General features: G+C 38.5%; 2 protein-coding genes across 2 annotated transcripts; one reads left to right on the top strand and one right to left on the bottom strand.

Annotated features, from left to right (window-relative positions):
- Window positions 1–305: 305 nt before the first annotated feature.
- Window positions 306–1,637, bottom strand: LOC139734020 (uncharacterized protein F54H12.2-like). The gene has a single exon (XM_071644827.1). It carries the CDS (start codon window positions 1,635–1,637, stop codon window positions 306–308), a length of 1,332 nt encoding a protein of 443 aa, XP_071500928.1.
- An 18,212-nt stretch (window positions 1,638–19,849) lies between these two features.
- On the top strand, window positions 19,850–52,658 carry LOC139734019 (plexin-A4-like). Its single transcript, XM_071644826.1, has 32 exons — window positions 19,850–20,101; window positions 20,522–20,887; window positions 22,414–22,533; window positions 23,113–23,319; window positions 24,379–24,516; window positions 25,221–25,336; window positions 26,379–26,511; window positions 27,503–27,656; window positions 28,235–28,334; window positions 29,803–29,914; window positions 30,740–30,877; window positions 31,131–31,229; window positions 32,711–32,804; window positions 33,490–33,680; window positions 34,371–34,525; window positions 35,962–36,076; window positions 36,701–36,834; window positions 38,172–38,336; window positions 39,520–39,619; window positions 40,333–40,575; window positions 42,022–42,210; window positions 42,630–42,852; window positions 43,089–43,228; window positions 43,942–44,063; window positions 46,421–46,487; window positions 46,994–47,140; window positions 48,165–48,276; window positions 48,888–48,988; window positions 50,264–50,363; window positions 50,871–50,956; window positions 52,111–52,206; window positions 52,647–52,658. The coding sequence occupies exons 1-32, from the start codon at window positions 19,850–19,852 to the stop codon at window positions 52,656–52,658; spliced, it is 4,527 nt and encodes a 1,508-aa protein (XP_071500927.1).
- Window positions 52,659–60,948: the final 8,290 nt, after the last annotated feature.

Below are 60,948 nucleotides of genomic sequence, written 5' to 3'. Positions count from 1 at the left end.
TATTGTCCAAAAACTTTACAAAGTCAAGACTGTAAGTTAAGGGTTCATATCCGTAAGAGTCAAAGAATTCGCCTTTTCCGTTGCAAAAGTAGAAAGCCACCCAGTGTGTTCCTGGTTTATCGCTAGGATCGGTATTCGCGATGAAGCATTGCTTCGCCCCACTAATTGATCGCGGTAGACAATTTGACGCATATACTCCTTTGAAATAGGGCTTGACAATAGGATCGTTCTCTAAGAAACGTTGAATCTGCGATGTATCCATAGTCGATTAGAATATTTCGGCAGTCGGTTGTCCGGAAGAGGTTTTATTGGTAATCGTAGATGATGTTTCTGCTTTTATCAATCTGAATCAGTCCTTGTCCTTCCGAGTAGACGATACAGTTGACGGTGTTTGGAATGGCCACGTCGAATTGTAGCTCTAAGCGCAGATTTCCTTGCTTGATGAGATTCAAGTGACATCCGTCAGATAGGTCGGGCGTAAGGTCGAATGCAAAAAGGGTATAACCTTCGCAGTATTCTTCTCGATTGATGTTAATTCCCTTGTCTACAAACAGTCGGTTGGTTCCCATGAATAGTGAATTGTAAGCGTGAATGTAACTTTGTCCAGCTCCCGCTGCAAAGCTAGGACGTAATGGTCTCATCGGCACCGTTTCTCCGTCAATAGTGAGGGAGATGAAGTTGAGGCGTAAATGTTTAAAGTTGAAGGGGTTCTTGCCAAAAGTACCGTTAAAGGCGTCTGTGTCAACGAATCCTACGACCACCCGATTTGGTAACTGTCCGTGAAATAGATTGTCTTTATTAATCGACATGCTTCCTGCAGGAATGGAAAAGGACTTCACGTCTACTTTGTTGACGGGGTATTTCGCGGTTGTCTTCTCCAAGGCCTTGGCGTGGTTTAACATGATGGTAGGACTGGTCTTTACTCTGCGAACGTAGAGGGCAGCAGATTCTATTTTAATTTTATATCGGGCATTCTCCGTCGAAGACAGAAGACAAAATGCGTCTTTGCTACGATTTAACTTGATTTTCAAATCAACCCCCGGGAGTAACAGTCTTTCTTGAAAAAAAATGTCGGCGTAAATCGGACCAAGTAGAGAAAGTAATTTACTCTCGACGATGAATCCATGTCTTTTCGCCAGACCGGGATTAGCTTCTGCAGAGCTTGCCAGCGGGTTAACGGCATCCATTTTCCCCGCTTTGTCCTTGTAATATAGTTGTTGAGTGAGTTGAGACTCTTTGGTCTCTCCTCCATAGTGCAGCAGAGATTCGATGTACGCTCTGTAAGGGTATGTATTCGACGGCTGAGACACTAGTTTTTCATTGAGCATGATATCAACTTGTGCAAAGAGAGATGGGAGAAACAGGTTTACGGGACCAACTGGGGCATCAGCTGGTAAAGCCGTGTTATCATTGTTCGTAACTTTGACTGTCACTTGAAGCATGGTCTGAGAGAGGTCCAAGTATTCTTCCGACGTGCCGAACACGTTGAATTCAATGGGCCCTTCATCGGTGATGCTGCTAACGGGGTGATATTCTACCCATGGTCCTTTGACGATGCTCATTTGAGTGTGTGGTACCGTGAACAAATCCAATTCGGACTTGCAGCAGACATCGCTCTTGTCGTGTAGAAGCGCCATGTTCAGCAAAGACAGCAAGGAGTGTATGAGACTGGTAAACGAATAGTCCGAATTAATCGAAGATGTCGCGCAAGCGAGCTCTTTTCGCTGGAGAATTTCGAGACCGAATGATACGCTTCCTTCCTCGCCTCCTTCTTTTAACTCTTCCTACAACTACTAATCGCGCTCCTCCAGTCTGATTCCCAATTTTTTTCTTTACTGCTCGAACAGTCTTTGAGGCCAGGTGTTTTCCCGCCCGAGCCACATTTTTTCTAGTTGCGCTTTTAAAAGATTGTCCGTTGATGGTGTCCTGAACAATGTTCATGCCTGTATGCATAGCTTCTTTTCCCAAAGCAACAGCCCCTCTTTTTAAGAGAGGAGTTGCGACTTTGAAGAGCCCCTTCACCAGACTACCCAGCCCGTGTCCTCTCTGCATGGATGCCCCGCGGAAGACGGGTAATCCCGAGCCATATTGGTCGTGAAAAATCCTTGCCGGTGCGCGAAATACCACCATAGTTAGACGTATCGCTGTGTAAATTTAGCGTCCAGCTAGTTCGTAGAGCGCTCTCTAAAGTGTAACTTCACGATCACTTTCCCGCGTTCAAATGGTACCACTTCACCCGATTCGGTTGTTAATATAATCTCTATCGTTTCAAAATTGTAAAGCTTAAGAGGGACGTAATGCGGAGTGATATAGGTATTGACGATATTATCGCGATCCTTGTCCGGAATGACTGCTATCGTCCTCAGTAAAGGTACAGCAGCGTCACCTACGTGTTGAAACTGAACGATATCAGAATAGACATAAAATGTATGAAATTTCATGTGTACATCCATTGGCATGGGACTCAGTGTTGATTCCGTGAGATGGCATTCCCCTTCAAACCCGAGCATCATAGCCAAACCACAGGGAATGAGGAGCGCCGTATTTCCTTCTAATCGGATGAAACATTTTCGTTGGGTCCTCTTGTAATAAAATGTGATGCTTTTACGTAATTTTCTCCGGAACTGTTCGTTGATCGAGTCAATGAGTTCCTCTCCAGAATTATAATATCCCGCAGGAATCTCAATTTTTTTCATCAATGGAACAGCGTCGTCCTCTACTTCATTATCGTAAATAGTGAGGGTGTTGTTATCATGTCGTACATTATACCACGTGCACTGAAATTGAACTTCTGCCAACCCCACCTCGTAATCTTCGTTGAGTGAGAGAGGTGCGTGAAGCCGCGTCGTAAACTGACACGTTTTGTTATTTGGATAGTACGACATGGAACTATTACTGGGCAGCGTCACGTAAAATTGAGAAGCCATGTTCGATCAGCCTCTTCTCCTTTGTTCAAAGCGAAGAATGATAACGAGAGTAACGTGAATCGTGTTTTTAACGCGGAGTTAAGTGTCGAACCCAACTATCAAATTCTTTGCCATACCCTGACCAACGAACTAGGTATTCTTTCTGCCCATTGCGCATGCGCGTGCGTAAAACCTTGTCCACGTTGTAAGTAGTCTCCTTGTCTTTCGAAACTCTTATCAATTCCCTTTCATAGAACGTACCCTTCACTCGTTCCCCGTTGTAATCCTTTATTCTGTAGACAGGTACCCTCCTATTGACGCGGGAGCTGATTGTAAAGACCTCCCTCGAAAAATTTGCTTCGTAACCCTTTTCGAACTTTAGTTTGCTTTTACTAATACGAACTTGATCTCCGATTTCATACTTGAATCGTGGAGCTGTACGCTTCTTCCCTCGCATTGCCCTACCGTAGAGACTTTTTATGGCACGCTTTTGATTCTCAATATTCACGTCTTTTGGTTTCATGCCAATACTAGAATGAATGGTGTTGTTATAGCCTTTGACCAAATCTTTTATTACACCGAGATACCTGTAAGTGTTTTTGAATGTGAAGAAGCGCCACATTTTTGTTCGCAGCGTTCTATTGAATCGTTCAGCAACGCTGGCTTTGGTTTCATTTTCTGTTGTGTAGAAGTGAATGCCTTCTTTCTCGAGATATTTCTGAAAATGTCTGTTTGTGAATTCCGAACCTTTGTCTGTATGTAGCATTACAGGCACTCGGCCCTCTTTCAAGATGCTTTCGAATGCCCCGACAATGTCTTTTGATTTTTTGTTTTTTAAAGGAACCACCCAAGCATATTTCGACAGTACATCTATACACGTCAGTAAGTAGCGATAACCATTATTAAACCTTTTCAAATTTTGAACATCTACAAGATCAGCCTCCCAGATTTCGTCGATTCCTCTCACTTTCACAACATTTCTCTTAAATGTCTTTCTCGCCGGTGCGTGCATTGTATACGCATCTTGTTTCGTTAACCAGTCTCTGACACCCTGCAAGCTCGCTTTTTCAGTTTCCACCTCTCTCACCGCATTCCACAACTTACTGACACCACCGAAACTAGCTGGATGTTGAGGATCGTAATAGATTTCCTCTAACGCTCTCTCAAATGAATTAGACATTATTCGTCTCAGCAACCACACACTGCAGAAGCAAACATCAGAAATGGCATTCCTTTCACGTTGCAATGACATAAAAGGCATCAATGATAGACAAGGTAACGAGTAAAAAAAATCATTTGAAAATGAAACGCATCATTTATTGTACACGCATACACACAGTGCAGCGAATTTCGTTGCTTGAATCAATTCACATTCTATTAACATCTACATTCCATACATTATACAACATATACAGACAAAAATGTAAAACGTATCGCGACATTAGTCCAACAGTCATTTTCGGAGCGTGTTCCGACCAGCGCACTTTGTAGCGTTTGAGTCCTTCCACGAATTGCGCGCGAAATTCCTCTTTCCGCTCGTCCGGTATGCAGGCATATTGGTAGATGTTGACAAAATAGCATAGAGCCATCAGCGAACGTTTGTACTTGTTGGGATGATTGGGGTTCTCTATACAATTTTTGAGCAGGGCCTCTATACAATCGTCGAACCTCTCATTGCCTCGAAGCTTGATTCGTCGCACACGGGAAAATTGTTCCTCGCTTGCAATTGTCCGACATGCGCGTAAGATTGTCTCGGTGTCTACGGCGTGAAAGTCGGAAGGAAATGTGTCCTTTATCACCGTTAATAGCAGTCGTTCGTCTAAAGCACGTTCCACTGAGGGTCCGTCAAGACAATGTCGGGCAGGCCGGTCTCGAGCCCCAAGGCCCTGTAGACCACTCTCACAGCGGCCTCTATCCCCTCCACGTGTCTCCCTATGTTGACTCTTCTTTGTTCCAGCTGCTGTTGAGTCTCTCCCCTCAGAATAAATTTGATGTACTCCAGGAAAAAACCGCACTCGACGAGATCTGGTCTCATCCAGAGCACCCTGCCAACGTAAGGGTACACTCTCTCCACAGTCATTGGGTCCAAATGATGAACCGCCTGGAACACTTTGCGCTGTGGATCTTCGGGAGTACCGTCTATTGGAGAATCTGGCACGTTTTGCACCCGTTTCAAGACTTCGATGAGAGTTAGATACTCCGTCAACATCAGCAAGTCCACCTTCTCCACCGTCCTCTGCATTTCGGGACACCAGGTGTTGGCGATATTCGGCTGAGACATTCTGTAACATGTGATGCTCTCGGAAGGTTTCAAATTGAAATGTGTCCCTCTCGCATGTTCTTCGAGTTTTTATTCTTTTGCTTTGCAAAGGACGCCACCATCTCTTTGAATATGTATGAGGCATCTATTGTTTTATGCAGGACGAGTCCGAACCCGTCACTGGCTCCAGGTCCAGTTTATGTATTTCTTTATTTAAAAATTCTTTTGTCTTCGCTCGCGTACAAGCGTGGGTCAGAGGACAAGTCCGAACTTATCGTGAACTTGAGGTCCAGTCTTATGTATTTCTTTGTTTTTCTAGTCTTTTGTCTTTGAGTGTGCGAGCGTCGGTCTGAGGACAAGTCCGAACTTATCGTGAACTTGAGGTCCAGTCTTATGTATTTCTTTGTTTTTCCAGTCTTTTGTCTTTAAGTCCCCGAGCGTTGGTCAGTGGACACGCCCTGACTTTTGTCTTCGATTGCGCAAGCATTGCGCAAGCGTCGGTCAGAGGACACGCCCCCATTTTTATGTATTTCTTTGTTTTTTAAAGTTCTTTTGTTTTCGATCGGGCGAGCGTCGGTCAGAGGACAGGTCCGAACTTGTCGGAGTGACGTCATCAAACAAACAAATGTCATGAATACGATTGCAATCGTCATTATGACCATTTCGACCATTGCCTTCGAAAATATCTCTCGATGTGAGAACAAAAGAATATGATGAAACAATGACGCGGATTCTTAAAACAATAGCATATTTTTCATAATTCATTCTTCATATTTCATATCGATCCATAAATATTCATATTTCATAATCATCATTCATCGTTCATATCTATAATTCATATCTCATGAATATTCATCTTTCATTTTTCATATTTCATACATTCTTTTGTTCTTTCCTATTTCTATTGTTATGCAAATATCCATAATTCATATCTATTATCATAATTCATCGATTTATCATAATTCATATCGTAATCCATCTTTTTATCATAAATCATATCATAATCCATATTTTTATCATAAATCATATCATAATCCATCTTTTTATCATAAATCATATCATAATCCATATTTCATAATTCATAATTCTTTTGTCTTTTCATATTTCTTTTGTTCTAGAACAATAGAAATATGAATCATATTTTTATGACGCTATACGTACACCTATACTACTGTCATATCCACTAGACTACCGAGCTTTCGCCCGATAGCCAGTGTTTGTCCGAATCCCTTAATAGCAGCGAGTACTGCATATTTTTATTCAAATTAATAACTCGACGCAAGGATCATTAATTTTAAAAGAGCCAAATTAATTCAGACATAGCAGAATAATACAATAAGGCAACAGCTTGCCCAGGTAACCCACAATGCGTGTTTTTTTTGCCCGTACCTTTCTTGCGGAGGCCACGTCCGCCACGTTTTTTTTTCTGAAAACGGAGGGAGTGGCAACCGCCGGAAGGGAGTACGTCAACGCACGTCGGCTGTACGGTTGCGCAAGGTGTAAGTACGTGGCCCGCACGCTGTTTACGCGCAAAAACGTGGGCAAAATTTGAGATTCGTACGTGGGGAGTACCGATTCCGTACGGATTTTGGAACACGCAGACACGTCTTGGCACTTTTAGCGCATGAGGATCTTTCGCTTCGATTGATCGAGCTGCGTGAGGCGCGTGCTCTCTACGGTCAACTCACTGACACCGGGCGTCTTTTATATTTTTTTCGTAAAAGACGCACGGTGTCAATTCGTTGTGCGCTCGTTGGCTGTAGAGAGCACGCGCATCATCCATACGGGGAGTGAATCCGTGGCCCAAACACAGCCCGGACGCAGCAGAAGTTTCTCATGCAGTAGCCTAAAATTGCTACGTCGTGTCTGTGGGCTCCCAAATCCGTATGCTTTTGCCAATGGACGTTGAACAAGTGTGTGTGTGTGTGTGTGTGTGTGTGCGTCAACGGCGTAAATCCGTGCCGAGGAGTGGGGGGGGGGGGGGGATGATCGGCGATAGTCCCCATCACCACGATTACAAGCCCATAACCGGACGGGTGCAGCCAGTGACGTACCGTGGCGGGTTGGTCAAGACAGGGGGGGGGGGGGGGGCGCCTCGTGGAAAAGTAATTTTGAGGGTGTGTATGCATGCTTGTGCGTGCGTGCGTGTGTATGTGTGTGTGCGCGTAAGTGCGTGTGCTGTCAGTCTGGAAACTGTAATGGGGACTGCAATACATAACGGAATGTGATACATTCCACTGCGCAGTCATTTTTTTCCCCTTATGGAATATGGAATGACGGTGTGAAACGACAAATTACTGGCAGCAACATCAGGAGACTGACATAACGAATATATGCGAGCGAGCGAAGCGAGCGAGCTTGAAAATTTTAACATTTTACAGTCCCCAAACTGCCGGTTGTAGCTATATTTTTTCGCTCTGGAAATTAAGGGGGCGCAACGGGCGCAACTGCTGGCAATTACTGGCAGCGACATCAGGAGAATGACATAACGATTATATGCGAGCGAGCGAAGCGAGCGAGCTTGAAAATTTTAACATTTTACAATCCCAAAACTGCCGGTTGTAGCTATATTTTTTCGCTCTGGAAATTAGGGGCGCACCGGACGCAAATGCTTGCAATTACTGGCAGCGACATCAGGAGAATGACATAACGATTATTATGCGAGCGAGCGAAGCGAGCGAGCTTGAAAATTTTGACATTTTACAGTCCCAAAACTGCCGGTTGTAGCTATATTTTTTCGCTTTGGAAATTAAGGGGGGGGGGCACCGGGTGCAACTGCTGGCAATTACTGGCAGCAACATTAGGAGAATAACATAAAGATTATAATATGCGAGCGAGCGCAGCGAGTGAGCCTGCAAATTTTGACATTTTACAGTCCCAAAACTGCCGTTTGTGAAGCTGTATTTTTTCACTTTGGAAACTAAGGGGGGGGGGGGGGGGCGCACCGGGCGCAACTGCCGGCAATTACTGGTACCAACATCAGCAGAATGGCATAGCGATTAAATGCGAGTGAGCTTGAAAATTTTGATATTTTACAGTCCCCAAACTGCCGTTTGTAGCTATACTTTTTTTGGCTTTGGAAATTAAGGGCGGGGGGGGGGTGCAACGGGCGCAACTGCTGTCAATAACTGGCAGTGACATCAGGAGAATAGCATAACAACTAAATGTGAGCGAGTGGAGCGAGTGAGCTTGAAAATTTTGACATTTTTCAGTCTCAAAACTGCCGTTTGTAGCTATACTTTATAATAAGGGGGGCGCACCGGGCGTAACTGCTGGCAATTACTGGCAGCAACATCAGGAGAATGGCAAAGCGATAAAAATGCGATCGAGCGGACCGAGTGAGCTTGAAAATTTTGACATTTTGCAGTCCAAAAACTGCCTTTTGTAGCTATATTTTTACGCTTTGGAAATTGAGAGGGGGGGGGGGCGGATCCGCCACTGGTAGTCAATGGTGTCGGTTTATGTTCATGATTTGGGGAGGTATGACCAACGAGGGGACGTCGACCAAATGGGGGAAGGATATCCAAAATCTGCACTTTAGAACATCCTCTGATATTATTGTTTGTGTTTGTGTGTGTGTGTGTGTGTTTTATATACATGAAAAAGTTAGGAAATAGCCCAGGTCAAGTCTTATTATTGGCAATGCAAGGCATTTTGATATAGACTAGTATGTAAAGCAACACTGCAAAATCATTAATGATCTAGCTTTGATATATACGAAGCGTAAGGTACAAAGGTGTACATTCTACATCACATTGCGCAACGTTACAGCGACTCTTTTTGCCGTTCGGATGTTCTGAGTACACTGCGCACATCCTGCTTATATTCAGAATGCCAACCAGGAATCATGCTGAATCGCAATATTTTGTCGGTTCCGGACTTTTTGCACAATGTGTCACGTTATATACCTCTTTAATTATGGTTAAAAGAAATCTTAGAAAAATATCTTATTTCTTGATCCCCCTTTCATGTCGATTTCAAAAGCAGTTTAGTAACCCTTGAATTACCATTTTGGTAAGTTTTTTATTCTTTTTTTACGAGCGGATGCGGGGGGAGGAAGCTTGGCGCCCCCCCCCCCCCCCACACACACACACACTTAACAGGGATCGAATGTACCACTGTTTTGCATGAAATATAAAGTATGAGGGAAGTGGCATCAAAAATATTAAGACTATTTGTTTTTGTTTGGTTTTTTTTTCTTTTGACTGCCAGCCGACTTTTGGCGGAAAATCAGACCTTGAAAGAACGAGGAATTTTTGTTGTTGTTTCTCTTATCTTTTGATTTTCTTCTTGACTGACAGGTGATTTTGACCCCCCCCCCCTTTAAAAACGTAGCATATAGCCCTGAATAATGCCCAGATATATTCAATGAAATGGTAATATGGATCTCCATTTCTATGTATTTAATAACGTACCGGTATTATCTTCCTGTAGGTATTGTATTTTTCTATTTTCTTGATTTAAGTCAATAAAGCAATCATCCCAGAGGCATCGTTCTGTAATGATGGTGGGTGGGGGAGGGACTTGGAGTTGGAATATCTGTGCGAGGGAGCGGAGCGACTGAATGGAGGGAGGGTGTGGGAGGGGGATACCCCCCTCTCAGACGAGGAAGATTTTGCATTTTCAGACCTGAAATTAAGCGATCTGGTGCACACTTTTGGTGAAATTTTGGATTTACATGTTTACAATGTATAGGCGTATACTATTTGACGTTGTCAACGTCTGGGTCATGCCTTATGTCGATATTACTGTCTTTGCGAGCGAGCGAAGCGAGCGAGCGCTTGAGAAAATTATGTATACATTATCCTACAAGACTATTCAGCTCTGTTACCTGTCTGGAGGCGGGCGTACGAACGTCATGCAATATGCCAAAATTGATGCAATCACATTTCTGCTTCCTCCATTTTTTCCCTCAAATTTTAGGGGGGGATGATTGTACAGGCCATCCCCCCTCCTCCATTTCAGAGGGGGGGGGGGGATATATCCCCCCCCATCCCCCTCGGGATTTACGCCCATGGTGTGTGTGTGTGTGGGGGGGGGGGCAATGCACGGTGCAATGTGCGTCCCTCAAGAACATACATGCATCCCCCAGTAATATTGGAGGTGTTCAAAAAGGGGCATTAAATGCAAATAATTTGATATTAAATGATTTTAGACATTAAGTGTAAAATCTTAGTCGATACCTAGTTGAATCATTACAAAAAATCTTTCATTGCAACAACTTCCCATTTTCGTCTTGCACAGATGCACTACATTTGCGAATAAAATATTCCCACACCAGACACTACAGAACAGAATTAAGTTATGTCTGCTGATACTGGCACGTCATGACAGGGCTATTAGGAGTGTCGATCGTGGAAAAATTAGGAACTTTTAGTTTTGTGCGCCTCCGCCAAAAAAAAAAAAAAAAAAAGGAAGAAAAGAAAAAAAACCCGGATATGAATGGGTCTAATAATTATATTATCAAAACTCATTCAAATTATTGCATATCATTTTATCTTCAAAATTTGTGGTCAAATCATGAGACAGAGTACTAGTAGCTTAACTTTGGAGGAATAAAAATTATTCACTTTCCGGAAATGGAAGTGGCAGCTAAAGGCTTTTGTTTTTATTTTAGTGTTAATAGACTGGATCCCCCCCCCCCCCCCCCACACACACACACAAATTAGCTTAAATTAACTTCAATTATTAAGAACAAAAAAAATCAAAATTTGAGGCACTGCATTGTGTAGATAGTTGATAATCTGACAAAAAGCCGAAAGGTTCAGCTCCCCTCCCCTCCGCCGGCGAAATTGTGCTCGTATAACCAATGTTACTACTAGTAATAAATGTATGAAGCATCAGTATAGTTAAGAATTAAGACCCCAATTTCATGAATTACTTTTACAAAAGATAATGGAGAGGGGAAGACCGGATAGATCGCCGTTTTTGGTGTAACGCCTGCCATGCATAAGGAAAAGGGCGCAAAACAGCATTGGATAAGTAACCGACGCATTTTGTGTATAAACAAATGGGAGAACCTGACCCAGACCACACCCGTGTAGCCAGGGGGACGATGGGTGTGGTCGCCCCCAAAACGCAAAAAAAAAGGAAAAGAAAAAACGTGAAGAAAAAAAAGGAGTAAAAAAGACAAAAAGGTGAGGAAAAGAAAGAAGAGAAGAAGTAGAAACGTCGATGCTTCGATAATACACGAAGCGCGTCACAGAATCGGTATAGCATGCATTGCACACACATGATATTATGCATTGTACACAATTTACGGTACCGCGTACGGTATAATACCGGTAAACGGTGAACATTATGCGCAATGTATCTTCGCGATTCGGCCAGAAAGCAAAACAGGGAAGAGAGAGAGAGAAAAAAAAAATGAACACAAAAGAAGGGAAAGGCGGAATTCAAAACGGAAATAAAAGCGGTAAAGACATCTTTTGTTTCATTTTTTAACATCTAAACATTGTTGAAGAGGGGTGTTGAACAGCTCAAATACCTCCCTTTTGCCCAAGGGAGGTGTTTGAACACCTCAAACACCCTCATTTTGGCAAAGGGGGGTGTTTGAACACCCAAAACACCCCCCCCCCCCTCGCTACGCCCTTGTATGTGTGTATGGGTGTGAAAGCGTTTATTTCACTTTCTTTTTGATGTGCTGCTGATCAGGTGCGCAAACCTAATACAAGAGGCGACAATAACCATGAAAACCTGAAGTCGAATCAAATTAGACTAGAAACGATGAAAGCTGGAAACTCGGAAGACATTCTTATGCCTGTAATCATGCATACGTCTTAGTTATTCACTGTAAAGATTTACCACGCGACTATGGAAACTCAATAAATGCCGTTGTAGTAATACAGCGTCCTTTTTACCAAGTGGTGCCATCAGCCAGTGATCAGTGCACTGGCATTACGCTGCGTTGCATGCACTCTGTGATGCTCAGAGAATACAAATTTCTTTGGTAATGCTAACAGATTAATGCATGCCGGTAGTCGCTGCTACGCTGACTGGCTCTCAGCAACTGCGATTGCGATATCGATAGCTAGGTATCTCATTATAATGTTATTGGCAAAAAAACAGTGACACCTAAATATTGGTCGGGCGAAAAATATTCCGAGGCTGACGTGACGCCACATCCACTTTCTTTTCATGGTGAAAATATTGTGAGTCACATGGAAACTTGTCGGCCCGTGAGTGCTAGTTCGAGAATTTCATGATGTACAATACTGCAGCAAAAACGGGGCCTTGGCACTTCACTGAATATGCCGACCATCCGTTTGATGAAAATATACGATGACTCTGTAAAGAGGATAGAACCTTCAGTCTTACACCACTCTTCGTACGTCACCATTCTACACCTTGCACTTCACAGCATCCGACTCAAAGGCACATTTAGTCCAAGAGTATTAGTTTTGACCTGGACATTTTTGGTATCAAGCTGATTTTTTTTTTTCAGGATAAGTCCAGAAAAATGTCTAGAACAACATACTAAAAGTCCTCATAAATCCTCTTTGAGCGTTTTCCGCAATCCAAGATGGCGTCCAAAATGGCCGCCATTTCCAGAGATTCTTATAACTTTTCAACCAGAGAACCCAAATACAAAATCTAACTGTCTAAATATATGTTTTGAAGCATGAAGAACTCAATAAAATACATATTAAGAGATGTTGGTGCACGCAAGTACCAAAATCCAAGATGGGGTCCAAAATGGCTACCATTTTCTGCTTATTCTTATAACTTTTTAGCCAGGTAACCTAAATACAAAATTTGAATGTCTAGATATATGTTCTGAAGGATGGAGAAGTCAATAAAATACATATTAAGAGTTGTTGAAGCACACAAGTACCGTAATCCAAGATGGCGTCCAAAATGGCCGCCATTTCTTGATTTTTTTTTCATAATTTTGCCAGTAGATTTCAACTTGGAATGTCGAAATATACGTTTTGAGTCATAGGGAATCAAAATCACTTATTCCCAGATTTTGAAACACAAATAAAGCACTTAAGCACTTTCAGAAATCCAAAATGGTGTCCAAAATGGCTGCCATTTCTTGTTTTTCTCATGACCCTGCAACTAGGTATAACCACGATACGCACTTCAATATATAAATATACATTTTGAGACATAAGGAACCCACCGAAATTCTTATTTAGAGATCATGAAGCAAGTACATTGTAAGTACGAATAAAACCACATGAGTTCTTCGCGAAAACCAAATGTTGCCCAAAATGGCCGTCGTTTATCAAAAATTGCTGTTTTTAGCCTGTTTCAAGAGACAAAGAAATTCAACATAATGTTCGAGATTCAACAACTCAGAAGGGCTAGTGGAATCTTTCCCTTAAATGTGCACAAAACGGGTATAGGTTGGGTTGGATGCATCCCCCCGTCCTTGGGGAAGGTGATGGCCTGTACAATCGTTATTTTCCGAATATTCAACCTGAAGTATTTGCACTTTGTCATTGAATTGTAATCATAAAAATGCTAAACGTCCCTCGCTCGACCCCTTTCCATAGACTTTGTACACTTTTGAGATTAACAAATTTCCGAATCTGTCATCAAAAAGTGTGCACTAGATCTTTCACTTACAAAATGCAAAAGTTAGTTCCCTCGTATTGGAGAGTAATTTGCCCTAACTTTCCCCAATATAAATTAGATACCCCTCTGATTAACAATTCCAAATATTCCATCAAATGTATGTAAAAGATATAATTATTTTCATTTCTATTCAAGTGTAAAAGCTCCCTCGTGTTGGTGGGGGATGGGGATATTGAGACTATTATTATTTACTCTTTGAGGATGGACAATTTTCTCAATATAACACCAAGGGTGCATTAGGCCGTTTAATATCAATCATCGAAATGCAAAACTCCCTCCATTCGAAAGTGATCCCCCATCCTTTACTAGCTCATTGCCTTGAATATACTAATCTTTATTCTACTTACACTTTTGAATAGAAACAAAAATCTAGTATTTCATCAACAGAGCGCACCATAAAACCCGTAACCTGAAAAAAAAAAATCTCCATTTTGTGGGAGGTGCATCACCTCATAAACCTCCCCCGCATATTTCCAGAAATATATATTTTCTATACTTTTAACACAAAAACAAATCTCAGATATTTCACTAAAAGAATGCGCTAAATCTCTGAATTTCAAATTGGACAATCCCCAAATTTCCATCGTATGGAAAGGAGTATTCTCCTCTCACACTTCTCTCTCCCCGACACTTTCCTGAATATATATTTTTCCTGACGTTTTCAAATAGAAAACAAATATCGGATATTTCACCATATGGGTGCAACAGCTCTGTGAATTTCAAGTCCGAAAATACGAAAATTTCCCTCGTGTGGGAGCAGGCAACCCTATAACCGCGCGCACATCCATGATTATAATTATATCTTTTTGTTCCTGTTTTTGATGGAAACAAAAATCTAATATTTCACCAATAGGGTGCATCAGATGTCTGAATATCAGGTCTGAAAATGAAAAAAAAAAATCTCCCTCATGTTGGGGGGGGGGGGGGGGGAGGGAGGGAGGGGATCCCCCTTACACACCCTTCCATATAATTATTGGCCATTTCCCTGAATACTACTTTATATACAATTTCCTACTCTTTGATGGAAATACTTCAATATCTTACCAAACGTTTGCACTATACATTGCTATATGTTTCACTTTCGAGTAAAAAAGAAGGAAAAAAGGTCCCTCGTGTGGTAGAGGAGTATCCCTCCTCCATGTAGCAATAACTATGAGTGCCATATTCTCTGATTTCTATTCATTATATAATTTTACCTAATCTACACGAAATGAATAAGATAATTTAGACACTATATGTTTAGGTAAGCAATATACTGCACCAAAGAAATTCACTGTCATGTGATGAATCACACATCATTTTGTAGCACATGTAGACACTAATTCATTATTAGTGTCTACATTTATGTAGCACAGATATCAAAAAGAACTGTTTTTTCTTCTCAAAAAATTGTTTTTGCTGGAACTCACCTCATGGTAGACATCAAATGCGTTGGTAATAAAAAGGGGCTAGCACTAAATCTTCATTTCATGTGCTTAAGGTGACGAAAATAGACCATGTGGTAAAAACATATTGCCTTCTAGTAGGCTCTCTGTTAAATAGCAACAAATCTGTTGGTGAAATATTTCTCTCGTAACAAGGACACACTCCTTGAGTTTAACATCCAAATGCTTTTTACACTTTTACGCTTTTATACTTTACACATAAGAACTACATTTTAAACAAAAAGTCTCTTATAAACTATACTGACATTTACTTACATAATTGTGAGATGGAATTGTGACTGCCGGCCATTTTGCACCCCATTTTCCATATTAGGAAGAGCTCGAGCGGTTAAATCAGTACATGCGAGCGTCAAAATTTCTTAATATGTATTTCATTGAGTCCTTCACGTTTCGAAACTTGTAAAGACGCTTAAATTGTGTATTGAATTCCTTAGTTGAACGTTTATAAAGATTTCAGGAAATGGCGGCCATTTGGGATGCCATATTGGATTACGGTACTTGTGTTCGTCAGCATCTCTTAATATGCATTTTATTGACGTTCTTCATGCTTCAAAACATATATTTAGACATTCTTCATCCTTCAAAACATATATCTAGACACATAAATTTTGTATTTGGGTTACCTGGCTGAAAAGCTATTCAGAAAATGGCGACCATTTTGGACGCCATCTTGGATTTCGGTACTTGCGTGCACCAACATCTCTTGATATGTATTTTATTGCGTTCTTCATGCTTCAAAACATATATTTAGACATTGAATGAATTTTGTATTTGGGTTCTCTGGTTGAAAAGTTATAAGAATTTCAGGAAATGGCGGCCATTTTGGATTGCGGAAAACGCTCAAATAGGATTTATGAGGACTTTTAGTATGTTATTCTAGACATTTTTCTGGACCTATCCTGAAAAAAATCAGCTTGTTACAAAAAAATGTCCAGGTTTAGGCCTTTTTTGACCTAATGCTCTTGGACTAATTCTCACACTCATATCTATCTCATCCAACACACTGACAAGTGAATTCTCCCTATCACTCCCGACGTCGTTTCTTGAGTGCGTCGTTCTTTGACGTCATTCAGAAAGTACGTCGTTTCCCGACGTCCGCCCTATACTTCTTCGTTCTGCACCTTAGTTAAGAAGTACGTCGTCTTCCGACGTTCGCCCTGGAAGTACATCGTTCGTACTTATCATTTCTAAAGTACTGTACTTCGTTCTCCGACGTCTGTTCGTTAAGCACGTTTGACGTACTTGTCCTTTCCAAAGTACTGTACTTCGTTCTCCGACGACCGTTCTGGAAGTACTCTGGGCGTTTGTCCAGACAATCAGTTGTCCCACGTTGCAGCAAAGCCCGCTCGAGAATGTTTGCAAAGGCTGCTGAACGAGTTGTCTTCTGATGCAGAACCACCGGTTACCATCCTAGTCTCATCGGCATTCGGCACTCATTCCAACCAATACTTATCTGAACACGAATGCATCACAACTTCAGAGGCGATATACCGGAACACAAGCTTGTTCATGTACAGGTAAAGTGTGTACATACTCACGTACAGAACGTCGTACCGAGCACAAGACATAGAGGTCGGTCTCTGTAACCTCTTTGCTCAGAAAGTATATGGGCTGAGTATCGTGCATGAATTACATCAATGGCACTAGAATACCGAGGAAGAAAAACGAGGTAGCTGGTAGTACCTGTGTGGAATTTATAGACCTGGTTTTCAGTCCCATAACTGAACACGTTTACTAATTAATTAAAGTTAATTGCCTAAAATATATCATATGGCCAACCTGTATACACACGTATACATATAATGCTAAATGTATGTATCAAACCTCTGTAACACAACTTTGAAATAACTGTAGAAATTATCGCTGCACTTATCGTCCATACTTTTTATCACTATCTGAATCTTCAGAAAAACCCCTAATTAACAAATAATCATTGATACAGAACACTGACTTAAAGGAACAATTTAAACACTCTTTTAGAATGCATAGCTTGTTACATGTGTAAATAAGCACAAAGTAGGGGCCCTAACCACGACCACATTGTGCTACTGAAATCCTATGAGCAATTTTCGCTCCCATGATCTTTCATATTTCCCATAATGTGCTTTACGAATTTACACAAAATAGATATCATTTTAGAAGTGCGTTGGTTCATTCATGAGTGTGGAGCCGATACATTTTGTCCGGCCATCCATATAGGGATCGTGTAAACACGGTACTTTGAAATGTGCATTCCTCGTGTGACCCCATGTCATACGGGGGGGGGGGGGGGGGGGGGCGGGGGGCTGCAGATTGTGTGCTGCAGATCAGAGCGGGTAATTTTTTTTTTCGGTGCCGAACGGGGATTTATGTAAAATGTGTTGCAAGTTGTAACTTAGACGAAAGTTATTTGGAAATTTATTTGTTTCTTTCTTTTTGTTTTGTGTTGTTGAAGTGCCAAATCATGCACACGCCAGTTCCGTTAGAGTATTGTTTATTCTTGTTCATAATTACTGACGTAGGATAAAGTATTATTATGTGTATATCATTGTTGATGTTTAATATCAATACTGTTACCCAAGAGGTATATGCTTAGTATTTGTACTTTTGCTGTGCTCCAATGAGTCATTGTAAATATTGTATATATGTTGATATTTTGATGAATAAACATATAGAAAAAATGAATATCATTTTGTTACAATATATAACACATCATACAAATAACATACATCATTGTTATAACATGTCAGTTGTCAATAACTCTCCTGACGCACCTGACATAACTTGATTGTTGAATATCATCAAACAAATATTAACATGAAAAAACCACAAACCCATTCGTAACACTCCAGAAGTAAATTCAGCAGATGAGGACATCTATTGAAATACAAAATTGGAAGTGTGATTAATGCATTTCATATCTTTTTATGCAATCATCCACCCGATTTAGCATAAGGTCACCATTTTGCCAAATAGGAACATCATGCACAAACAGAATACTCCGTGATACACGATGAGTGGTCGATATTTCCGTATGCTTGCGTAAGCGACTACTCGAACTTCGACTAGATAACAACAGCAACTGCAGGTAAGAGTGCACCCCTCCCCCGAAAAGATGGGCTGAGCATTGCTAATTTTGTTAAGATTGTGCCTTGATTTTCCTTGAGTAAATGAAGAAATGTAATTGTCGCCTCTGGAACTTATTCATATTCTTACTTTTTTTTAATCAAATCTGTCTCAAACTTGCTAAAACCATATACACGTATATCATGACCTTGACGCGGGAGATACCCTTCGCACCTTCTCGTGTCTGTAGAGTGAGATTAAACCCTTGATCGAGAACAGCGTTAGGACAATGCAGGGTTCGATAAAGGACAAACTTCTGTCATTTCTGTTATAGTGCCAGTATCAAGCAAAGAAACGAAGCAGGTCCACCCCGTCTCCAATCTGAGTACAAAGGTCATCGTAGAAAAATATTGATAGGAATCTTTATTGCGGAAGTAGAACAGAAAAATATCAGGCTTCACTGATCCTGCTGCACACTCAAATATATTCAAGGAGTAGTTCTCTCTTGTGGTGCTCCGGACCATAACGCCGCACAATTTGTTATATGTATAGAACAAGCCGTTTTTATGACATGGCTGAGAAAGCTGAAATAGTTAGACTTTTATAGTGGCATTGCAACTTTTGTCAGTGTTAACTTTGACTATATACACTACAGCGTGTAAAGGTTATCATTTTTCAACCTATCAGGTAAGTTTTTTCTAACTTTTATTTGAATTTCTGTATACTGTCGGTATCGAGAATTTGAACATATCTAAATTCATTGCTGCAAACTATGTTTGTACAGCCTTTGTTTGACTAAACTTACGATAGATACTGGGAAGGATCCCCCACAACTGATCTTCCTCTTCTATCAAAGCAGTATGCAGCATTCCTGATATCGAAGTTTATGTGAGCTTTGGAAATTTACTGATTTCATGCATTTACTGTTTACACGGTCATCTCCAAAATATATTACCATGTGCATGAATTACATCGGAAACAAAAAGAGAGTCTTAGAAATTATTCAAATGTGCTGTTGTTCTTAAGGGGACTTCACGTAACTACTTGAGAAAGAGCAAGTTTAGGAAAACAAATCCTGCAAATAATCTTGAACTATTATTCCGATTGGAAAGAATATATCTCAAAAATGCCAACGGTCTGAAAATGGGCTCGACAGTTGCCCGGAGGACAGGTGGCCCGGGGCCGCTGACAATTTCTATCGGCTACCAAACTTTAGAAAGGCTATCTTTTGGTTGTCCAATCAAGTAACTAAGATTCAATATGGATCATTATGTTTCCTTTGATTTTGGGCAGTTGAATCTGTACTCGGGCCACCAAATTCCAAATTTAAAAATTTCAGTGGGAGATTTTGAACAGCAGGGAGAAAGAAAATGTCGAGCCCTGCAATCTTCAATCTTCTCAGTTCTCATAATCAAGAGTCAACTGAGTAAAGGAAAAACTGATAACGCTTCTTTCACGAAAGGATCAAGTCTTTGTGAGTCGTTTAGCACGTTAGTATTATAATTTCTCAGGAATTACAATTTCTTCCTCATAAAAGCTAATTTCTGAAAAAAATGACAATAACCCCCACGGCTCTACTTTCTTTTCATTCTACCTTCATAACAGTCAACATGGCTTGGAGGAGTCCAAAGTCGCAGTCATTTCCAATTTCCCTGTTTCACGCACTCTGCCTCGTCAGCCTGATTCACTCTTCACATTCGGCTCCTCTCTCCTCCTACCTGGTGTCATCCTTCTCCAGTCCCAATCCCAGGCTGCCTTTCAGACTCATGGCTGTATATAACACTACTGGTGATGTCTACATTGGAGCCGAGGAGGAGATTTACCATCTTGGATCAGATTTTAACTTGAGGGAGACGGTAGAGGTTGGATTATGCAATATACAGGGATCTCAGTATTTTGGTGAACAGGACAAGAACAGACTGATTGTCATCGCACCTGCACCGACAGAGAGACTCATCACATGTGGAACATGTGATGGATTTTGTGAGATGAGAAAGCTATCCAATATCATTGATGCAGAGACACACTATAATGGAAATGAACAAGTAGTAGTGAGGAGAGACGATGTGCCTATGGTTGGAGTGGTAGCTCTAAGTGCCATTCACGGGCCTCAGTATCTCTTTTCAGGCATCAGTTACACTCAGGCAAGTGAAAACTCTATTTCGAAATTTGACATAAGTTTATTCGTATCTTGGCAGAACATACGATCCCACACACATCTCGAGAGCGTTATTTTCATTCAAATCATGTTGAAGACTCCATACGTTTATTACACTATTCAGCTTAAAACGTCACCTGTGATGGGTCGCTTGTGCCTGGACACAACTGATCCCAGCCTTGAGTCATACACACAAATTCAACTCGAATGCACAGACCAGACAGGATCAAACTACAACGTGATCCAAGCAACTCACATTGGTCCTGCAGGATCCCAGCTAGCTGACTCCTTGAGTATCAATAGTACCGACGACGTCATGTATGCTGTGTTTAGCAAGGAGAACTCATCACCTGTACAGTCTGCTCTGTGTCTCTACAAGATGAGTGATATCCAGGAGAAATTTACACAAGCTGTAGTTGGCTGCATCACATGTCAAAGTGACTGTGATGGAAGATCAATTGACTACTTGCAAGGCAACGAATGTGGTGCGGTAAGTTCTGACTGCGCATGATTCAAGTTAAATGGAATGCGATAAAATAAAAGGTATAAATGTACAAAAGGTATAGACATTTACAGAAATATCAACATGCCATGCAGGAGCAGAAAAATAATTTTAGATAAAAAGAAGGTCATTTGGGCTGAGATGCTAGATGCACTCGTGTCACACATATATGGCCCCTAATAATACCCAGAATTCATTTTGATGATCACTTCGTTGTTTCTATAATGTATTATATCCCTGTTATTATGGCATGACAGTATCAAAATAATTTTGCAATCATTATCCATGGTGCCTGTTATGTTTACGCGTTACTTGTAGGCCTACATGAGTCTTTATATCGCACTCACACACTTGTTGGTATTTGTCGTAAACTTCATGAACAGGGATGATAATTAGGAATTGTGTACAAGGCCTGACTGTAATATTCTGTTTGCGGGAGTTTACCGTGGAAACTTCGTAATTAGACCCTACAGAGTAAGTTTCTAGTGGTACTGTTTAGTGACATGAGATATTGGGAGTCAGATTGATAGCCAGATTTTGAATCGGGATATCTCTGATCTTGGAAACAAACCCTGCGTGTTGATGAGGTGGATAAATCCACGGACTCTCAATCATTAGGTCGCTTCTCCGATCTTCCTGGCAAAACCGCTTGTTCTCCTAGGTAATGCACATCATCTTGCTACATGTACATAGTTTGCGTAGTTCAGTCGGTGCAAGTGTAGTTTGTTCATGTACGCACGTGAGTACTCCCTGATGGCTATATAATTATTATCTAAATAAACAATAATGAAAAAATGAGTTTGAAACAATTTGAATTGGAATATGAAAGATCGCATCACGGCGAAAAACATTCGTCCATGAGCCTTACAGTACCTTATGGAAATGGTGAGTAGACATTAAGTCCCTATTGGTAAGTGGATTTAATCATCCATCTTTATAACGAGGCACTTAAGGTGAAATAGAGAAATCTAATTGCGGTCAAGTCAGAACCAACTCAAATTCAACGAGTGTGAGACAGAAATCCTGAACGTCACATTTCAGTTTCGCCAATCACCCCCTTTCCCAACAACTGTAGCACCAATGCTTCCTCCCCCGCAGCATCTTTTCGAGATCTAGGGGTTGTCGCAGACCACAAACTCAATCTGCAAAGGCATATAAACAACACGTGCCGCTCAGCCGAGTTCGGCATATGCAAAATTGAGAAATTTCGACGCTTCTTGGATCAAGCCACCACGGAACGTCTTGTCCATACCTTTGCCACAACGCACCTCGACTGTTGTAATAATTCTCTGTATTTAATGCAACCTTCCCTATGCCCATATTGCCCCTCCCCCCCCCCCCCTGCAAAGAATCCAAAATACAGCAGCTCGTCACGACTCTTGCACCAAGATCCGACCACATCACCACCATCCTTACTGGCTCCCCAGGGTTCAAAGGATACAATTCAAAGTACTCACTCTTACCTACAAAGCCAAGCACGGTCTATCCCCTATCTCTGAACTATCAGTTTCCAGGAATCCATCCAGTGTCCTGCGATCCTCCTGCTCAATCCATCTACAACTGAGCCCTGGGCTCATACCATCTGCACGTACCCGCTTTTTGGCAGTCGTGCTTTCGCCGTCGCCGCGACTCAAGTATGGAACAAGCTCGCCCTTCACATGATCTTAACCCTCACTTGATACGTTTAAGACCCTGCCGAAGGCACATCGAAATCGATATAAGTTGAAATTAGTACGATAGTATGTTCTATACGTTACGTTTTCTTCTTCTTCTTTTTTTAGTGTAATAAACATGCTAATTTCGTCATCTGATTACTGCTTGATTATATTGAGTAACGTAAATTATTGTAGAGTTTGTAGTTATGATTAATAATGTAAGATTATACATGTTTCGGTGAGATTATGATACATCCTGTACATGTAAGGCGCTTAGAAACGTTGTATCAAGAGCGGTACAAATTATTGTTATTATTACTATTATTATTATTGTTATTATTATTATTATCATTAATGTATTATATCAATATATTGTCTTATAAGCTGAAACAAAACATAACAGTACTTACACAACTTGCAATAACTGCTGCATGCACTGAGGAGTATCACAGCATTAAAGAAAGAAAGAAAGAAAGAAAGAAAGAAAGAAAGAAAGAAAGAACAGAACAGAACAGAAGAAACAATTTTATTTTCCTTGTTCCATGTAAACCATACTAGGTCCCAAACGATCAGAATCCGCAAAGTAGAGAGTGCCAAGCTACTGAGGGTTGCAATGCTTACTACACGTATGCCAATGGCGTAAACCCTTTGGCTGCTTCACCAGTACTTACCTTCTCTGATGTGGAGCCTACGTCTATCATTACTACTACAGAGAGAGCCTATACTGTGGCTTTCATTGGAAGTAGTGAGGGTGACTTGCTGAAGGTATGAACCATTGTACTACTTATATATTGTTTTTGTTTTGCTTACCATGCTAGTTCCCAACCTCACCAAATCCGGAAAGTAGAGAGTGCCAGGCTAGACCTGATGAAAATGGCGATGCTTACTACGTGTATGCCAATGGAGTGAACCCTGTGACTGCTACACCAATACTCACTTTCTCTGCTGTGACGCCTACGTCTATCGTCACTACTACAGAGAGAGACTATACTGTGGCTTTCATTGGAAGTAGTGATGGTACCTTACTTAAGGTATTGCAATTAATTGATTGATTAATTGACTGACTGATGGAAAGACTGTTACTTGGTGTGAAGTACAGTTTCTATCGAAATGTGTACCCACACTTCCGTTCATCTTTGTGTGTGTTTTTCCAAGGTTTGGTCTCTTTTGAACTATGATAGAAATGTTATCTGCTTTGAAATCATCGACCTGTCTTCTTATCAAGAATATAGAATATATATATTTGCCTTTGACAAAAAAAAAGTATAATGGTATGCAATATAGTAATGTAAATTGATAAGCTGGTGCGCCATATAGGCCTACATCAAGCTCTGCTTGTAACAACGTTCTATATGCAGCGTCATATGCATTGTAAATGAACACACGCGATTGAAGAGTAAAATATACGTTACAAAAATGCACTTGGTCGCAATTATAAAGAACGCAGATTAGATGCGGGAAAAGTGCATGTCATCTCCACATAACTCTCTTTACGGGTTTATACGTGTACATTATCACAAGATATCATGTTTTGGTTGATATTTTTGCATGTTGTCATTGGTGAGTACCGCTCCAATATTTCATTAATTCATTCATGCGAAGATACTGATATCTATATATCGTATGACAGAACAGTTCTATCAAAGTTCAAAGTTCAAATCTATTTTTATTTTCATCACATAAACAAGAAATATATACAATGTATAAGCAGAACATATTTGTAATATAGGTTGACTAAAAGATTGTGTTAACTAAGTGATGGCATTTGACATTTTAGAGCTGACATTTTATATCTACTACAATGTGTGTTCTGTTATTATATAGGTGCACATACTAAATAGTTCATCAGCCTACCAGTATGAAAATGTTCCCCTTGGACAAGGGTCCGTTCTACGAGATGTGTTTCTAGATGAGGACAAGGAGCAAATCATTCTGGCAACAGGCTCTGACGAAGGTTCACAGGTAATGAAAAGAAAAGATGCAACACAGTGAAACACACAATACCCTTATGATTTCTGTCAGTATCCTGGTACGTTTGTCTGAAGGAGTTCTGATTGAAGTTTGAGAGCATAGTGTTGGTGAAAATATTACATATTTTCAATGTAAGAAGACCCATGACGTTTCAATACTATCATGCAATGAGATACATAATAGGGCACACATACTTAGCATCGCTAGATATTGTTTTTAAGCCAGTCGATCACGAATAGAACGAATACTAGTATGTAAATCACAAATAAACAAGTGTTGAACGCGATTGGCCTATATACAAAGTCCTGTAATGTTATGTCCAATACTCGAGTAGTCGTTACAAGTGATGTTTCATTGCTCTCCCCTTACTACACAAACACATAGTCAAACACATACATATAAATGTATATCTTATATACGAAGAGTTTCATCACAAAACGAGTTAACTCCACTCTTGTAAATCAGAGAAATTTGAGAGAAAATTTGCTACAAATATTGTCAAATATATAAAAAATGAAATATATTTAATCATGACTGGAAAAATAATCCTTGTTTGCTAAAGGTGAGGTTTATCTTTGGAAAGGTTTTATTTTACTGACGATGACTATGGACTTTAATCGGGACTTTAATTTGCTTAAAAATCGCGCTTAGCCCGTTTTGCGATGGATTTACCGATTTTGGGTGTGAACATGCAGGTATTGAAGCTGTCTTTGGCTAACTGCAGTAATTACCACACCTGTGATGAATGCATCGGAGGAAACGATGGTGATGGTGGAGACCCTTACTGTGGATGGTGTACTCTCGAAACCAGGTAAGATGGCCACTCTCAGCTTGCAGACCTCGAGGGGAAAAAAACATTTCATATCCAAACTACTGGAAAAGAATTCGAAGACAAATTTAAATGTGTTTGTAAATGTGGAGAGCTGACTCAACTGAATTTTTTCCAGTTTAAAGGATTGGTAATGAATATTTTTGCTTATCAAGGTTGCAATGTATGAGCGGCTGTGGTTTTTTTTAACAGTGCTTTATATCTATAGCTTTATATCTATAGCTTTATATTGATCTACTGATTACTCTTAGCTCTTGTCTGAAACTACAAATCACTCATTTGAAATAGACTTAATACCATGGACACAAGATTTTTTTTTCTTCAAACTTCTTAAAGATTTCGGGGGGGGGGGTTGAGCAGTAATATATATTTTTTTAACGAAATGAAAAAGATTTTAAATATACGCAATTTGAATATCACGTGATTGTGCACTTAATAGAGAGGGAGCTAGTGTAGGACATTTAATACGTCAAGTACATCAAGGACATCAAATACATGTATCTAGGTCTGTTACTCACTTCAGTACTAATAACGATTAAGAATTTTTGCTTCTTAAATCATTAATCGAAAATAAACAAATTTGTCCCTTGGACTGGAATCGTACTAATCACCTTGATATTTGGAACTTGAATGGGTATATTTAGGTTCTACTTTTTACAGGCAAATGTGGTCACAGATACAAAAATTACCAAAAAATGGTAATCAAATAGGAAAATAACAATATTAGGCTTTAAGATTCCGGGGAGGGGGGAACGACACCCCCCCCCCCCCCCGAAAAATCAGAGGGGATGCTCCCCCAGTACCTCCTCCCCCTCCCCATCCCCGCCTATGATATGTATTATCATACAAATGACGACATTACCACATCTGACTCTGTTGTACTCATACATATTCTTCAGTGTTAAGTTCTGCATTTTCAGTGATCATTGCTTTTGCTTGGGCCTAGAAATTAACTCTTTGACTCAATCAGTGAAATGAAAACCAATTTCAAGGGGCAATAAGGCAATAATGTGATGTTTGCCAGATGTACAAGATACATGGACTGTGCTCGGAGCGATGAATCCACTCGGTGGTTGTCCTACAATGCTGTACAGTGTGTGAGCATCTCTGACATTCAGCCTTCAGACAGCATTAGACATGACCTGAGTGAACAGCCTGTAAGTCCAATTCTGTTCGTCCACAGCATGTACAATGCTATAACCAGATTCCTGACAGAGAGCTATTAGATGTAGGACAGAAAATGACAAGGACAGAGTTTATGACAGTGATGCCCTGAATGTAAAGTCGGTATCATTTAAAGGTATTAAGACAGTATTCGTTTCAAAGACTCTTTAAATGCCCAATGTTATTTGTACAAACTCTAACGAAGTGATTATGTGCTTACATTAAACGAGCTGAACTGTTCTTTTTGAAAATGAAAGGTGGAAGTGTTTCTCATAGTGTGTTTCAAACATGGACATATGAAAAATCTATTCATACATACATTTCATAGATTTAATTGATTTCCCTATGATTTGCTCAACTGCTTTGTATGCACCACTCAGTTTATCAAACGTACATCCGTATTTATTCATATGAGGCCATGTGACCGTGTTGTACCCCCCCCCCTCCTCCGTGCATTTTTCTATTCTTTTTTGTGACTCTCATAATAATGTCACCTCGCCCTCATTTGTATAAAAAAAAAAGTGTGCAACTATTAATTTTGGATGTAAAAAAACTGTAATTCCACGCCAGATTCTACTTTACCTAATCAGTGACGCCCTCGTTTAGTCACTTTAGGTGGTTTGCGAAACTGAAAGGGTGCGTTGTATAACAATTTGTGTTCATTATATTGTTTCTTTCAATCAAATCGATTTTAGTGGATTTAGTTTGTGTGTGTTGTTATTCTTGTTCTATATACGTGTATAAATTCATAGTACGGTTTTATTTCACACATAAGTCAATCTGTAGCTCTGTCAATTTTGAAATAAACATCGTCTTTCCCATTTTATGAAGTGGAATTTCACAATTATTAGACGTAGACATTACAATGTGCCTGAACATATTCCCTACGTATCCTCACACAGTTTCCATAACTTTATGATGGTATCATAATGTATATGTTTTGACGTTTGCTGCTGTGAAGTTTTGTGTTTCTTTTATATATAGTTGGCCATCACAGTACAGCAGCTGCCTGCTTTGACAAATAGTTTTGAATACAGGTGTGTGTTTGATTCCTACGAAGTGTCAGCTGTTACTTCTGGAAATACAGTTGACTGTACTACGCCACCTTCAAGCTCTGTACCACAAATACCTAAAGGAGGTTTGTAGTAATCACATTACTTTGTAATGGAACTTTTGACACTCCCTTGTCTTTTAGGTATTATGGCAGAATGTGTCTTTCTGTCTTGAAATTTAGCATCATTGAGGCAGTTTCGGAATGTAGGCCCTACATGTTGATAATACCTCCATGTAGGCCCTACATGTTGATAATACCGAATGAAAGGGAATTTGAGAACAAGACGACTGATGATAAACTAATTCGATTAACAAACCTTACCTGAGCGGCGTCCTGTTTTATATTTGTAAAGAGGTCATGATAATATATCGGCTGTTTCATATTGCGAGTATTGTAAAACTATGTGATTGTTATAAATAAGTGTATAAAAGTTGCCTAGACTTTATTTCTGCCATAGGTGTCCAGAAAAATAACCACCCTTTCACCCAGGATAACATTATCATGATTATGATAAACATGCAAATGGACGTTAATGAGACTAGTGAAAATGGGAAGGGTAATATCTCTTATATTGTTTCAGATACTCCGACTCCATAGTTTAACGATTCCTCTCTCTCTCTCTCTCTTTCTCTCTTTCATGATAATGTTCTTCCTCTGCACAGCTGACAATGTGGGTGTGGCACTCTCAATTAAGTCGACTGAAAGTGGAGTGAACTTTGTTGAGAGAGATTTCTTCTTTTTTGACTGCACCCGCCTCTCGTCGTAAGTCGTGTTTGTTGCAACCAACAGCTCCATAACATCTGTCTCTGTATATCATGGAAGAATTTGTTTTGAGATTAGAATTGAATTGCTAGATTTTTTCCCGGATTTTCACTATATGTTTCAGACCGTAGACCCAATATGTTCTCATGTTATTGCTCAGCAAGAAAGACCCTGATATAGATTTTCTTGATCTCTACCTGAGGTGTGCCTCCTGTAATGTACAGGTGACCGAATATGAGCTTGGGGGGGGGGGGGGGGACATACTCAAAGTACTAGTAGAATATCAAAGGTCAGTAAACTTGAGTTACAACTGATATTTTTAGTCATAATCTCAGCTATAGAAATGTCCAGAGACTATATGATTTTGTATAGGATAGATATACATAATCTAATGTAATAATATACATATCTAAATACAAGAACGGTGAGAAAATGGTGTGAAGTCGTTACGAACTTTTATAGGGAGTGTTTTCAGGCCAAATATCCTTAGACAAGATAGCTAAGCCAAAAAGGTATAGTGTGTAATTTAGGAGAGCAATAGATTAGGGGAAAATCAGTCATGCAAAGTAGGATAAATGTTTGCCGTCAAGATCAACTAACTACATAAAATCCGTATTGAAGGCTAAAAGAAGTGGGGAAATTCAGTTTGATCTTATTAGTTTAGTTTGATTCAGACTGCATTAGGAGCTGCATGGGTGTACCTCAGTGGGCCGTGCTGTAGCTTTGTGTAGCTTTACAAAAGTGTTAAAGCTTTGGCTCAATTTGTAAAAACAGGATAGAATACCGAGTCAGAGAAAATGAAATGGAAAGCTTAAGAGAAGAAGGCAAAGGGGGAGGGTGAAAGAGACGTGTCACTAAAATGCACTCTCTTGCAAATTGGCTAGGTAGACGAAAGAATAAAGTAAAGCAATGGAATAATATATACCACACAATATTCAGCTTACCGGCTCAGTTCACGAATTTGAACATATTTTCAAAACTTATTTATAATAATCTCGTTGATAACTTCATAGCTCTGTTTCAGTCCTTCACTTATATTTTCTTTTTTTTTCTTGCTTGTCCTATTTTCTTCTTCTATCCCTTCATTCAAGTCATATGCGCTACGTAAGGAGTGTAGATTGTTAATATATATTACATAAAGATTAAACCCATTTTCCAACATATCTAGATCTGTCCAAGCCTTTCTTGTCCTCATGTTGTTGATCAAATCTCAAACACTGTTTTTACATTTCAAAACAAATTATTTGTGGTGATCAGTTACTCTCTCCTTCATCATTCTACTTCATTATTATTTTTTTTTTGTGATTGACTCTATCACTCCGGATTTACTTCATTATACTAGCACTATGAATAAACAATCCATATCAAGCTGATTTCCAAGCAAGACACTGCAAAAAAAGAAAATGCGTTAGTCATGACACACAAATACATCTTGTACACTTCTCGCATCGTTTCACTCTATTTGTAGATGTTCATCATGTGTGACTAGCCGGTGGCCTTGTGACTGGTGTGTATATGAAAACAGGTGTACACACGACAGCTCATCATGTGTCGATGACATCATTGTAAATGGTATTAATGTGAGTCTATTTTCTTTTACGTTCCGTGTAACTCACATACATCATAACATGTACACATGCATTTACAAATTGCCTATGGTAACCTCTCGAGTCTAGCGTATGAGTCAGCTTTTCAGGTAAAAAGCGGAAATAAATTTTCGAAGACGTGCAATTTTGTCTATATTCATTTGGTGTTATGTAATGTAATTTGTTGTTTATCTGTTGTTAATATGTGTTTATGAATGCGTGACAAAACCAATTTTACATGCCACGTTGTTATACATAATTTGGACTAATAAAGAAATGAAATGAAACGAAATGAAAAAAAAAATAACACAGCAGTATTGTCTTGGGAACAGGCCCCAGAATAAGTGAGATCGGAATTTCGTTTGAATGTGCTTGTAACTCTCGCTCTAGATGCAACTCTCAATCTGAATTCTTGCATCATTGTTAAATACGCTGTTGAGCTGATTTAGCAGTGGCGGATTCATAACAAACGATCGCCCCCTCTGTATTTGTTGTTAAAACAAAAAATAAAAAATAAAAGGAAAGAAATGGGGGAGGGGCGCGTGGGCCTCCTGTAAATTTGTAAAGGCGCCTCCCCTTTACGGAATTCCTGGATTCACCCCTGTTTAGACGTGCTAAGGTTCGAAGACGTGTAAAAGAAGATGTTCATCTGTTACCCTGAAGTATGAAAGAGAACGAACAATCGACGAATGTGATGATTAATGTGTCATAATATGATAACGTTAGCTCACAGTAAAGTGTGTTGATTGGTTCCATAAACTGCATAACTTATACTGAATCCAATTGTTAGACTGACACTGGTATCATTTCAACAAACAGATGCCAAGTCAGACAGGCAGAAGAGGGCAGGAATATTGCCCTCAGATCCTCGGTGTGCCAGAAGAAACCCTGATACCAGTCAATATTGCAGCCGGTTACAGCATAATGGCATCCAATCTTCCAACTGATCCTACCAAGGTAGGAAAAACAATCTGCATGATTCAAGGTATAACATCTGAATCATGTGTGTTTGTTTGTTTGCTTGTGTGTGTATTCCGTACAATGAAGGTCACATTACATTTACCTTGATAATATTGCATCACATTACATTGTATTACACTATATAACTTCAAATCCAACTTGTGATACCAGGGAATCAAAACAACATTGAACTACAAGGAGAGATAAAACTTGAGATTTTAAGATTCCGCTTTACTGCTCTGTTTGACAGGTCACCATGTATGAATGTGTCATGCATGTAGACGGGAGTGAACAGACTGTAGAGGTCACAGACTTCAATGAGACTTTTGTCAACTGTCCTGATCGACAAGTGAGTACTTTTTAAAGGAGATATCTAGACCATTAAAAAGTAAGTCTGAAAGGGGAGAGTATAGCATAACGGTGAACATTTTATCAAGATCGGACGAAAATTATAGAAGTTATGAAATTGTTAAATCTCGTTGATTTTCACAAAACAGTCAATGTGAATATGTCAATGGCGACTTGATATCATTACCTACCATCTTACAGTATACTTTGTACATAAAGTTATGAAATTTCGTAATTTTTTCTAGCCTGTTTAAAAAAAAACAATAATGTGTCCCAGTCTCAGTTTCTAATATTTTGTTTGATCATTATTTTGAATATGTTTCACAGAAAAATTGTTATGGCTGTTGGAAAGGTTGTGGCAGAAGAACTGAATTTTAGTCATATTTTCACAATCAATGGAAAACTGACTGAACATCATCAGTTCACCATTAACAAATTCATATGAATTGTTCGAGAACTGTCTTGCAAAATTAACGAATATCTAAATTCCATAACTTCCTTACTCTTCATCTGATACTAATCCAAACATTTACTGCTGTGCTAAAAAAAAAAAAAAAAAAAAAATCTGTTTTTTTAACAAACTGTTCACTGGTCCAGAATTTCCTTTTAACAATGACTCTTTGCCTTAGTATTATATCATACAAATGATTTGATTTAATGATCTTACTTGATTATGGGAGTTATAGAACTAGTGTTAAAACGAACCTTATTTTGTTTTCGACACTAACGAACCTTAGGAATAACGAATAACCGCTTATGCTATTTGTACAAACCCCACCTTACGCCATTACCTCAAATCAATGCTGTCAGTATATGAAACAAAGCTGCATATGTTGTAAATGTTAGCAGCACACTATCGTATACATTCTCTACAATATAATGATCACGAATAAAAAGAGCGAGGTCTCCTGCATTAAATGATCTCTATTATTTATTGAAATATACTGTATATTTTGTTTTCTGTTTCTGTGTATGTACATTGCTCAATGCAATCACCTATGTGTATCTATTTGTGTACTGTTATCGATTTATTTCACTGCACTTGCTATTCTTTGTCTTTGTACTTTTTGAAATTTGTATTCAAATTGTATTTGATTGAATGCAGAAATAAAACTAATCAAATCAAAATATCAAATCAAAAAGAGCGAGGTGAAGAAGTCATGTAGGGTCCTTATAATCCCTTCTTTACTGCTGATGTAGATAAAAATCCATTTACTAATGCATAAAACATTATAGGTATGATTCTTTGCTGTGTGTTGGTAGTATCATAATTCATGTAGTTGTAACTGCTACACACAATGATTAATAAGATATTGATTGAATCTTATATGCACATCATGGATAAAAATTCTGCACTGTAATTGCTATGTCCGCATGGTAGTGGAACGCCCATTGAATTAGTATTTTTGAAAAATGTTTGTTTCATTTGTTTCCCATGATAATATTATGCTCAATTACTACTGTATGATCTGGCACCCACAGTACATGTTCAGCAGTGACGTCCTCCAAACCAATGTGAGTGTATCTGTCCGCTGGAATTCCCAAAACATTATTGACGACTTGACGGGGTCTGAAGGTTTGTATGTGTGCCATAAATGAATGAAGTTCAACCTTTGTAATACAATTCTGTGCATTTAAGGAGGAGGGTGCGATTGTGAGTCTCTCAATCGCCATAAAGGTAGTTGATATACGCACTATATCCATAAAACGTCAATGTCAATATTGGAATCATTTTCCTCATTCCATTCAAACTATTGTCAAGGGCACTGATAACACGCATTAACATTAATGCAGTGATAGCTGGTGTGATACTGATGCAGTGTAAGAAGAATGCAGTGGCTCTGGTGTTGATTGTCATTTACTGAATCAAACTTCTTTGAACTGTTAGCAACTGACCTTTGAAGATTTTCGAGTTTGTAATTTCTACTTTGATGATGTTGGTGTTGTATTTTATCTTTCAAACTGTTGTTTGCTCTGCACGGAACCGCCTTTCAAGTCTTTTAACATGGTAGCCTGGTCGTAGAGAGCGTTTCTCGATTGGATACATTATACGGGCCAGATCTTGGTTATTATTGTTTGACACTTACTATCTATACTATTATACATCTAAAGGGTGAGAATTGTACAGAATGAATTTGATGCAAAATTACTGAAAGCAGGAGGACCCTTGGTACTAATATTGTAACGAACAATGATTCAGTCTTCATGTAGAGAATCATATCATGTTGATTTACTTATTGCCTTCATTATTTTTATCACAGTGACACTTTACAAGTGTTCACTGAATAGCGATAGCTGCAGTCGCTGTCTATCACCCGTGTCAACGCCTCCAAGACTAAAATGTCTCTGGTGTGGTGGTGACTGCAACGTTCAAGAGAGCGAAGTCTGCCATGGGAATACTCCCCTCAATCAGGACCAGTATCTGCAATGTAATCCCCCTGAAATCACTGGTGTAAGATAATTTCTCGTTCAGACTCCATTGACCTGTGCGTCAGATATTGTCGGAATATTCATGAGAGTGATATCATAATAGAAATGAGGTGTGATATAAGAATGCTGCTTTGGATGTAGGCGCATCAACAATAGCCCCCAAAGTAAAGATAGAGAATGGCTTTTCATATATATATTTCTGTGTACAGATATTAGCTCACGTTTAAATACATCACAATTTGTATTGTACTACCGAATTACATGATTGCCTATACATTATTCATAATACTTAGTTGTATTTTGAAAGCAAATTTTATGTTTTGAGGACTCAACATTAGTGTTGGTGTTTTTAATAATGCAAGAATTTTAACTGCAAATTATACTCATATTCAACAGACAATGTTCATCATAATATTCATTAAAGGTCATGATCTTTACATGCGTTATTGAAAGGAAATTGATTCAGAAATTCTTGTATATATCATAGGTAGACAGATAGATAGATAGATAGATAGATAGATAGATAGATAGATTCTAGGAATGGAAAAGTATTTAGAATAACATGATACATTACATGAGGTGTTAGGGAAACCTCTTGCAAATGTTGATAGAAAATTCATGTTTCCATTGTCACTGTTAGGGTCTCTATACAAATGTAAGCTCTACAGCATGATAATAACTGCTGCTTGTCCTCTCTGAAATTCTTTGATAGTTCTACCCTGCAATTGCACCAGTAGATGGAGGAACGAGATTAGAAGTTTTTGGAACTGACCTTGGAGTAAATTTTGAGGATATCTCCAGTATCAGAGTGGCAGGGATTGAATGCGATCTAAATGACATGGAAGAGTTCTATGAGCCTGGACAAAGGTTTGTGTGGTGGTTCATCAAGCCAACCATAGTATAGTTAGGGCAGTAATTTTACAAAATCAATGTAGAACCAGCTTGTTTCCAGTCGCCTGAAAATGCAACAACAACAACAACAAACAAACCAACTAAACCTTTCAAGTACCCTCACTGGTTAGTGACACTATGGCCTTGTCCATTATTTTGCATCATGGATAGTACAAGAGTTACACCAACCGTGTAATTTTCTGAGTATTAGTAGGATTGTATTATGATAGAATTTGATTATGTGTTTGTGACAGCAAATTGAAGAAAGCCTTGATAGTTCAATTCAAAATTGGTGTATATTCAAATCATAATGAATGCAGCGAGAGAAAAAGAGAGAGAGAGAGAAAGAAAGAAAGAAAGAAAGAGATAGAGAGAGAAACACGTTTTGTAAAAGTTTCTAAAGTATTGGCAGTTTTCATAAGGTTTCTTCGAAAAGTGTCAAATAGTTGAGAAAAATTGTCACAGTGTTGAGGCAAGAGTATTAAAACCAGACATGATGATGATGGGCTTTGAGTGCATGGGCAGATTCGCCACAAATGGTGACATTAAAAACAACAGCGATGAGGTGTCTTGTTCTATACTCATAACAAAACTGCATCTGCTCCCTTCATGAGAAAGATTTAAGGCACAATTTTCTACCTGTCGTATTATGCTTGTGTAAAACAGGACAATCTTTTGTTGTTTTTTTTTTAATTTCGTTTCAATAGTTAAAAATGGCCGCTTGGGGGCTTATTTTGAGAAAAAAAGGACACTTTTCTTTTCTTTTTTTAAGAGTAAATTTCTGTCCTATGTTTGTATCCACAACTGTAAAAGAGCAAAAACAAACAAACAAACATTTGGGGAGAAAGTGCACTCTCATTTCGGAGTTTGCAGATCTTACAGTTTAGATCGTTATTTCAATGTCGTTAAGCATATGAGATAGGACATGTTTAAACTTGACGCAACACCTATTTCAAGTACAACTATCCCTGACACTATGGTCACGTCAAGAAAAGGAGAAAGACACGATAAAACTCACCCTTGGCATCATTTAGGGTAAGAAGACAAGAAAGCAATATCTTTAGACTCACTCGGGTGTTTCGTTCTTTTACTTTAAGGAATGTGACGCTGAGAAGGTGACTTTTTAAACTCATATAGAATGTCGTGATTCCTGTGGAATTTTCAACTTTCCTGGGCACTGTATTTGGTACAAAAGTTATCTTCTTTCACAAACAAATGTGCCCTGTTCAGAGAGGTGGGAAAAATATGACCTTTAAAACGCATGTTTGTGTGTGATGGTGTGTGGGTGTGTGTGTTTATTTATCTTTAATATTATAAAAGCAAAGCACCTGGTTGAGTTCAACGAGTCATTTCTCCCCAGCATATTTGAGCTTACTGCGTACAATTCATTCCACATATTGATCGCTTTTTAGTGTCAGTTGTTTGACAGGAAGAGCAGGTCAAATAGTGGAGGGACAAATTGACCTCATAGTCACTCTGGATAGTCAAGTGAGAGAGGCAAGCAGTGAAGACGAGTTTTTGTACAGAGTAAGTGTGTTTTGTAGTTTTCTCCTACTTGTAATCACAATTTGATAAAACTGCAGTTAATTCTCCGGACAAATCCAAAGGAGAATTTGAAACGTTTGTCATTGACACCAGACTTAAAAGGAATTTCAAGATAACATTCTTAATCACAAAGAATTAATGTCTAAAAGACATCTTTTGATATGAAGTATATAGAACTCTATTTAACTTCATGTTGTATCGTTTTAAAATAAAATTGTTAGGGAATTTCATGCTTACAGCTGTCCTCTACTTTTATTCTACAGTATGAGCTGATAATGTATTACTGTCACCATATCAAAAATATTATATTTCTGGGACATGATTCATCACAGATCGAGGGGAGCTTGTACAGCTCGTACTAGCAACTATATAAACATTTGACAGCACCTTTATATTGTGTTATGCATTGTATATTTTACAACGACTAACCCTGAGGGGTTACTATTCAGAGGAGCATTCCTATGCAACACATGACCAGCGCCTTTGTGCTGATGCGGACTTCCAGTGTCTTGATTAACAGATCGAGACTGATAAAGCCACAGTAATACGTTCATTGAGTACCTTTGATCACCCATACAAGACATTGTTCATGTGTGTTCTTCCAAGGATCCAATGATAAGTGGATTCACTCCGACAGAGGGACCAGCAGCAGGTGGAACCAGAGTCACGATTTCTGGAGATTTCCTCACTTCCGGAAGGAATGTAATAGCCCGATTCGGAGATGCAGAATGTATTGATATGTGAGTTGACATTAGAAAGTTGCATGTGGGCATGTTCACGCTGAATATCCATGAGGACAACTACTCATGTTTTAACGATCATTTGGCAAGAAGACGGGGAATGTGTGTCATTTTAGCAGTACTATTCCCTTGACCTTTAATCTCCCTTTCAGATTCAACTATGAAGATCTTGATGAACATTCTTACACAGGAGTTGCATGAATGACCTGACTAGAACAGGAGGTTGAATTTTTCTTTCATTAATATTGAAATTGATTTCTATTATCAAGACTTGGCAGTGCTGGCTCCTCTGACATCAGGGCACCGTTTCATGGAAGTTGTCAGCCCTGACAAGTTGTCAGTCTCTGACAACTTCGGTAAAGTCCTTGGTTTTGATTGGCTGAGAAGCTCTGGTGCCTGACTGTAACCATGGTGATTATCAAGAATTGGCAACTTGTCAGGGCTGACAACTTCCATGACACAGTGTCCTGAGCTTCCTGTCAGTTTTAACCAAGTTCTTGTGTACTTTAAGATATTGGTGAATTTTCTAACTTTCAAATATGTAACATCAATGGCCGAAGTAGGAGGCTTAAATATAGATTTATTTTTTTCGTTATCATTAACGGAAACCGGTATTTATCAACTCGTTCATATTATGTCTACGCACTTTAAAAGGAAAAGCTGGTGACAAAATTTCCGTTATTTTGTCTGTTAATATTGAGAAATATTGCAAAACTGTCTTTAAAATGAGAAATGCTTGAGTGGACACATATGCCCCTGGTGATATTTTTAGGATTAAGAGCATTTTTTTTTACCTTAAGCGAAAAGATGGCATTTCTAAATAACCGTACAGACTCCCTTTTTACAGTGAAACCATGAAATGCATTTTGGGCAATAATACCCTGGGTGATGATCTTCGTATATCATTGAAGAAGATGATTTTTTTTTTTCTAAACGTGTAAGCAATTATAGATGTAAGACATGGGTAACTGCTCCAACTTCATCTTGATACTACCAACAGTAAAGGCAAAACAATACAAAAAAAATCCCAAAGATTGCACACTCTATGAAAAAAAAAAACCACTCCTCATGCATGAAGCAACTGAAGACTAATACACATTATCACAGAGATCTGAGGGCATTTGGCATTCATTCCAAATCCATTGTGCCACTGTCTTGAAATGGCTTCAGCACAGCTGGCAGTCTTAGCCCTGTAAGCAGTAAAGTAAAGGGTTCAAATCCCAGACTGTTTCTTTGTTTTTTGTTACTTCATCTATAGATACAATGATTACGATCCATTATGATGCAATGTAATGGGGAGTAACAGAAAGAGAATCAACTGCTCTGTTTTCCCACAGTGCTCGTAGTCTGAATGAAACATCTTGTACAACCACAGAATCTTCAGAGGACAGTTACGCTTTGACTATGACCTTTGATGGAACACAGCTAACAACAACTGATGTGTTTACCTTCATGCCCAACCCAGTTATCACTGGCTTGGACAGGACACAGTCGATTATATCGTAAGTCAGACTTTATATCAAGTGCACACAATGGATCAGGGGACTGTTTCATGAAACTTTTTGTCAGTGATTTACACTGACAACTGTTAAAAGCTACTGAAATCCTTGCGTCTGATTGGCTAATAGCACTGAAAACCTCCGACGAACTCTTTGATGAAACGCCCCCCAGCATGTTACAGTAGCATCTTTGATATGATACCTTGAGCTTTATGAACATTTCAGAATACATAGAAACTACAGAAACTGCGAGCAAAAAGTCTGTAACATCACTTAACCCAGTATGTAATGTACAAATGTTCCAGTTAGTGTTCTGAAAGCATGACGACAAATGATTTGATTTGATTTGATTTGATTTGATTTGATTTTCCGTATAAAAACAACAACGGCTGGATGACCCATATTCAGCGATACCATATTACATCGCATCGCTGGTCTTTAATGGGGTCCAGAACATGGAGGTTATACATATACAATATGGCATTATGAAATACATAACTTGTAAACATGGAAATAATTTGAAATACATAAATTGAGAGAGAAAAAAAACAACAAGAGCATCGCATATTACAGCTGATACAAGCAAATAAAAGAAAAGGATACAAAGGGAAAGAGAAGGGAAAAAATGATAAATCATAACTTATAGTAACCTGCACTACTTCAGATAATTCAGTTATAACTCTTTCTCATCAACAACAACAAAACATTAACGGGGCAATGACCGTAAAATATACTTATTATAGATTTAAATAAATGGAAACTGGGGGAAATCTTTATATTCCTTAGCATAAAATTATCTACATTAAATGATTAAAAATTTTCTTCAAATATTCAGTTCTAGGTTTGGAAAGTCTTAATTTTTGTCCAAACGGAAGGGATAGGAATGAGTTATAAATTCAAATTCATCTTTTCAATTAGAAGAACCGAGATAATGCCTTGTTTTCATTTCGGTCTTACCGGTATTAAGACTCGCACTACACATAAAAGTTACAATGACATAATTGAAGGAGATTGACTTTAACTTTGACAGTTATAGTTATAGTCATAGTTATCCTGATGCCTTATCATAGGAATGCTCTTCATGAAATAGGACCGAGATATAGGTCTTCAGGATTTTAAATACTGCAAAATTTTTACATGTAACACCTTAGAATAATACATCATCTTCCTAATTATTTCAATTCAGAGGAGGTCTGGATATAACGGTCACTGGAGAAAGATTCGACTTGATTCAGATGCCAGTCATCAAAGCAGTATCACAAACTTCTGAAGCAGAGACATCAGCGGTCTGTACATAGTTTATTGTTTCTGTTTTGTTTTCACTAAATGTTTCCAATAAATTTGTTAATCAGTTGAGTAAATTTTAGCCCGTCATTGGCAATTCCAATGAGCATGTATAGTTATTTACTTTGCACAAAAAGAATTCCACATGTGTCTTCTGAATGCTCTCCCAAGTGCCTTCAAATGACATTATGTATGAATTCGAAATACTAACTTCCTAGTGATATTACCTGTACATTCGCTCATGTTTGATTTTCAGAAAATACGACCAGACTTCATTGAAATTTTAAGCTTCATGGGATCGGCCATTTTTGCGTGATTGAATACAAGGCGAGAAGTCCTTGCTCTGCATTGCATTAATCAAAGATACTGAAATAAAAGCATGTCAAGCTTTCATAAAGACTGCGTAGATTAGACAGTTGGCAACGTGGTTAGAATTTGTAATTCGGTTTTGGTATTATATTTCTACACCTGCGTAATCCAATAATGATGTAATATCTCCTTTATGTCAGTGCCACTACCACGAGAAAAAAAAATTGGAAAATTTTCTACTGCTTGGTTTGTACGTTATGACAACAATATGCATTGACAAATATTTGTACTACTCTCTCATGTCGTAAAGATTTATCCCTTGTCAGTAAATTATAAACTACAATGTAATTCAAAATGTAAAACTCTGAATATGGTTTATTGTACTTCTGTTTGCCTTTCTTTTAAGATTTGTAATGGCAATGGAAGTGCCACTGTCCTTACCTGTCCCTCCCCGCCACATCCTGGGGACACGGCCTCACGGAGGAGGAGACAGTCTGAGGAAGGTCTTACGGCTTCCTTACAATTTGACTTCGATGGTCTTGTCATCGTCGCGGGAGATATCACATACTTCCCAGATCCAATCTACTACAAGTTTGATGGACCAGATTCAATTGTCAATCTACCTGAAAACAACTTGCTAGAACTCAGGGTAAGACTTGCAAATGAAAGTGAAATCAATTGAAATGTCATTAGTGGCAAATTATTTGTGTGAAGACCACGTGATGCATGAGAAGGAAGTTGTATTTTGTCCTTTACACATTCAAACTGATCTCTGAAAATGCTTCCATAAGGTTGACCTCGTGGGTTCAAATTGTGGTTCCAGAGTTCCCCAAAATTGATGAAAAATGTTAAGATACACTATAATCCAATCAATCAATCAATCAATCAATCAATCAATCAATCAATCAATCTATCACTATCTATATTGAACAATCATCAGCAAAGTATACACTACCATATACACAGTCGTCAACTCGGGGAGGGAAAGCACTGCAGCATTTCTTTCGTCTTATTGAAAGTTTGAGGCAATACTATCAAGCAAAATTATTGGTTAGAAAAGAAATAGACAAAACAATAGAGAAATGTAGAACAACCTTACTTGCACCTTTGACATTATATCAATAGAATTCAAAATGAAACTGTATAATAATGACACTCTGTTCACGTTTACTAGCTTATCAAAATCAAAGTGTGCCATCTCGAACCGGAGTTCCCCTCTTGATGAATATTCTTTTTTTTTTTCCAGTGCACTAAATTAACAGGGTCAGAAGTGTATAAGTGAAAAAAGAGAGAGTCGAGAGTGAAGAAGCGGGGAAGCTGTTGATGTGGAGGGTAAAGAAAAAGCAAATGCAAGGGGTGGGGAGACAAAAACGTAAGAAAAGTGAAGAAAACAATCTTGTACGTTAACATGAGCAAGATTATAACATTTTGTGGTTACTGATAATAATTATGTTGCACTACATCTGAGTTTGAATTCCGAAGGTACAAAGAGTTTTAAAATTGTATGTCCCATACACGATACAAGTGCCAGGTAGTCGTCTATCGGCAGTATTAGACGTAGGATGAGCAACATTTTCTAGCAGGAATTTAGCCTGTTCAAGGATTTTCTCGAAAGAAATGTATTTTCAAATGTGATATTCAAAATCAAATGTATGGTATTTTACATCCATTGTGTTGTAATTCTATTCTATAAAAAAGTGATGGGTGCGTTGGAAGTATCATATAGAACATGACCGTTGTGGTAGTTACGCTTTGTTCAATGCATATAGAATCATGGAAAGTTCAGCACTTTATTCTAAAGTTTACTTTGATAACCCTATAGCAGGGCTCGACATTAACGGTGGCCCGGTGGCCCGGGGCCACCAAAAATGAAAGTCGGGCCACCAAATTTCAGAAAAGGGCAAATTTGGTGGCCCACCTCGGGCCACCAAAAATTTGAAATTGATGATTTTGGTGGCCCCTTCGGGCCACCGAAAAATAAAGTTAGTGTCGAGCCCTGCCTATACTAGTAGTTGGTGTTCTCTTTTAATCGCAACTTTCTGTTGGCTTTGCTTCTGCTCATTTGTTTTCCTTCATCCACATTTTATATATTCAGGGAAGTAATCTTGACCTTGCAAGCAATGAAGGTGATTTGCAGGTCTTTGTCGGCGGAGATGGTATATGTGTAGTCAGAAACTTGAAAAGCGAAAAGCTGATTTGTGAGATGCCAGACAGTGCACCAACGCGAGGATTTAGAAATGGTTCTCTAGGGGAAGGAGTGACAAGAAATCTTCCAGCAGTCCACGTGAGTCGGTCGTTTTTCATAAAGATTTCTATGAATTGTAATTTGGTATATTGTTCCTTTCGCATGTAGATGTCATAGTTATTTGTCATCTTATAAAGCTTATGAGAAGAAAACATAGACCTAAAGAGGACATATAAGTATCCATTGGTCCCGACAAAGTATATCAGCTCGATTTGCTTCGTACCTTTCCAACTTCCCGTGGATGATGACTATACTGAAATCCTTGGACAAGGCTCCACATTAAATCACGTCTATCATGTTCTTGTAGAGCTAATCATGTAATCAACAATGCTCAGGTACCTGACACTTCCGTTGATATATTTCAGCTCCCGCCCCCCCCCCCCCCCTTAAAAATAGCAAAGTAATTTACAGCATTTGAATAAACATGTTGAGATGTTACATGTTGGGATTTTGTTCAGGTCGTTCATGGAAATTTGGAGTTCTTACCAGGTTTTGTCAAGACAAATTCAGAACTGAATATCCTGCCGATAGTTATATCAGTAATGGTCGTGGCCATTCTTGTCATGCTGTTTGTGTTTGTGGTTGTCGGACGGAGGCTTACTAAGAAGAGGCGAGAAGCAAATCAAGTAAGAGAAGAATTAGAGCTGGGACGGCGACGACTGAGATCAAGACTAAGAGAAGGTATGTGAACGAAATAGTATTCAATTACTTTTTTCAGCTTCTATTTTCGTATATTCGTAGTGTATAAATTGTCCCCATCCAAAGAAAATGATTATGACTTCTTATTTCGACATGCGTTCACAAAATATTAATGTACCATTAATATGTACAGGTATATCCCCTTCGATGAAGGGCAAGTTTATTACTTCATGAACACTGTTTCTGTGGTGTTTGTTTGTTTGTTTGTTTGTTTTTAGTGCCTGATACTAAACTCGAGCTGACAGATGTGGATGATAGAGTCAAGAAGTACGGCATCCCATTCAGAGATCACAACCAGTACGTAACAGTCATGCTCTTTGGTGGACTTGGAGTTCGTCCTGAGACATCCGATCCAGAGGTAGGGGAAACTCGAGAGGAAATTCTCCATTTTAATTGAAACAGACATTATACAATGAATTCATTTGTAAATTCTTCACTTCTCAATTGCTTCATGTACGCCATGCAGAAGAGACCAGCTGAAGCTCGGAAATTCACTCTCATTTCGAACACATGAATGATCGCGCTATTTGACTGCATGCGTTATAAGGCGTTTTCACATCAGCCCGATGTTTCGAAATATCGCGCTATTTTGCTGACTATTTTCTGCGAAAAATATCTCGAGCTTGGATTTTTGTCGGGCTGATGTGAAAACGCCTATTGTAAATTTCACCCCGATGGCAAATCTTCCTGTAATGTATTACGTAACCACAGTGAATACGTCACAAATCTGTATTATTTTGGTTGCGACTTATTTAGGTAGCTACACGCTGAACGAAGTCATAATCATGGGCGAGCTTCTTCACTTTGTCTCCCTCTACAAATTAAATTTGTTAAGATCGAAACTGCCGATCTGTAAATTATTAATAAAAACATTTTTTCAAAGTATAATCATGGTTAGAAGACAACAAGTTGTGAAACCTACTGACAAGTGCATGAAAAGATGCCACACAATTACCATTGTCCACATGTCGAGATATCTGCGGTCACTGCAACTTTGGAAAACACGAGACGTCTGTTACATGTCTTTCCCATTGGTTTTTATCTTCGTCTCTTTTTTTTCGTGTGTCACAGTATATGGAAGACTTCATGGAACAGTCATTGATGTCTTTTTATCGGTCGCTGAAGAACGAAGACACAGTTGTTGACGTCATAAAAGCTCTTGACGTGAAAAATCAAAACAAACCACCTACGAAGTAAGTACTTATTAATGTCAATAAGTCCTCTCAAGAACATTTGTCAATGGCCCAATAGTCAGATATTAATTTAGAAAAAAATAATCAAAAACGTCAAAACTGATAGTTCTCGATGAAGAGTAACATCTTCCATGCCTGTGACAGGGGTATATCTCATAATTATAACAAATTAATATAAATCTGCATGTGCTCATCCTGTCAGTACAGTCAGTATTGTTTTTCACTTCCAGAATCCCGTTAGATGTGCAGTGAGAATGCGAATTCAACATATCTTAAGATTAATACATTTTTTAAGCCGAAGTAGGGGTACAATGACCGTTTGTAAAGAGAGAGAGAGAGAGAGAGAGAGAGAAGGACTCATCCAATCATTTGCATCGATTTATAATACACTGGTCTACCATTGTGCCAACATTCATGCAGTTTCCTCAACTCTGAAGATTTTCATTACTACCAAATACCTTCCAGTAATCTGATCAAAGATTTTCCTTTACTTCCAGAATATGCTGAATATATTTCCTTCTCAAATGTTTCCATGTTTCTCTTCAAAGCGCTTAAATATACGTTTTTTGGCAGTGGAGCCTGTTTTGTAATCTATTAATTCCGTGTTTCTAGCATATCGCTTTTTTTTTATTTTTCATCTGCAATGTGCAGATTCTGCATAAAGAAAAGCCCCGTTTCAATATCATTGATGTCTTTGTGTCTACTTCATATCCGCGTACTATGTGTATTAAGCATGACTGAAATGATGTGTCGTGCAAAAGAATTTCCATAATTTTCACTGGTTTAACTACTGCAATGGAAACTGGAGGAACTAAAATAACATGAATTCAGCGTCTTGGCACATTCACTCCCATTTAGAACATTTGCCCAATAATTTCCTGTCGTTTTAGACTGGGAAGAATGCAAATGAAATATCTAACAAAAGATAAAGATTAAAAAAGGAAATGACATGTTAACAGGGGGAAATATGCTTATTCTGCTAAAAGCAATCAAGATTTGACAGTGTGATATCTTATAGCACAATACCTTCAGTGAAATAACGACAGCGTTCATGTCAATTTTCCTCAGCAGGGAACTGATCGCATCACTTCTGTCTTTAGCCTACTTGAGTGAGGGCAAGAGCATCTACTTTTCAAAGTAAGTTGATTTAAGCTTGATAAAGCGGTAATGAAACCCTTCTGGACGCATTATACTCAGACATGATTCCTGAAAAATGCCGGCATGGATGCAGTAAGATAGAATCTTTTCAGTTCTACTTGCTTACAAAGATTATCTTAAGGCGTCGACAAGACAATATTTGGCTGCCTGTGTTTTTGAGTATAGGTATGTCCATAATAACATGATTACTCTGGCATTTACTTTTACTCTTGGTGCCTGTGTGAGGTCATAATATGAGATACGCACTATAATAGGACTTATTTTGTCTGTTTGTCCATATAATATCAGCAAAATACTGTCAGACTGCGTGGCAGTGGCTAGATCAACACGTTGTCATAAACATATTTATTTATTGAATAGTTTGATTAGGTGTTTAAAATCCTGTTTTGGCAAGCTTTCCCGACTAGCACACGTTTACAAGAAGAACACCACTGCCCATCTGCAAAAAAGATTATGTCAAGATAATAGTATTAAATGAAAAGATACATATCATGATATCACTTTGCAGTTATAGTTGTCCAAACGAAAGCAATGTGGATTTGATAATACAATGTCTGAATATTTGCATAATGCTTCTCTACTTGTGTATTATTTCTTTTCCCCTCTAATGCAACCGTTTTGTATCAACAAGGTTGATATCATTGCTGGTTCGAGATAGGGTCGAAACAACAGCACGATCTTCGGGCAGATTGGAGCGCTTGTTTGGAAAGTAAGAGATATGAGACAGAAGGCATGATTCAACTTCTTCGACTTTAAAATCTTTGGTCATATTATAAACTGTCAGTACAATTGTGATTTTTTTTTTCACCAAAGGGACTAGAAAAGTTTATGTTTCCTGTCATCTCAATGGCCCGAAAACAATTTTTTTAAAATCTTGTATACCTTATATTGCATTATTAACATGTCATGGTTTTTTTAATCAACTGATATCCCGTTTGTCATGTGATTAAAGCATTTGACTCAAATGCATTTCCGTGACGCCTGCTTATTTTTTTTTTAATTTAAAAACACGTAAGTTGCGAGGAAAAAGATACTTAAGTCGATTTCATCTTGATGAAGAGTGTAAACACTTTGCACGACTTTTTACTAATATTGAAATCATTGATGCGGATATTATCTAGTAAGCAAACGTTTAACTTCATTTTTTTCTGCTTTTTGTTTGTTTTGTGTTGTTGTTGTTGTTGTTGTTGTTGTGTAAGGCCGGATACCATCGTTAATAAGTTGGTCACCAACTGGATCGCCCTGTGCATGTACGGATACATTAAGGTATGGATATATTATTTTTCTTATTGTTGTTGTGTCAAAAGGATATTGCTCTTCCTATAGTACATTAATTGAGCTTGATCAATTGGCAGCAAATAAAATTATTTTTATATAATTGCATTGATTTTACGCTTACGTGTTATAGATGTGTGGGTGTGCTGTGTGACACTGTGGTGTCAAGCCGCGTTATGAAATCGTGTATGTTTTCTCTTCCTGCAATAAATCATATTAAAGTTTTAAAATGATATGTAAGTCATCAAAAAGACGATGCCAATCCCTTCTATGAAGAAGTTTTGGCGATTCTCATGACTCTATCCCTCTGTCATATTTTGATGACTTTGTTTGAGGAGTGCATTGGATGGAGGCAACAACACCAACAATAACTTATAAAACAAATGATAACAAGGTTAGGGACAGGCCAAGTTGTGCACTTGGTTCGGTATGTGCAATCCTAACAGTTCTTGATATTGTATGATATGCTTTCAGTTTCGATGTCTTCTTACACTCAGAGGCACGTGCTGTACCCGATGTTCATGCTGTATCAAGCAATGAAGACGCAGTGTGAAAAAGGACCTGTCGATGTCACTACTGACGAGGCTTATTTCACGCTGGATTACAATCGGTTGTTCGATCAGGATATCAGCTTCCAAGAAGTGGTAAATATCTGCAGACATGATCGTCAAATCATCCGGAGTTTCGAAGAATTTACCGTATTCGAGCTGGACAGGCCAGGATAACTCATCGAAAATTGAAACTTAATTCACTCTATTCCAGAACGATGACATCTGATCGGCGTTATGCCGAGGCAGAAAAATCCGTCTTGACTCTCTGCTAAGTCCACTTTCCTCTTAGAGAGGTAGTAAAAAAGGTCAATAACCATCATTAACCACCACAGTTCCTAAGAATATACCCTGAATATCTTGTAGAGATTCAGATTTGGGTCTGCGTTTGTGATAGAGTGTTTTCTTTGTTTGTTTGTTTATTTATTTGTTGCTTTTCAGGGACATCATTAATCAGCCACTTTCCCCCATGACAACAAGTCTACGGCACCCCCCTCCCCCAAGGCAACTCCAATGAATACTTTGATTTTAGCGAACCTTACTTTATGACAGCAACTACAATCTTTATTTAGCTACAACTTTATTTAATTTTTGAATATTATTATTATTATTATTATTATTATTATTATTATTATTATCATTATTATTATTATTATTATTATTTATTCGACCAGGTAAAGAATATAGGATACATATCATAAACTTTACAAACATGAAATATAGTTTCATTACCTGAAAAGTTGATCTATATCATACCGAACTCTTAGTTCACTCTCTGCAAAAAAAAAAAAAAAAAAAAAAGAAAGAAAGAAAGAAAGAAAGAAATTGAACTGTCGGAATTTTGGATTTTTTGGATTGACGCAGCAAATTCTCTGATAATCAAACCCTACTTCATTTTCCCAGGGATGTTATATAAGAACTATAATGCTGTAAACGAACACACGGAACAACGAACATCACTGGTCTTTCAGATGCAATTTTCGAACAAAATGTCCCAAGGTGTTTCATGTCTTGCTTTTGTTATCATGAAAGGCTCACTCATGCACTTAAAATTTTGTCCGAGTAGAATGATAGATCTTTTTCTCTCTTCGAATCTCTCTCTCTCTTTCTATTTTGCCAGACGCTTTTCGTCGTTGATGAAGATGACAACGCCTTCCTCAACGTAAAGGTCTTGGATACTGACAGCGTTGGACAGGCAAAACAGAAAATCCTAGATTCTATTTGGAATGCTGGTCAGTGTCTTCTCCCTAGAAATGGAGACGCTTTGGATGTAGGTAGGTCTATAATTATACGAATTACCTTTGATTGTTGAACACATGAATTACGCCACAATTCATTCACGTTGACCCTGACTTTTTCTTGACTAGACACTCTTTAATGATTGATGTGAACGCATTGCATACATTTCTCTACTCAACGCTTGCAATGGATAATGTACAGAACGGATAATAGTGGGTATAGTAGTTCTTCATCTTCTGTATAGTGCATCATTCATATTTGAAGATCAGCGCACTGCAGAGTGGTAGCAGAGTTGTAGTTAAGTAGCTTGAATCCGGATTGGGAACAGAGGTGGGTTCTTCAGTTTCGTCGAATTAACGCATTTTTTTTTTTTTACTATGTATGTGAGAATATGAAGGTACCATGTTAAATCATTGGTACAAAGGTTATTGTAAAAGAACACTATTTGTATATGTCATTACCTCTGTGTAACAATGAATATAACAGAGTTTTCATCGTTTTCTTTACTGATGAAGATCAAGAACCTCTAATGTTCAGTCTTTAATATCAATGATACAATCCAGACTTTGATGGTCAAGTTTCCTCCACTATTCCACACTTCAAGTTTGGCTGAAAGACGCCGGAACATACCTGATCTTACGAGACGAGGATGAAGGAACTGGCGGCCATGTTTCGGGGCGTGTGAATACGCTAAAAACGTATGGGGTAAGCGTTACAGGCATTTTACGCGGCATCAGCTCAGCTGACGTGTCGTTACTCTACGTACTTCCTTATGTTATGTTTCCTTTAATTAAATGTTAAGTTTCAGAAACTTAGTATACAAATAATGACTGCTATGAGGGGCACAGTTAAAATTATGGAGCCAAGGTGATGTGAAAACCGTAACTATGCCCGAAGCGAAGCTGAGGGCATGGTTATGGTTTTCACATCACCGAGGGCCTACATAATTTTAACTGTACCCCAAATATCAAGCAGTCATTATTTGTTTTATATACCAAAAATATAGATTCCGAAATATAGATACCGAAAATATAGATTCTAGTCTCTTTTACAGCACCCGTAATCAATGCTGATCGACAGCGTGGCGGTCGTATCATTGGTGCGTACATGAGCGATCATCTATGTGTACAGTGTACGCGGGGGGGGGGGGGGGGGGGGTTCGACTGTCTCCAAACCAGTCCGCTAGTCTCTTTTACAGCACGCGCATCGACTGCGCGGCGGTCGTATCATTGGTGCGTACATTATGAGCGATCTATGTGTACGGGGTCGCGACTGTCTCCAAACCTATTTACTAACTGTGCCCGGGCCCCGGTCACAGTAACTCAAAAACAGGGCACAGCTATTTTCATGACTCCCCTTTTTAACCAATCAGATGAGAGGATTCTAGAAATGAGGTATATAATTTCCAATATGTCCCATCAACAATTGCAAACCGGCCCTGTCTGAAATGACCTTGATGATATCGAGGTAAAGTAAGAAGATGAATGAAGGTTACAACTACCTATTGACCGATTCTGTGACGCGCTATGTGTATTTTTGGCAAGGGCGCAGCCATAGTGGGTGTATCAGCCGACCCCCCCCCCCCCCCCCTCCGCACTCCCCCACCCCTCTCCCTACATTAGCACGCGCGCAGAATGAAAAACTGCTTTAGCCAATAGGCGTCTCGTACTGAGTGCGCGAATGCTTGCTTAGTGCGCGAACCTTTGTTACAAGTGCGTGATAAACATGTTGCCCCGGGGTGGGGGAGAGCAGGGGGGGGGGGGAGGGAGTCGGCTGATACACCCACTATGGCTGCGCCCTGCGCCGTAAAATGTCTGCTGCCCTCAACGAACCCGAATCGGTCAATACGCGTTTACATAATTGTTTCAAAAGTGAATGTCGGTCATTGGTCAGGACGGTTGATGTATCACGTCATTCCTTCATTACGACACTTTGAGAAGCTCTAATTAAAAAGCTTCGTCTCTCTCTCTCTCGTTCAAGTTGGATCATGGAAGTCGAGTAGCTCTTAGGCCAAAGGTAGCTATGCCGGATTCAAGCGGATATCAACAACTTAATGTCCACGCTATTGCGGAGGATAAGTGTGAGTTTTCCTTGTATTCGTATTTCAGTGTATGTTACAAATTTCTCCTACAGTTTGATTCTGTAATAATTCATGTTAAAAGGTATAAAGCTCGTAGATATCATTAGCTCAGCATACCTCGCTATGTATAAACTCATCTTGATGTTAAAGATGTAGTTCAGCATTCTTTGTTATATAAACAAACAATGTGACATGAGAAGCGTAGGTTGCCTCCAGGATTATGCATAAAATACAAGGCAAAGGCAAATGGAAATACAGAATAACATGTAAATACATCTTACATAACAAAAAACACAACCAAAAATTATAGTTACATAACCACGAACAAACTGACCAAAGAAACAATGGTTCTATTTTTTTAATGAAAGAATAAAGATTCAGAACTGATTCACGTGTGAGTGAATTGGTATCTATAGACCAACAGATAATTTCACACGCGGGTATTGCTTGTTACTTGTATTCAATGCGAATGCTCTGATGTTCTTTGAATATGGCGTTATTTCTCAGACGAAAGTATAACGCCTACAGAGACAGAAACTACCCCGGGTCCGTCGACCCAGAAAAAGAGCAACCACGGAGCAATGCATCTGAAGGTAAGTAACACACCTTATCAACCGATTCAACTGACGGAACATAATTATTAGGAAATCCGTAAGGTTTGACCATTATTCTTTCTGATGCATAGAATGCACAAAATGCTTCAAGATTTTCTCGCCCCATACTTCAGAATATGATATGGTCACTTTAGATTGAATGCAGCTCTTAGAATTGGAGACTAAAATCAATAAAAGATTTGTATTAGTAAAACGGATTATATATATTGTATATATATATATATATATATATATAACTTCATGAAATATATTGCGAGTTTCCTGCTCTGAAAAAAGAAAAGAAAAAACGAAATCCTTAGAAATAATACCCACTGTTTGACTAAGAAGTATGTTTAAGACATGTAGCAGTTTATATTTCGAATATTTTTGGCTACTTTGTATTGTAAGATCTCATCAATATCATTCCATTTTCGCGCAACAAATGAGAATACAGGTACAAAAATGACACATTATGATAATTATATTAGGCATAAACAGGAAGGAAGGAATATAACTTTCCGAACATTGTACAAAATACGTCAGTACAAACGAAAAGTATATGGAAATATTTAATTTCTTTTCATTTATTTTCATATTTCTCAATGAATACTAAAAAATCATAATATTTAGAAAATTGAATAATACAACCAGGAGACATACATAGAATAGAATACTGTAAACATATATTATAACTTATAGTGGGCGATCGATCGATAAAAGTTGGAATATGGGAATGAATGCTAAAGAAATTTGAAAAATGTATATAAATGTATATTAATATGTATGTATCATCAGAATCAAGAATAAAAATGTTTCTGCTGATAGTCCTCCCAGTATGTAGAAGTTTTGAAAAGTTTGGCACTCAGAAAATAATTCATTGTTTGTTTGTTTTGTGTGTGTGTGTGTGTGCGTGCGTTTTTTTTTTTGTCTTGTTTTTTTTTTGAAATGACAGATGCTTGAACAGACTTCGATATTCTAGGATTCATTTTATACTGGTAATTTGTAAAAGCAGCAGCAAAAGCAAGTATCGTAGGTATTGTTTCTTAAAGAATACAGATAGAAAATATAGAAATGTATAACTATCTGTATTGTATACCGATGAACGTTTGATACCAGAAGTGATTTGTAACTTTGCGTTTAATGTGATCCTGAAGACGAAAATGGCCGACATCAGCCCGTCAGACCCCATCAAGCAGAGAAGCGCCGGTCTGGGCAAAAAGCTTGCCATACCACACATGCTGACCACCAAGGTAAGCTATTGATACGACAAAAAGATATGTTGATTGATTGATTGATTGATATAAACATTTTATACATGTATATACGCATGTCCAATAATAGACGAGATCCAGTCTAGTCTCTTGTAACGACGCTAATCAAGTCCACTGAATTTTTTGCGAGTGGTATATTTCACACTTTTATTTTTCGTTTTACATTTCCAAATACTCCTGGATGAAATATCACTTCATTCTAGCAACATCATTCAAATCATAATTTTCTGTAGGTTTGACAGGAAGCTTATTTCACAGTGCCCAGTTTCTATTAGTGAATATTTTGCAAAATGATGAAGCGAAGATGACAGAACATTATACCGGAAAGGCTTTAATGGAACTAGATATATTTAAAGCGTTTTCATTACCAATTTCTCTTTTCTTTTCATCAGTTTCCGTGTCATTTTTTATTATATCAGAAAGGAAACTGAGGAAAATTTATTGTCAATTTGCACATGATTTTTCTTTGTTAAAACATTGTGATGATTTTGTGCTACTATTATGTGTATGTTGATATTTTGTGTTGTTGAAAATGAAATGGAATGAAATAAAATGAAATATATTTTTAGCGGTCATACTATTGTTTATGAACTCATCGTCCCGTTTTACAGGCTGCTGTCGGTCCATACGTGACGTACATGTTGGAATCGATGTTCAAGCTCCCATCTAAACTTCCTCTTCCCGTCAAGCATCTTTTCGACATCTTCGATGACCTGGCCATTGAATATGCAGTTGGCATGGAGAACTACATGGCGGAAAGATGGAAGAGAAATTGGTAATGAAAATGCTTATGATGCAGAAACACCTAATTAGCAATTTGATAGAAATTTTTTTTTCTTTGCCTGTTATTGAGACATTTATCTGATGAAGAACTTTTGTTTGTAATTAGTGTCGCTTTCTAATAACTTTCTAAGCCTGGGAGGTGCATCTAAATTTGGAAATGCTGAATGGGTTCCACAGGGGTATCTGTTCCGTGCGTTCTCAGGTACGATTCAAGATACTCGCCAATAAAAACCCACAATTTTGTCTGTGTGCCTGTGATTCCTTCCAGTTTGACGCAGTTCTGGGTGGGGCTTCTCGCCAGCATTCCTTCTCTGTTCGACATGCCGAGGTCAGACCCAGCGGACCAATCCCTGAACGTGCTCGTTGATGACATCTTTTACGCCACCAGAGACGAGACACCCCCAGAGGTTCGTCTGCATCGGTGCATCTTGGTTTTGTGGGAGTTATTCACGTTATGCTGCCACCGCTAAAGCAGAAAATATTTTCTCAGAAACGGAAAATAATCCCTCTTCTGATGCCACAATCAACCTTCAAGTGACACCCAAAGACAGAATACCACAGACGACAACCTGACGAATCTGAATAATTATGTAGATACGAAGATGCTGTCATTGCTTGAGATGTACGGGTATTTACAAAGGGCATATATATATATATATATATATACATCCAAGAAATAATACCATTGAACAATGCAATACAATCAAATGCATTGTTCAATTGTATTATTCTGGGATGTAATTATTGCCTGACAATTGTATCTCATGAAGGTTGCATGAAACTCAGAGTTGCAATAAATACGGATGAATCTGCAGTCAACCGCGTGAACTTGATTCATTACTTCTGTATGAATATATATATATATATACATCCAAACATTTTGAGATTTCACGTATTGGCTCCACGGAAAATGAAGAAACAAACTTGTAATGCATTTTTTTGTCAAGATTACTGAAGAACGCGTAGGACGCCGAAAATTTGAGTCGAATAAACTCATGCTTTACTGGCCAAGAATGCATTACCAGTTTGTTTCTTCGTTTGTGTATATATATATATATATATATATATATATATATATAGAACCTGTCTGAAGATAGATGTGAAGTCAAGTTCTTTCATGTCATAATTACATCACTTTAATAGACAAATGGGCCATTCTCAGATTAAGTGTTCAATTCCATGTGAGTAAAACCGAAAAATCAACCACAAAGTAATACATTCAAAGATGTTTTTCGGAAACTTCAAAACCGGTCAAATACGAAACAAAAAGTGGAACATTCTAAATGATGGCCATTCATTGAGTAAAAATGAATTGAAATAGAGCATCATATATGATTTTTGATCACCAATCAGATACGTTACCGCAAATTTACATGTTGTAATGGACTCCTAACGCTGAATTAAATTTATTGTTTTGATCCAATTTCTGTTCAGGAAAAGACATCTGTCCCCCCTAAATATATTGGGATTTTTCAAGAGGTAAAGATGTTGTCATCCCTTGCTAATTGGTAGAAATTATTTCTGTGTGGTAGGTTGAAATATGCTTTTTGCTGAAATGAAATATAACCTTAAGATTCACTTTGTATTTTTTGCAAATTTCGCTTACAAATAAAGTTTCGAATCCCACAAATCATGCAAAGGGAACGATCCGATCTGGAATTTCCACAGGAAACAAATATGAATTGCTTTCCCGGGGAAATAACTATTGAAAAACATCGAATCACCTTTGGTAACGTATCTGGTAAGATATAAGTAATAATTTTAGTTGTGTATGAATTAATAAATATCACCTGTTTAATTATTTACCTCATGAATTGATGTAAAAATGAATAATGTAAGCCCAAATTAACCATTTTAAACATTGTACGTAATATTTAAACTATGAAATGTAGTGGAAAAGAGCCCTAAATGTGAAAGCTGACTTCTTCATTCACAGAATATTCTCATCTTACGTCTGAATGTATTTATCCATCTGACTATAAATATTCATTAAGTTTTGATGGATAATGCAAACAAGGTTTAAAATATATATTTTTGCACGCACTTAGAAGGAAGTAGGTACAGTCTCTATGAACTCGATGTGCTAAACAGTTGTTTGACCTATGGTAACGTATTTGGCTCATTCCTTTTAATGAAAATGAATAAATAATTGTTCAACTTATCAATGAATCTTGAGTAGTTCTTCATATGTTGAAAAACACTAGAATAAATATGCAACAGAACACTGGAACTTTTCTCGGAAGCGTTTCATAAACTACTTTTTACTCTTTCAAAGTTTGGTAACGTATCTGGCGTACCGTAAATGAATCTGTCGGTGAAGTTACAGAGCAATATCTACTGAATATTCTTCATTTGAACATAACTTTAATTTTTTATGGAAGCGTCATTCTATGCAGAATTATTTTATAAACACTTTGTTTTACATAACATTATTTGTCACCGTGGGTGCCCTGAATTATACGTAACGTATCTGCTAAATCTGAAAAGCAAAAAACTGATATGCTGAATCTTAGCTTCGTCTTGTAAAATAAACGTTCAAAGTTGTTGCATAGAATATGAAAGTGGCTGGGTTTTATAGAATAGAACTTTGGAGTTTATGAGCACACAACGATTTGTTTGTAAAACCATTTACAATTTCTTTTCAGCATTTTGATTATGTGGTAACGTATCTGTCGGAAAACTTGGCATTAAGTTGTGAGACACTGACGCACAAAGAAAAATCATGTGGAAGTGTTGCTCTTTTTCACCTCTCTGTCCTTTTGGTGTAAGAATATAATCCTGAGGTCCAACAAAACGAAGCATGTAATGTGTAGGGATGAATTTTGACCAGGTTTGATCCCCAGAAAGCACAAGACCAATGAGCAAAATTCGGTCACGTATCTGGGGTAACGTATCTGTGGTAACGTATATGGTCGATCATATTATTATGAGAGCGATATCTACCAAATATTTCTCACTTGTACTAAACTTTAATGTTGAATCGATGCGTCATTCCGAGGAGTAATGTATAATATACAATTTGTTTGATATTGCAATATCTGTCGCCGTGGGTGGCGTGTAAAGTATGTAACGTATCTGTCCAAATAAAAGTGTAGAAAACCGATATTTCAAACATTGTACCGTATTCTCAATAAAGAGCTGTTGCACAAAAAATCTAAGTACTTGCAGTGTATGAAGTATATCCTCAGGGTTTCATATACACAGGGTCATTGCATAGTCTTGTTATTTTCGCAATGCTGTAACACTAAAGAAACTGGTAACGTATCTGGCGGTGATTTGGCGACAGGTTTCAAAAGGCTATAAAAAAAGAAGTCAATAAAAGTTTTGGAACTTTTTGAGTATTGTGATTAGCACATATGATATGCTCATCGTCCATGAAAATGATATTTGGAAAGTATGTTTGTGGACGGAGAGGAGCAATAAAACATAATTCTGAAATAGCCGGCGACACTGCGTTTCGGGGGTCTTAACGAAGTTTAACAGCAAAATTTTATACAAAAAGGCAGACAACCGCATTTGATCGTGTTTATTTTTAACAAATAAAGTCCTCGTGATATATTATAAACATTTAAATAGTATCTAATAGGTTTCAGGGAACCGCAAACTGTCATGGAATGTCGGCGACACCAAAATTCCGTATTTGAACGCTTTTACTGAGAATGGGCCAAATAGTTCTTTCAATTTTCCCAATTGATGTACTGCGGAAATAAATCATTTATTATTGAATATATGTCTACGTGTTCAAGGAACGTGAAACAAAAATAATGACGATTACTATAAATGTATTTTCTTGCACATGTATTTGCAAGAATGATTATCGATAATTATCTCTACTTTCAGACGTCAAAACAACAACCCTACTTCGTAGATTACGCACCTCAGTCACGCATGGTGACCACGTTCTGTAACGATGTGGCAAGTCTACCCAAAGTTCGCCAGTCGAAGCTGTACAGTGGCTGCGCACTGGTCACAAAGGTAAAAACAGAGGCAAATTTATGTTCTTATAAAATTTGTCTATGCATGCGAATAATTATGAATACAAGACTGCTTTCTTCAACGATAAACTGCCTTTAAAGGTCGAAATCACCTAGGAGAGAACGAATCATGGTTGATTACTATTTGGAATTACCTCACTATAGGGGCTGGTCAAATTTTGTTATAACTCCTTCTAACCCCCATATGAGATTACTACAGAAATTTACAAGTTCGTTCATGATACCCAGAAAGATAGATTTATTCTTATTCAGTGCAAGCTATACTAAAAGATGGATGCATGCTGTGAATCAAAAATATACACTGCCCTGAGAAAGGTAGGTTGAAAAGCCCACCTATAAATTCAATCGCACCAGTTGCATATCATCGTGAAATGGTAAATTCGGGTAGCCTGCAGGTCGATTAATATGAATGTAAGATATCTAAAAGTTCCTGTCTACTTTTCTTGCTTAACAACTTTAAATTTTTCCCGCCTTATGACCCATGAGTACGCAAAGTTATGCAACTCGGTTATAAAAAGAACACGATTCCCCCATACACACACACACACACACACACACACACAAACGTAACAATGACACAATTTTTGTTTGTTTATTTCATTTTCCATTTGAGAAGATGGCTGGATAGCCAATATTCAGCTACACTAGCTGGTCTTCTGTGGTGCCTCCATGGGTCTTCCATGGGGCCCATTATGAAAATAAGTCAGACATCCACAATTCTGAATACAGAATGAGATTTAACATTTCCTTTACCCATCGCAAAGGAGTTCCGAGGGCACTTCAGCCACCATGCCGCACTCCTACAGCTCTTCAACCTGACCAAACATGACCTGCAAGACATACTTCAGTGAGCATACAGTACTTCCGGTGTTTGGCAGTCTGTTTGACCGTCTGTTTGGATCTACCAGTGTCAAGACACTACTAACCATCTACTCTCGTCATTTGTCAGAGTACATTCACCTTTCCAGTTTGTATGAAAGACCAGTAAACGTTCATTCATACTTTGCGATTTCCGTAAATATTCCTTTTAGTTCTCCAATGAAGTAGTTGTTGCAATACACTTGATGCGTTTAATTCATCATGTTATGGATAATGTCAGCGCTCTGACCCATAAGGAGGGTACACAAAAGCCTGTTATTTGGTTGGTTATTTTAGTAATTTTCTGCATCCAAATGACCCCGAGCTCCAAAGAATGGTACAAGAGATCACTAGTGTCACCGCGAGCATGTAATCAGTGGAAATCGAGAATCCCATAAACTTTGTGGCTGTTTTATAGGCTACAGGCATTTGCCGCGAATTAGGGAAAAGCCATGTGCAAGCATCAAAATCATAAACGACACTATGCACTTGCTGGCTGAATAATCAATCATAGTAATTTGCATAAGACTTTTGTACCATAATTATTATACCATGTACCAGAAGACTTGCATGAAGTGCAGAAGAAGTAAATATTCTGTTTTGTTCAGTAAATATAAAAATGATTCTTATTATGCAGATATTTCGAATCTAACAGATGAAAAAAGCGAGTATTTTTAATAATTTCGACTGGGCTTAATATAGTGAAAATCACGGAGAGAACAGTTTCGTGACTCGTCCAAGTCACTTCTTCAGCTCTGTCTGGCTGGCGTGCATTCACCATAAAAAACTATTAAAACTATTATTATACTACCTGGATGAATCAAAATCTACATCGATATATTAAATTAGGTGCCTTTATCATTGTTTCTTCTCCTTTTTCTTTTCTTATTGGAAAGTCTGCAGTGCATAAAGCGATGCCGACAAAATTGTAAATACCGAAATATAATTGTTATTGAAAGGGAAGGTAAACCCAGAGAAAAATGTGGATTGAGTGAAAGCAGCAGCATTAGTAGAACACATCAGTGAAAGTTTGGGGAAATCGGACAATCGATGCAAAAGTTATGAATTTTTAAAGTTTTGGTGTTGGAACCGCTGGATGAGGAGACTACTAGAGGATATGACGTATGAGTGGACAACAATACAAAGAAAATATAAAGGAAATTCAACAAAAATTCACTTTTCTAGAATTATGAAAGAGCAATGGACCAACCGCTTTCAGAAAGCAGGGGGAATAATTGCTACCCTTAACAAATGTCAATATCAAGTTGATGGAATTTGTAATTTTCTTGAAAAATGGAATTTTGTAGTATTTTCTTTATATTTTCTTGGTATTGTTGTCCACTCATACGTCATAACCTCTAGTAGTCTCCTCATCCAGCAGTTCCCACACCAAAATTTTAAAAATTCATAACTTTTGCATCGATTGTCCGATTTTCTTCAAACTTTCACTGATGTGTTCTACTAATGTTGCTGTTTTCACTCAATCCACATTGCTCTTGGGGTTTATCTTCCCTTTAATTCTAATCCACGATGTATGAGATCGCAACTCAGAGGCATGAACATTAGAATGTACGGTAACCGGATTTGGCACGCTGCGAGATTGTCCGCTTGTTGCGATATGGACGTTAGTGGCGGTGTAGTCATTTGCAGAAGCTCTTTATCATCGGAGAATCTAGAAATCAAGGTGCAACACAACGTAGCTTATACTTTCTGAACGAAAGACATTATGTTTACAGTGCATTTATGAAGTACTCAAGCCCAGTTGGCTTGTGCCGAAAGGGTGGGTTGGGTGGTGGCGCGTCGCGTCAATGGGAACACCGCCCTTCGTCCAAAGCCCCCCGGTTTTGCCAAAAGGGTGCGTTGGGAGCGTTGGGTCGTGTCGCGTTGACTGGAACCCCACCCTTCGTCCAAAGCCCCCCCCCCCCCCCCCCCCCCCCGGGTTTGCCGAAAGGGTGCGTTGGTACTTTTTCTCGTGTAATATTAAAAGACGACTTTTAAATTTATATCTAACCTTCAAACAACCATTTTAAAGAGGCTATCGTCCGGATCGGTTAATAGACTGTTTAATATCAGTTGGTCTAATAACCAGTTGGTCTATAGTCATCATTTCGTCCAATTACTGTTTGGTCTAATTGTTATTGGTTTAATTACTATTTGGTCTACAGTCAATTTGTTTAATAATAGCCATTTGGTCTATTTTTGGTCTTACACCAATTTATATCATCAAATACCGATTTGGTCTATTATGAGTTGGTCTAATTCCATTTCGTCTAATCATCAAATGGTCTAAAATAAAACCAAATTTGTCCAATATAAATTTGGTGTACACATCATTAATTTTGGTCCATTGCCAAATCATTTAGTCTACACCCATTTAGTCTAATAACCATTGATCTTATTGTCATTTGGTCTAATAGCCAGCCTCCTGGTCTAATCAGGTACCGTTTGGTCCAATCATCGTTTCGTATATATGGCCAACTGGGCTATTTTTTTTTATTTATTTATTTATTTATTATTATTATTTATTTTTTTTTTTTGGGGGGGGGCCTTTTTCTACGACTACGGACTACCATCTGACCCTGCATTGAGGGAGAAAACAGATGTTCATACACATGAAATAAGATTAGGGTAACTCGCCCCTCCCCCATGGTGCCAGGCCAGCACCCCCAGTTTTAGCTGGACTATATATATAGATAAGCCACTGATTATCCACATGATCCATGCCCTGTAATGTAAAACAGAAACGGATATTAGACCAAATGGATATTGGACCAAATGAACATTGGACGAACCAAATATTAGATCCAGACGATAACCTCTTTGAAATGGTTGTTTGAAGGTTAAATATAAGTTCAAAACTCGTCTTTTAATAGTACATGAGAAAAAGTACCAACGCACCCTTTCGGCAAAACCGGGGGGGGGGGGGGTGGGCTTTGGACGAAGGGTGGGGTTCTAGTCAACGCGACACGACCCAACGCTCCCAACGCACCCATTTCGCAAAACCGGGGGGGGGGGGGGCCTTTGGACGAAGGGTGGTGTTCCCATTAACGCGACGCGCCACCATCCAACCCACCCTTTCGGCACA

The sequence above is a fragment of the Diadema antillarum genome, unplaced genomic scaffold, assembly GCF_040938485.1.
Source record: "Diadema antillarum isolate AM-2024a unplaced genomic scaffold, OU_Dant_1.0 seq00000507_RagTag, whole genome shotgun sequence".
NCBI classification, from domain to species: Eukaryota; Metazoa; Echinodermata; class Echinoidea; order Diadematoida; family Diadematidae; genus Diadema; species Diadema antillarum.
This window is presented reverse-complemented; position numbering and strand designations above follow the sequence as displayed.

Bases quoted from the DNA above. Each gene is read 5' to 3' on its own strand.
- LOC139734020 (XM_071644827.1), bottom strand. From the start codon at position 1,637: ATGGCGCTTCTACACGACAAGAGCGATGTCTGCTGCAAGTCCGAATTG.
- LOC139734019 (XM_071644826.1), top strand. From the start codon at position 19,850: ATGGCTTGGAGGAGTCCAAAGTCGCAGTCATTTCCAATTTCCCTGTTT. The intron at 28,335-29,802 runs GTAAGTCGTGTT...CTCTATTTGTAG, and splicing joins GACTGCACCCGCCTCTCGTC to ATGTTCATCATGTGTGACTA. The intron at 50,957-52,110 runs GTAAGTAACACA...GTGATCCTGAAG, and splicing joins ACGGAGCAATGCATCTGAAG to ACGAAAATGGCCGACATCAG.